Consider the following 71,885-nt stretch of genomic DNA (forward strand, 5'->3'; position numbering starts at 1 on the left):
GTAAGAAGTGTTGGTTTATTCCAGCCAACCACTCTTCAGCCTTGCACTTATTTTAGCTGAAGAGTAACAAGTGTTGGTTTATTCCAGCCAACCATTCTTCAGCCATGTACTTACTTCGGCTGAAGAATAACAAGTGTTTGTTTTTTCCAGCCAACCACTCTTCAACCATGCACTTACTTCGGCTGAAGAGTAACAGGTGTTGGTTTACTCCAGCCAACCACTCTTTAGCCTTGCACTTACTTTGGCTGAAGAGTAACAAGAGTTGGTTTATTCCAGCCAACCACTCTTCAGCCATGCTCTTACTTCGGCTGAAGAGTAACAAGTGTTGGTTTATTCCAGCCAACCACTCTTCAGCCTTGCACTTACTTCGGCTGAAGAGTAAGAGTTGGTTTATTCCAGCCAACCACTCTTCAGCCTTGCACTTACTTCGGCTGAAGAGTAACAAGAGTTGGTTTATTCCAGCCAACCACTCTTCAGCCATGCACTTACTTCGGCTGAAGAGTAACAAGAGTTGGTTTATTCCAGCCAACCACTCTTCAGCCTTGCACTTACTTCGGCTGAAGAGTAACAAGAGTTGGTTTATTCCAGCCAACCACTCTTCAGCCATGCACTTACTTTGGCTGAAGAGTAACAAGTGTTGGTTTATTCCAGCCAACCACTCTTCAGCCTTGCACTTACTTCGGCTGAAGAGTAACAAGTGTTGGTTTATTCCAGCCAACCTCTAAGTTAGTTTTTTCCAGCCAACTTAGAACAATGCTTGCAATATACCTAATCTTTACTAAGGCTAACTTTTATAAAGAACATCTTGTGCTGAAAAGAATTGCTTGTTTTATTGAAGGAAGAAAAAATTACACATGTTTGAAAAAAGAAAAGCTAAAAGTAAAATAACTTGAGATTGGCCGTGTTCCATGGCCTAGGGATTGCTTTGCCATCCTTGTCTTCTAGGTGGTATGCCCCTTTGCCTGCTAACCCAACCACCTTATAAGGACCTTCCCAGTTTGGGCCTAACTTGCCATCTCCTGGGTTTGAGGTGTTTCCCATTACTTTGCGCAGTACCCAATCTCCAATCTTGAATTGTCTCGGGTGGACCTTTTTGCTGTATTTTCTGATTAACTCTCGTTGGTATGAGGCGATGTGAACCAGTGCTCTTTCCCTTCTTTCCTCTGCAAGGTCCAGTTCCAATGTTATGGCTTCTCCATTCAAGTCAGGATCAAAATTCTCGCTTCGAATTGTGGGGAGGCCAACTTCTAGTGGGATTACTGTTTCCATTCCGTAGGCTAAGGAGAATGGTGTTTCTCCTGTTGATCGCCGAGGTGTGGTGCGGTAAGCCCATAAAACATGAGGAAGTTCCTCCGCCCACTTGCCTTTTGCTTTCTCTAGCCTTTTCTTTAGTCCATCCAAGACAACTTTATTTGATGCTTCTGCTTGCCCATTTGCTTGAGGATATGCCAGTGTAGAATTGTAGAACTCTATCTTGTACTCTTCATAAAAGCTTCTGAAGATTCTGCCGTCGAACTGAGTACCATTGTCTGAGATCAGTGCTTTTGGTATGCCAAACCGAGTGATGATATTTTGCCAAACAAACTTCTTCACGTCTTTTTCTTTGATTGATGCCAACGCTTCTGCTTCCACCCACTTTGTGAAGTAGTCTGTTGCTGCGAGAAAGAACTTCCTGCCACCGAGCGCTGTTGGAAGTGGTCCTACTATGTCCAAGCCCCACATTGCGAAAGGCCATGGGCTTGTCAGTGGTAGGAGTTCTCTTGTTGGTTGATGTATTTGGTGCGCGAATTTTTGGCATTTCTCACACTTTTTCACATATTTCTCTGAGTCTGCTTGCATATAGGGCCACCAATATCCTTGCGAAATAGCCTTGTAAGCGAGCGACCTTCCCCCTTGATGACTTCCACACACCCCTTCGTGTATTTCAAACAAGAATGCTTCTACTTTGCTGGGATGAACGCACTTGAGGTAAGGCCCAGAGAATGACTTCTTGTATAATGCCAGAGATGGAGATAGCCAAAATCGCTGTGACTTTGCCCTTATTCTGTTGGCTTCTTTTTTCTCTTCCGGTAGGATGCCGTCTTTTAGGAACAGGATGATGGGATCCATCCAAGAAGGGCCTAATTCTGTGCAACATACTTCTTCTGCTTCGGGGTCTTCTATGCTTGGTCTTGGTAAGAAGTTGATGAGTAATGGATGAGGGATTGATGTATCTGCCATTGAGGCAAGGCCTGCTAGTTCGTCCGCTCGGCTGTTTTCCTCCCTGCCAATTTGTTCTATCCTTACTACATCAAATTTCTTGATCTCTGTTCTGACTAACTCTTGGTACTTGGCCATTCTGTCGTCCTTTGCTTCGTATTCGCCAGAAATTTGGTTTACCACCAGCAAAGAGTCACTGTATACCATTAGTTCGGTGGCCTTCATGTAGTATGCCGACTTGAGTCCTGTGAGAAGCGCCTCATACTCCGCTTCATTGTTGGATGCTGGGAAGCCAAGGTTGATTGCTTGCTCTACAACCAGGCCGTCTGGAGAGATGAGGACTATGCCAAGCCCTGCACCATGTCGGTTGGATGCTCCATCGACAAAGAGCTTCCACATCTCTCCAACGAATAACTTCCAGCAAGTGGAAGGATCAGATGATGTCATGGGGTCTAGAATGGTGTTTTCTTCAAGGTCCATGTTGGCTATCTGCCCTTCATCCTCTGTTTGAACTGCTGGTGAGCCTTTGTTTGTCTCTTCCTTGTTGTCCTTAGTATGGTCTGCCCTGGTGCTTGATTGACTACCTTCTACTAAGGGTTGCGCTATTCCGGCGTCAACTTCTGTCCCTAGTTCGGTTGTGTCAGTTAAGTCGACTGGGCAGATATGATGACTTCCAGGAGTAAACTCTGCGACGAAGTCTGCCAAAGATTGGGCTTTTATTGCGGTCTTGGGTTGGAACTTGATGTCGAATTGTCCCAACTCTACTGCCCACTTCAAAATTCGCCCACTAAAGTTCGCCCTTTCAAACAGAGCTTTTAGTGGAAAGGCTGTGAGGACGACTATGGTGTGGGCGTGAAAGTAGTGCGCCAATTTTCTGGATGCCATCATTAATGCTAGTGCTAGTTTCTCCAAGGGCAAGTACCTTGTTTCGGCTCCCAACAATGTCTTGCTGACATAAAAGATGGGTAAGTGTTGTATTCCTTCTGCATGAACCAACACTGCGCTGACTGCGTGCTGAGAGACTGCCAGGTACAAAAAGAGTTCTTCACCAGGTACTGGAGTAACAAGTAGTGGTGGGGAAGACATGTACTCCTTCAAGCTTTCCAGAGCTCGGTCGCATTCTTCATCCCACTCAAATTTGGCCTTTAAAGCTTGGAAGAATGGTCGTAGTCTGTCTGATGACCTGCTTATGAACCGGTAGAGCGCAGCTGCCATACCGGTGAGATGCTGTACTTCTTTGACTGAGTTTAGTCTCTCCAACTCCTGGATTGCTTTAATCTAAGAGGGGTCTGCTTCTACACCTCGGTTGGTCACCAGGAAGCCCAAGAATTTGCCAGATCCAACTCCGAATGCGCATTTGGACGCATTGAGGCGCAACTTGTGTTTCTTCAGGATCTGGAACATCTCGCCTAGATCTTTAAGATGGTCATTCTCATCCTTGCTTTTGACCACCATGTCGTCGATGTAGGCCTCCATTGTTCTGCCTAACAATGGTTCAAACATCTTGGTGACCATCCGTTGGAATGTCGCCCCTGCGTTCTTTAGGCCAAAGGGCATGACCTTGTAGCAATATAATCCCCTTGGTGTCGTGAAGGATGTGACCTCCTGGTCTGGTTCATGCATGGCGATCTGGTGGTAGCCTCTGTATGCATCCAGGAAGCTAAGTCGGTTATGCCCTGCCGTTAGGTCCACCAGTTGATCTATCCTTGGTAGAGGAAAGCTATCTTTTGGGCACGCCTTGTTGACTATTTTGTAGTCGACGCAGACACGCCATTTACCATTCTTTTTTGGCACTACGACTGTGTTGGAGATCCATCTTGGGTAGTGCACTTCTCTTATTGCTCCTGCCTCCAGCAGGTTGCCTACCTCTTCTGCCACTATTTCGGCGTGGTGGAGTGCCGATCTACGTGTGCGTTGGATGACTGGTCTGGCGGATGGGTGGACATTGAGTTGGTGACTGATGAAGTTTGGATCAATGCCTGGCATGTCGTAGGGCGTCCAGGCAAACACTTCGATGTTAGAGGTCAAGAATTCCAAGACCTCTAATCTCTCAGCGCTGGATAACGATGAGCCAAGCAAGAAGAACTTATTCGGGTTCTTCTCATCTATTTTTACCTCCACCAATTCCTCCACCGCTTTCTGATCAGCCTCTTTACCGACGTCCGTGAATAGTTCATTACTTTCTGGTTCTTCCACCGAATGAACATATCCTTTGGCAGCGCGGCTGCCATTCACCGTGGCGAAACATTGTTTTGACATGATCTGATCTCCATAGACTTTTTCAATTATACCGGTGTCGTTGGGGAACCTTATTACCTGATGGTAGGATGACGCTACCGAACGCATGGCATGCAGCCATGTTCTGCCCAAGATGATGTTGTAAGTAGAGGGGACCTTCAATACCCAGAACTCCACTTGTTTTGTTACGCTTCCCGCTCTGACCGGAAGAATTATTTTGCCGACGGGCCATTCTGGTATGGAGTTGAATCCAATTAGGGGAGAAACTGCAGGCGCTAAGTCTTTGTCTTGTAGCTTCAACTGTTTGAATGTTTCGTAGTACATGATCTCACATGAACTACCCTGGTCAATCAGAATCCGCTTGACGTCAAAATCTTTGACTCGGAGAGTGACAACCAGAGCATCATTGTGAGGACAGTATATTCGATCCAGGTCTTTATCCAAAAAAGACATGACGTTTGTTGCCTCTGTCTTCCCTTTCTTGGTGGCTGGTTGGGCACCTAGCACTTCTCTAAAGTGCTCAGCCTTTTTAATTGATCCTCTGAGCTCGCATACGCGCTCAGGTTCAAAAACTCCATGTATGACATTGATAATACCTTGAGGCGGTGCGTCGATTGGCATTCGTTGGGATGGTTGTTATGGTCTTGGGGGGCCGGTTGCGTCCCTCCTTCAATGTATTTGTCCAAGTGGCCTGCTGTTACCAATTCTTCCAAGTGCTGTCTCAGTGGCGTGCAATTCTCAGTTCGGTGCCCCTTTTCTTTGTGGAAGGTGCACCGTGATCTGTCGTCGTAATTTTTCTGAGCTTCCCCTAGCTTGGCTGGCCACTTGACAAAAGGCTCGTCTTTTATTTCGCTCAGAATCCGATATATTGGTTTTTTGAACACCGTTGTTATGGCAGTGCGGATTCTCAACCATCTTTTGTCTGGGTCTTCTCCGTTATCTCGTCTGCCACGCCCGTTTTTATTCTGCCGATCTACTGCATTGACCTTTGCTGAGGTCCTCTTTTCTGGTACCGCGGTTGCGCTAGATTTTACTTTGGCACGTGCGCCATCCTCTTCTACCCTGATGTGCTGATGCACTCTCTCCATCAGGGCTTCCATGGTAAGGGGTGGCGTCATAGTGATCGAGTCCCTTAGTCTGTTTCCGACTGGAAGGCCTCTTTTATACTGCGCAATGGCTAGATTGGTGGGGCAGTCTCCAATCTGGTTGAATGTCTCCCAGTAGCGACTGTTGTAAGATCTGAGGGTCTCTTTTTCACCCATGTCGATGGAGAGTAACTGGTCTATCTCCACCGGTGTTTTAGTGTTTGTTCGAAACCTTGTTACGAACGCTTCTGCCAATTGGGCCCAGGAGGCTATGCTGCCCTCTGGGAGCTTTTCGAACCAAGTCAAGCCTAGGTCGCCAAGGCTTGACGGGAAGAGTATACACATTAAGGCCTCGTTTCGCCTGTACACAGCCATGACTTGGCGAAAATGGCTCAAGTGTGAATACGGGTCCGTCTTCCCTTCATATGTAGTGAATTTCGGCTGAAGGAAGCCTGATGGTAGGGTTGCGTTTTCAATTGCGGGAACAAACGGCGAAGTCTGTAGTCTTGCTAAGGCTTTGTCCGTTGGTTCATATGCTGGGTGCGGTATTGGCATTCCAACCTCGACGCTTCCATGCGTCCAAGGAGCCAACCGTTGTAAGGCAGAGACTCTGTGTGGATCACGTGCCCTGGCATCCTCCTTGCATCGTGCTTTTTCTTCGAGCACGGTTCGTAAGTCGGATGACCTGGGCAGCTCTGTCTGTCTAGATCTGGTTTGGTGTGAGTGCGAAGGCCAATACGTGCTTCCTTCAGTGTATGATCTTTCGGATCTCGTCCTCTCAGACCTGGAGTGACGAGTTCTGGAGGATAAGGAATGAGTGTCGCCTGTCCTGAGGCTTCTGCTTTCTCCGTGGGAGGGTGTAGTATTCCTACTACGATTCTCTGAGTGGCGAGGGGGCGTCTTGTGCTTGCGCCCCTCTCCTGTCGCCACATCTTTAGTCTTCATCTGGCGTTTCAAAGCCTCCATGTCCGCCGCCATCTTCCGAATTAGTTCATCTTGCTCCTTCACGCGATCGTCCAGGGCTTCAGGATCAATCCTCCTCCTTTGCCTGGTAGGACTTTGAGAGTGACGAGGGCTGTTATTCCGCCTTCCCCTGCCACTCCTCCTGGAATTATGTTGTTGGGGCTCCAGATCTGCCATAGGAGGGACAGAGGGTAATCCTTCTCGCCTTGCGCCCCCGTCTGGAGTTAGCCCGTCGACGGCGGACTGCGGTAGTTCTTCAATGTGTGCCATTGATTGAGAAAAGGAGAAGCTTAGTCAAGAGGTTTTTGTTCTTGTCTGTTTGTTCCCACAGACGGCGCCAATTGTACGGGGAGGAAATAATTCTCCTCGTAAAATCCTGTTGACCAAGTCCACGCTCCTCCGTACAACGTCGCTTTGTCACCTGAAAACACAAACTTGAGCTAGCCGGCGGGTGTGTGCCGGAAACCTCTCCGATGCCTAAGTCAGAAAACTTGACAAATAGACAAAGCTCTATGTTCTCAGAAAAAATTGTGTTCAATTACCTCCTCCAAGGTGATGTTTGTGAGCTTTTATAAGTTTCCTGTGGCACAATCCTAATAGGACTTGTATTTCTCCATGCAGAGTCCTCCTAGGATTCATACTCCTAAGGATAATGCTTATCCTTTTACACCCTCCCCCACTGCTTAAACCAAGTGGGATGGTTTTCACCATGGCCGAACTACTATATGACCGAAATAAGCTTGGCTATGCAGAGCCACAGAGAAGGCCGAACTGTCCTTAGCTCGGTCTTCTCCTCCAACTCCTTATCTCGGCTTTCCCCTGTTCAACCATGGTGTGTTTAGATCAAACTTCCAAGTAGTAAGTTCTGACCGACCTAACCAAATTATGACACGACTGGACTAAATGTAAGGCCGGACTTACTTCAAATTGCCACCGGACCGGAGTTGCTTTACACATTCTTGGACCGGAGTAACCACACCTCTCCTGGGCCGGAATAACTACACTTCTCCTGGACCGGAGTATCTATGCCTCTACTGGGCCGAAATATCACTACGGCTTCTTACCGATTCCTTCACACTTTGGGCCGCAAGGCCCAATTCACAGCTCGGCCCAATTCTTTCCCAAAAATTACCCTCTCAGTCATATATAGGTGATATGAAATGGTGACAAAAATGGGTAATATATCTACATACAAAAACACAAATAACAATCAACCAATTATGGTGAAATTTTGGCAAATATATTTTTAGTTTAGCTTTTGCTTTTTTTAGAATTTCAAAAAATTTGATGTGTTTGTTAATTGCTAAAACAAATATATTTTTTTGCTAGTGATGAGAAAGTTGACATTTTGTAACAATTTTGTTAACTCAAGAAAAACAAGTTTTGTTTTTTTGATTTATTCAAAAAATGATTTTTTTTATCCCAGGCCAAACAAGTCTTATATAAACAATTAAAAAAAAATTAATAAGTGCTCCACATTAATTGTCAATTAACACCTCCGGATGTCTCTAAAAATAACAAGATAAAAATAGTAATCCTTATTATCTAGATCAATAACTATCCAATTGTAATAGACACATGTATTTTAGACCCCAAATGGGCCAAACATGTGTAAAAATTGTAAATTAGCGAAAATAACCTAAAATAATTCACTTTGTTTGGTTTTGAATTTTCAAATACAATTTTTTAGTTTTTTTATTTATTTATTTTTTATTTTTTGTGTACTGTGTGTTTTAGTAAATTTTTTACTTTACCATTTACATACACATAACCTAGTTTCATCTAAAAACGTAAAATATTTGTTGATTATTCTAAAAAAAAGAATCATAAATACAAAAACATATAAAAAAGACTAAATTTTTTGTATATAGTGAATTTTTTTAACAATTTTTTTTTTTATAATTTTTTAGTTCACGCGCATCAAAAAAGTAATAAGTTTGATTAAATATTAAAAAAATCACTAAAATCACAAAAATAAAAAAAAATAAAAAAATAAAAAATCAACAATTATATTTAAAAATTTAAAACCAAACAGAGTTTAATTTATAGGAGAAATTATAAATCAGAAATAAGTTGAAAAAATAATTAATTGTCAATTTGTAAAAATATTTATGATTTTAATTATTAACATTCATAAAATTCACCACTGATTGATAATTATTTTCAAAAAATATCATTGATGTGATATTTTTCCTAATTTTTATGGAGGAGCAGTTGAGTTAGTATTTGATAAATATAAAACTATGACACATGGGACAAATTTTTTACCCAAATTCATACTCCAATACAATTTTAAGAGGCAATTTATTTATTTAATTAAGTAGAAAGTTGAGAAATGTGCAATTATCTCTATCTATCTTCTATCTATCTGTACAACTATATATGTGAGGCTTCTAATGGTGTTGACACAAATTTCTCTTATATTTTTTATTTTTTAAAAATATCCCTATAATAGTTTTTTCAAACAAAAAATTATATAATGAAGTGAATGAAACTTTAACTCATGGCCTTTGATAATGAAAACAACATATTTACCATTTCATCAGCCCGCAACATATATGTTTTACAAATTTAATAGTACTTTCATCAAGTGAGCACACACTCACTATTATTTTTATTACTATTAATATGTAAAAGCTTCTCATGGTGTAGACACAAATATGTCTCATATTTTGAATTTTTCCAAAATACCCCTAGGATAATTATTTAAAAAAAAAAAAACTATTTGATAAAGTAAATAGGGCTTGAACTCATAACATTAGATTTGAGAAAAACAACATCTTTTACTGCTACAACAATATGTTGGAAAATAAGCTTGATAACCATCAAAACAAATAAGTGCTCAGAGATTGCTTCAACGATTGTAGGCTTACCATTTAATGCTTTCATACCAACAGCCGTAGTTGCATTCAATGCATTCAATGCGTTCACACTGATAGCCGTTTACGCATTAAATGCTTTCATATTGATAGCTGTATGTGCATTAAATGTGTTCACACTGCTAGTTTATCTATAAATAGCTAATGTATCAGAGTAATATGTGTGTGGGAGAAAGAAAAGGAAGAGTGCTCTGTTTATTTGTTTTCTTAGAATTATTTTGAGTGAATTGAATTTCAGTTTGGTGCAGTTTTAAACCTCTCATTATGAATCACCAATAGTTGTTTGCACTCCACTCCCATCAACAGTGGTATCAGAGCCGATTTTGTGTGTTTTCGGGAAAACATAGTGTGTTTTCAAAAATTGCCCAAAAATCAAAGTAGTCGAAATCCATTTTTGATCACATCAGCTTGAAGTACCTGATGATATGAGCACAACCGTGAAAACTGCGTTGAAAACGGATCTCGGAAGACTCCGCACGTGCCAAGCGAACCACTGACGCCGTTCCCACGAGCGACCATCTGCTCACGCGCTGCACATGCGAACTAGAAGAAGAAGACGACGGAGATAGAGTGCAAAAGGATCAAGTTAAATAATATAACTTGAGACTTAAGACCAAACCAAGTTATTTGGAAAAGTGGTTAAGTCTCACTTCTAAAGTACACGACAACGGTTCGAAACTTGGCAGCAGCAACTCAAATTAGTGGTTTTTGACAAACAATTACAGCCACGAGCCGAGCTAAGCCGCACGCTGAGCCGTCGAACTGAGCCACAAGCCGAGCCGCAGCTGAGCCGCACCGCCAATCCGCAGACGAGTCGAGCCATGCCGTCAAGCCGTTGATGTCACGCTAACGTCATCCGTTCTAGAAAATTATCCGGTGCTTCTCGATGTCTCAGATTCAGCCAATCTGAACCGTTCAATCACTACAAGGAATTAGTCTTTTAGCGACTAATATTTAAGGACTAATTAAATTTAGTCCCTAAAAATAATCTTTTAGAGACAAAACTAAACTTGTGATAATTTACTTATAAAACTACCAAAATGACTCTTGATATTTCCTGTTATGCTGTGTAACTTTTTGAGACCAATAATTTTGGTCGTCAACACATATTATTGGCATTTTTTAGGGACCAAATAATGAAAAATTACAAAACCTCACCTGATGCAAATACACACTGAAAACCGTATCCAAGCTTCACGATGTGTAAAAACTTCTCTCTCTATTTGTCAAGCTCCATCGCAAGCTTCATTGTAGGTCTTCGCTCTGTCCATTTCGAGCTCCATTGCAGATCAGTTTGAGATCTACAAGCTTCAGTAGATCTACCTTGTTCTTCACATTTTCTGTAGATTTGGTGCGTCTCTCTCTCTCTCTATATATATATATATATCTCTGCCTATACATATACATATGTATATATATATATTGTAGATCTATGAAAAACACAATAAGTAGTTCACATTTTTGTTCGATTGGCCTGCACATTGTCATGGATGCAGTTTTTCTATAGGTTGATTCTTCACCTTCTTCTTCATTTTTTGCAGATTTCTGCTACTTTGAAGACATCGATTGGTTAATTCACTCTCTATCAAGGTATTTCTCGATCCTTCAAGTAGTATTGAGTTTTTAATATAGAGTGTAGCCAAAAATTAGTTTTAATGTCAAATTAATAAAATTCATTTAACTCATTCTGTTTGATTTTTCTTTATTTCATCATTTTGATGTGAATTTTAATTATAGGTATTTCTCAATCCTCTTGATGTGAAATTTTAATTTAACTCAGGTTTGTTAAAAGAACTAGGCCATATATGTTCCCGGTTTTGTGTTGGCTGGAACATCTTCGGGAAGAGGTGAAGATCCTTGACAAGGATCTGATTTCCCTAAATAAATAAATAAATAAAAGTAATGCCAAACTCTAATATAACATGAAATATCATTGAAGCTTAAAAATTACTCAAGTTGTTTTTCTAGTTAGTGTGGAGAGAGCACAATCGTCTTGAAAATTACCCGTGATTTCACATTTTCAACTTCGCTTTGAACTAGAAAAGATCTTTATTTTTGTGATTCTAAACTTGGTACATATAATTGAATAGGAGCATTGTTGGAATTTCCTCAATTTGCCTTTCATGGACTTTTCTCATCCTTGTGTGGAATTTTGATTAATCATTCCAAGGACAAAATGGGGTCTACCTCCAATAATGTGAGAAATGTTTTGAAATTAACAAAGTAATGACATTATAATCTAGTTGAAATGAAGGGACTGATAGGAGCAAAGATCACAGTGATCACAAAAGTAGCAAAAATAAGCACAACCGTAGTGACAAAGAAGAACAATAACGAAAATGTACGGAGATTAAGAGCCAATGAACATGAATTTAGAAATAAAAAAGACAGATCGAAAAGAATATAACAACATATACAATAAATTACAATGTAAAGTATACGTAAAGCTTATATGATTTCAAGCCTAGAAAGTACAGGTTTCAAACCTTGGTTCATGTGTGAACCAAAGTTCCAAAATGGAAGTGACTTGTAGGGAATGGAAAGCAGAAAAGAAAAGAGAAGTACGGTAAAAAAATATCAAGATTTGGCAAATAATTTGGAATCAAACATAAAGGCCGTATGAAAACTTACTGATAGACTTTGATAAAGTAACAGGAAACACTAAGAGAGTTGGATAGTTAGTCTTTCATTTTCTTATTTAATTTTATCCATAGGGATTGTTTGGTTTATTTTTCAGAAAAAGTTTTGGGAAAAATTCTCTACAAACAAATTTTTAAGAGTAATCAAACAAAACAAATTTTTCCAAAAAAAATCTCAAAATTTTGTTTGGTTATCTATTTTCCAAAATCACTCTCTCTCTCATACACATCAAATCAATCACTTTTTTTTTCTTTTCTATTTGTCGGGTTGTGTTGGTTTGGTCGTTATTTTTTTCTTTTATTTTATTCGTTGGGTTGTGTTTGGTTTTTTTTTTTTTTGAAGGGTGGTTGGTTATATGTAGGGATGTGTCAAAAAATTAAATATTTTTTTAGCTTTTTTTTTTATAATTTTTTTAGTTACTTTTTTTATTTATTTATTTTTTGGAAGGGTTGTTATGTTTTTTTTTTTTTTTTTTTTGGGTATTGTTTATGCAGAAAAAAATCAACCAACCAAAAATATTTAACAAAACACAGATTTTTATTAGTCAAAAATATAATACCATGGTATATATGAAAGTATTAAATAATATTTAGAGAGGAAGAAACTTTTGTAGTTATGAGGTTTTTAAACCTAATTAATCAAAACACCCAGAATTCGTCTTAATCTCCTCCTGTTGCTTCTTATCCCTTAAAACTCCAGGCAATTCAATCAAAACACGCTTAGATTCAACATCTTCAATCCCAACTAGCCGAAATGGTATTGTCCAAGATCTTAAGCACGTTTTGCCCAGCACACCCAAATCACAGCTCCCGAAAGCGCTCTTACTCTTCTCCTTCAGCTTTATGTTATGTTTTTCTTTCTCTACTTGTTTCTAGTGTATGTATGCATGTTTGCAAATTATGTTTTGTTTTTCTTTCTTTACTTGTTGGATTTTACTGCCGTAATCACCAGCCTCCTATAGAAAGCCATTTGGTATGTTATAGCCATTACACTTGGACTTAACATTGCCAAACCTTTATTCTCTTTATAAGGTTTGACCTTATTTGATTTATGACCTTATTTAACTTAACATTGCGATTATTTATTTATTTATTTTTTAAAGTGAGGATATGATTGTTATCAATGTTATTATGTGTCCTGATGTTTTGCTTTTGCTTTTGTTTTATGTAGTGTGCCTTGGCAATACATCCCTGAATTTTTGTTTGTCAAAACATAGATATGAATCACATAGTCAAAAGTAGATATACATATTAGTGAAACTTCTTCAAGAATTTAGTTGTGTTCCTCATTTAAGACCACATATAGAAAGTAACAAGATATTGGAATTGAAGGATAATGTCTTTGTGTACTTTGTAATAGGGATTTCGGGATGGATAGGAGTTGGATGCAACTTCATAATAGAAGGTTACATCAATACATTGATGGGGTAAAAGAATTTATCATGTTTGCTCGTGATCATATGAAATCAGGGACGAGTAAGATTTGGTGTCCGTGTAATAGATGCAACAACCATATCCAAAAAACCATAGATGAAGTTGAAATTCATTTGTTTGCATATGGGGTTGTCACAACTTACACTAGGTGGGTGTATCATGGGGAAGATTTTGAGTTGAATGATAGTGATCCCTCAGAAAATGAAAATGACGAATATTTCAATGATGTGACAGAGAAATCAAATTCTCCCAATACTGAGGTGCGAGAAATTGTCCATGACATACATAGTGGGCCATCCACATATGCTTATACTGGGGAAGCATCTAGTAGTCGTAATCTTGACTTGTCTGGTGCTCATGGTAGTAAAGGAAATACATTTGCAAGATTAATGAGGGATGCAGAACAAGAATTGTATCCGAATTGCCAGCGATATTCCAAATTATCATTCATTGTTAAGCTGCTACATATAAAGGTGCTCAATAAATGGAGCAACAAATCACTCACGATGATGCTAGAACTGTTGAAGGATGCACTTCCCATCGGTGAAACACTTCCATGCTCATACAATGAAGTTAAACAAATACTTCGAGATTTGGACCTTGATTATCAAAAAATACATGTATGCAAGAACGATTGTGTACTTTTTTGGAAGGAGTATGAAAATGAAGATAAATGCCCTACTTGCAAGGAGCCTAGATACAAATTTCATAAAGGTGAAGGTAAAGGTAAAAAGATCCCTCACAAGGTTTTGCGGTACTTTCCTTTAAAACCAAGGCTACAAAGGTTATTTATATCAAGGAAGACAGCTACTGATATGAGGTGGCACAAAGATAAACGCGTAGAGGAGAAAAATGTAATGCGCCATCCGGCGGACTCTGAAGCATGGAAAGACTTTGACAAAAAGCATGAGTCATTCGCCAAAGATCCTCGAAATGTTAGGCTCGGATTAGCAAGTGACGGCTTCAATCCATTTGGGAATATGAGTACCTCATATAGCATATGGCCAGTTTTTATTATCCCGTACAATTTGCCACCCTGGAAATGCATGAAAGATCCATTTTTTATGATGCCTTTGCTTATTCCTGGGCGTAGAGCTCCTGGATTTGACATTGATGTGTTTTTACGACCGCTAATAGATGAGCTAAATGAGTTATGGGAGGTAGGGGTAGAGACCTACGATGCATCAAGTGGCTCTAATTTTCAATTGCGTGCGGCATTATTATGGACTATCAATGACTTTCCTGCGTATGGTAATTTATCCGGTTGGAGCACCAAAGGCAAATTGGCTTGTCCGTCATGCAATGAGAATGCATCTCACCAATACTTGCATCATTGTAGAAAAACTTGTTACATGGGACATCATGGTTTTTTGCCTCATGATCATTTTTTGCGAACAAGCAAGTCATTCAATGGTGAGCCAGAGCTTAGGTTAGAACCTAAGTTGTTGTCAGGAGAGGAGGTCTTGGGTCAATTGGGGCATATAGACCCATCATTATTTGGGAAAATAGATCACCGTGGGAAGAAGTGAAAACGTTCTCCTCAATATTTAAATTGGACAAGGAGGAGCATTTTCTTTGATTTACCTTATTGGAAAACCCTCAAAGTTCGTCACAACCTTGATGTTATGCACATTGAAAAAAATGTATGTGATAGTGTTCTAGGAACATTGATGAACATTGATGGAAAAACCAAGGACACATACAAGGCTCGTCTTGATCTAATGGATATGGGTATAAGGCTTGAATTACATCCAAGGGAAGTACATGGCCAAACATTCCTACCTCCTGCTTGCTTCATGTTGTCTCCAACTGAAAAGAGGAACTTTTGTAAATTCTTGAGTTCAATTAAATTGCCAAATAGCTATGCATCAAACATATCACATTGTGTGAACATTAGTGACTGTCGAATTACGGGGTTGAAAAGCCATGATTGCCATGTTATCTTGCAAAGATTGCTTCCTATTGCTCTACGTGGATGTTTGAAAAAGGATGTGAGCAAGGCATTAATTGAGTTTAGCTTGTTCTTTAAAGAGTTATCGTCAAAGACATTGAGAGTTGATGTCTTAGAACAACTTGAGAAAGATATTGTTTTAATTTTGTGCAAGCTCGAGAAGATATTTCCACCATCTTTTTTTGATATTATGATTCATTTATCCATTCACTTATCGCGTGAAGCAATCCTTGCAGGACCGGTGCAATACCGGTGGATGTATGGATTTGAAAGGTACATGCATATTCTTAAGGGTTATGTGCGCAACAAAGCTCGTCCAGAAGGATCTATTGCTGAAGGTTACATTGACAATGAGGCTCTCACTTTTTGCTCTATGTACTTCCATGAAGGTGAGACAAGATTTAATAGACCTGAACGAAACTATGATGGGCCTATTGAGGCAGCACAAGATGGAAACTTGTTTGTATTTAGGCAAAACGTTCGTGGATTAGGAGCTGCAATTAATGATGTGTTGAATTGAGTGGATTTGAAAAAAGTTTGATTGTACGTGTTGAATAATTGTGATGAAGTTCGACCATATATGCTGTAAGTAAACTACCATATGATTATATTGACTAGAATATTTTACTTTTTGAATTATATTATTTTCACAACCATTTGTGTCGAATAATGTTGTTATAATTTATAGGCAATACATGGATGAACTTGAAGGACAAGGTTTGACAAATATGCAAGAGAGGCTAGAATCAGAGTTCCATACATGGTTTCTAAAATACGTAAGAGTTATAATTTTTGAACATTATTTGTGTATTGAAATAATGAATTTAAGTGTATGCTAATGCATTTCATATTAACAATGGAATTAGGTCACAAAGCCGCAAGTTGAAGGGACAATGGATGCTTCCAATCAACTTATGAACTTAGCTCGAGGTCTCGATTACCGAGTGACACGCTACAATGGTTGTATCATCAACGGGATTCGGTTTCGCACTCAAGATTATGACATGTACCGAAAAACTCAAAATAGTGGCGTGGTTGTGAAGGGAGATCATAAAGGGAAACCTATTGATTTTTATGGTGTTATTAGAGAGATAATTGAGTTGAAATATCTAGGTGGGAATAGTGTGTTTCTTTTTACGTGTAATTGGTGGGATGTTGGTAACGAAAAAATTGGAATAAAAGTTGATGAGTTTAACTACATTAGTGTAAATGTTACGAAGACTTGGTACAAAGATGAACCATTTGTGTTAGCATGCCAAGCGGAACAAGTGTTTTATTTGAAAGATACGAAGTGGGGCAATAATTATCGAGTTGTACAAAGAGTATTACCACGGGCTATTTATGACATCTTAGTGAAAGAGGATGAAGAGGAAGCGGAAGAGGAAGATAAAGACAAAGATGAACCATACCAACAATTTGAGTCGTATGGACTTGGGGATGTGGTGCACATTGATGATCAACCCATAGAATTATGCAAAGAAGACATGGAAATGATATGTGTTGACATTACTGGCGAATTTCACGAGGAGGAACTTGAAGTTGATGATGAAGTGCTCATTAATGATAATAATGCGGATGATGATGACACTAACATGGATGATCAAGTTGATGATGATATGATTGATGATGATAGTGATCCGGAAGATGAAATTGATGAAGATTATATCTATCGATGAATATTTTGTCTTGTTTCCAAATGATTTCCATTTTAACATCATGTAAGATTTATAATTGCTATTGCTTATTTCCATTTCAAGTTTTCTTGTCAAAAAAAGTGTCCTTTGTTTTGTTGCTTATTTCATTTTAATACTTTGTCTTGTTTCCAACGTTATCATATTTGTCCTTTAAGATGAAAAAGCTTGAGAAAAGATACTATTTTGTTAAATTTTTTTTCTCTTATTTGTTTATTTATTTTTTAAAATCTTAGATGGTGGTCTACATAGTTCTGTTTGTGAATTGGATTCTCTATGCTTGTTCATGAGTACCAAATCCATTTGCTCTTTGCGGCTGATAGTGTACTCCAAAAGTTTTTAGTTGTATTGGAAGAGTCTTTAACCAAGTTCTATGTTTATGAATCATTTGAAGCTTTTATGGTTCAATAATTGTTATGATGTATGATCATTTGACTATCAGCAATGAAATGGGCTTTACATTTTTTTTATCATCTATTTAGCCTTTAATGTAATGTTATCCTTTTTCAAAACAATTTGACTAATTTTCTTGTGGATTTTAGGGATCTTGCGGATTTTAGGATGGGCATCAATCCTGGACCCCCCATCATGAGTAGAGAGGAATTTGAAACTCGGAAAGCTGATCTATGGAGGAAGCGTGCAACGGAATCTGTTAAGGTACTATCAATAAAGGCCAATTGAAAGACGTACTTGTAGCCAACAACAGTTGATGACCTAAGAAAATAAATGGATCTGTTGTTGTTTTCTGCATTTCAGAATTCATATGAATTGTAATGGCATTGTATGTATTATTTGTTGCTGTTTTGTTATTTATTATCCTCACTTGGCTTTTGTTGTTTTTCATGTGATATGTTTAGGCACCGGCACCTGCAGCTACTGCAGAAAAGGTCCTCAAGAAGACAAATGCAAAAGCGAGTGTACAGAAGGAAAAAATTCTTGAAGTAGTGAAGGAAGTGCCACTGGATCCTATGGCAGAAAAACTTCGCCAAGAAAGGTATGGCAGAAAAAAAAAAAAAAAAAAAGACAGCTGAAGTGGCTTTGCAACACTAATTTCCTGCACAGACCTGGCCTTTGTATTTCATTTGGAATTTGATATAGTAAAGTAATGTTATGTGTTTAGAATTTTCATTTAAAAAGTATTCATAATTTAAAAATGTATAAATTAAATTTATTCTAAATGCAACTCACATTACATTCAAAATAAATTTGAAGAGCCTTGTTACAGCCACATTTTTTTTTATAATATTTTTTATCACTTACTTACAATGAAAGTGGACCCACATGTGATAGCTGTAATCTTAATCAATTATAGTTACAGCTGATCACAAGGATGAAGCACCAGTTCAAGTGTTATGATAAAGATATAGGAGATTCAGTCCAAAGTTTTGGAAGTTAGCAATAGAATTGGAAAATAGAGCAGGAAAATGTAGAGTTTATCTTTTTCATCTAAGTAGAAGGCTGCAAAATTTGTTCAGAAACTTCATTTCTATGTAAGACAGTTGAAACCATTTTATATTACTAAACCTACTAAGATCATCCTATAGATACACTAGACATTTCTATGTAAGACAGCTGAAACCATTTTATTGTTCTTGTTATTGATTTTTAGAGGTAGAGGACAGGTGTAGACACCCCATTTTTGACCGTCCTCAAGACTTGGACGTCACCGTTTGAACACTCGGTGATTATCCATGTTTGTGTTCGTTTGGAGTTCCCGGAGGTCTCGGCTCGCGCGCCCCGCCTCAGGATCCCCGAACTCGACCGTTTAGTGTCTGGTTTTGCACCAAACACTTGCATCTTGCCTTTGAGAGGCAGAGTGGGGCTTGTAGACCATCCCCACCCTTCACCGGCAGTGGCTAGATGCCACCGGCTGGTTTTTGCTGCCACCGGCAAAATAGTTTGCCGGTCGGCACTATTTGTTGCCGGTCAGCACTTTTTTGTGCCGGTCGGCACTTTGTTTGGCCAAGATGGCATTTTTTGCCGGCCGATTGCTGTTCATCTGCTTTTGCAGATATTTTTGGACAGCTGTATAACTTTTGCTCCCCTCCATACACGTGTATGGAGGGATCTCCCTCTTGCAAAGCTTGTTTGGTAAGCTTTACAAGAGGCTTATAGAGAGGACTCTCTCTAAGGAAAAGGGAAGAGAGGCTTAGACATTTTAGAGAGAAAAGACAGAGGAGAGCTCTGGTTTTCTAGGGTTAGGGTTAGACATACACAATCTATCTCTCTTTCCCTCCCATTTTTGCACACTAGGTGTTTTGTGCCTTACTATTGCACACAAACACCTAGTGTTTCACCTTCCTCTTGAGATTAGAGTTCTAAGGGGTTGTTCTTGAGTTTCTTGACTGATTTGGAGCCAAAGGAGGCCATTGGAGCATCCTTGTTGAAGAGGACTACAAGGGTAAGAAACTTACACCTTTATTCCCCATTCTTGCATCAATTTTATACCTATCTTAGAGCTATTTTTGTGATTATTGTATAACATAAAAAAGTTCTATTTTTAAGCCCTCTTTATTGTTTATTAAGAGTGTTTTGTTGTTTGAGGGGTGTTGACCACCCTTAGGCCTCAAAAGGCCTCATTTTAAGCCATTTTGTGTTAACTCCGGGATTTTGGTGTTGAGGTCTCTTCACCACTGAAATCTTGAGGGATTTCAGTGGTGAAGATGATGCTTTGAAGTCCCAAGAAGGAGAGGGCCACCCCCTCTCCTTGTTGTCCTTGAAAAGGGCATATTTTGGCCTCTTAAGGAAGCCTATGCTTGAGTGTGTGTTGAGCATATTTGGTTTGTTTTTCATGCTTATATATCCATGATATAACATGATTTAAAGTTGGTTTTGGAACTCCATGCATGTTTAGCATAGTTGCCTTGTAATGCCATATTTGTGCCTTAACATGTCTAGGTTGTTAGCCTTTGTTGGAGCATGTTTTAGGCTTAGTCTTGTGAAGATTATGTGCTTATTTTGCCATGTTCTAGGTCTGTCCATAAGTATTTGGGTTGATTTTAGCATGCATTATATAGCTCCTTTGTATTTGGGCTTGTTGGCCTTGAGTATGTGCATGTGTAGCATGCCATCTTTGCATTGTTTTGGTGATTTGGGATCATTCTATATGTCATTTCAGTCCCATTTCCATGCTTGTTTGATTGCCTTGCATGCCTCTTTAATGCTTTGGAAGCATGTGTTGCAATGCTCCATGTTTTGGTCATGATGTATGCCTTTGAATTTGGGCCACTTAGATGCCATCTAAGGAGTCCTTTGGCCTTGTTTTAACATGCTAAAAATCTGTTTTTAGTTGTTTAATGCATGCCATGTTTGGTCATGATAAGTGTAGTTCAATGCATTATTGATTTGCCTTGAACACTTGGACTACTCTTTGCATGTTTTGGCTTGATTTATAACTTGATTTGGCATCATTTTATAACATGATTTTAGGGCTCATGTTGCATGCTAATTAGTCCATGATCCCTCCTTTCAAGTGTGCTTGAATGTTGCTTGTTTTGTGCTTAAGTGTTGGCCCTTATGTGCATGTGTGTGTGCATGCCATTTAGCTCTCACTCTTTAGCACTTTTGGCTACTGTTTTAGGCCTATTTTAGAGTCGTCTAATTCATGTTTAAGTCCATCTTTGCACTCATTTGTATTGCCATATGCATGCTTGTATGCTTGCATAAGTGTTTTGCCATGCCATGTTGCATCCTTAGCTTGTATGCCTAGGTTGCATTGCATCTTGCATGCATGCCCTTGTTCCTTGAATTGGTGATAGGAATTGGGCCTAATTTGTTTGATTGGTTTGCATGCATTTGAAACCAAAGTTGCATGCTTGGCTCCTTGGGCCATCATGCATGGAAATGCGTGATTGGTGGTCCGAGAACCGAGGCACATGTCCCTTTGAGTCATCACAATGATAAGAGACATGATTGGTGCATACATGCTTTGAATTGTGCTGTCATGCCTTGTTTTGCCCTCTGTTGCTGTGAGTTGCAGGTTCTGCAGGAATACTCTGCCGACCGGCAGTGTAATGTGCCGACCGGCACAATTTTCTCTACCGACAGACCCTATTTTGTGCCGATGGCCATATTACACTGCCGGTGGAGGTTTCATTCAGCCGGTGATGATCCCCTCTGTCCAAGGATGTAGTCCTGAGGCTTTGACAGCCTCCAGAGGAGGAAAGGAAGGAAAACAGAGGCAGCTTGCGCATGGTGGCGCGTCTCCCGAGACGCTTTCCTGCTTTAATTAATTTAATTTAATTTGTTAATTAAATTAGTTAATTTGTAATATTAATTAGCTTGCGTAGTTAGTTAATTTGTAATATTTATTCGGTCCCTCCGAGCGAGGGCAAATCTGTAATAAGTGTGTGTGGGTGTGTGAATGTCTTCCAATCCCCGCTTCTTTCTTTCCTTTTACTTACCTGCTTTGATGGTTAGTATTAGGGCATGTTTAAATTAGCATACCTTATGCTATGCATGTGTGCATCCATGCATTTGTATTGCATGCATTAGGCTCGGTACATCACGCTAATTGCATCAATACTTCAATTTTCAAACTGAATACGTGATAATCGTGCATTTTCACATGACATGTCTAGGATTAGCCGAGCCTATCTTAGCGACATTTTGTATGCGATGCATTAGGCACTTCACATGGACTTGGATCATGCATGATTGCTAACAAGTTCTTTGTTTTGGCACGGAGTACTATGTAAGTATTTCCGCTTTAGCATATCGCACGAGTGTGAATGTTGCCATAACAGCATGCTTAACATGTGGCTAGATGCTTATGTGTTAAACTGTTTCGAATGCCTGTGGGTGAAGGTTGGATTGTTTGAGTTGGAAAAACTCGTTGAAATCCGTATTTTAGCCTACTTGCGAGTAGCAAATTCCGAAGCATTTTTAAACCGAACGGATATGCAATGTTTATTTCCAAATTAGGCAATCTAGTCTATACTTGTTTGCTGCGCGCATAACATAGTAATTCTAGGCTAATAATTGGAATAAGAACACATAAAGTTTTCAAAAATGGATATCACGGTTAGTAGAGGCCGGTCTTCGGACCGGGCGAAAGGGGGTGCTCATAGCTGACCTTCCCCGATCGTACCCAAGCTCCCGAGCCGAGACAACTCCGGTGATGACGGACATGTGGCCTTCGGCACCGAGTCAGGATTTCCTAAATTTCCCCATTTTAAAATATTTAGGTGGCGACTCTGTATCTGGCAAAGCAGTCCATGTTTGGCACTACTTTTTCAAAAATCTGTTTTCTCAAAACGATTTGCCAGATTTGGACTCTTTGGTTCAGATTAAGAACCGTGACACAAATCGAGTCCGAACTGTAGCACGAGGCCCACGCGGGCGCTGTTACAGTTTCTGGCGACTCTGCTGGGGATTTTTAGAGAGTTTGACTCGAACTCGTGATATCCTATTTTGATTTCATTTATGTATCTCTTTGCATTGCATGTGCATTGGTGCGCCTAGGAACACAGTGTTTGCCATCTGCCATTCCTGAACGGTTTGCTGGAGGCTTGTCTTGTCAAGGCATGACCATAAGGCTGACCGGTTATGGGCTCTGACAGCATGGGAACACAAACCCCGGTTTACCGGGGCACCCTTTTTGACCATTCGACCTAGTGCATATTGAAATCCATAGTGACCATTCCAAACTAGGACAGGTTGCTCACCCGATGTTAGGTTGTTTGAAACCGCTGTGTGCGTAGTGAAACCCTAGCTCCTGACAAAATAGGACAGGGAAACCCTACCCCAACATAGGGGTGTTTTGGCTCTCCTTACTTGCTATGTGCTTTTAGAGTGTATCTCCACAGGAATGCATATACCAGTTTACAAGTCTGGGCATCAGGCCTGTGGGCATCAACATCAGTATTTGGGGAATCAGTTTTACCTGAGGGTATCAGTTTACAGGCAGATATTTGGGAAACAGTGATCAGTATTGGGTACATTCATCCTAGTATGCTCAAATCTGTTCCAGTGAAATTAGGCTGAGATGCTCTCTGTTTTCCCTTTTGCAAGGTAGTCCTGGAACCATAGCTTCAGAAGGCTCCGATATCTCCCGAGGTTCATCGGACTTGTGCTGATAGACTTTGTCAGGTCAGAGACTCAGTTCAAGGGTAATCAGGGCCAGAGCAGGCTAGTCAGGCACAGACCACCAGTACAACAGCTACCAGATCAGTGATCTTTGAGCAGTCGGGCTGAGATTTCCGAGCCTATTGCCGACACAGATATACCGGTTACTCAGTTAGATTAGAACAGTATGTCGAGTCTGGAAGAGATGGTGCGCCAACTCCAGGATAGTATGAAATCCATGCAGCAAGACACTGTCCGTCAAGCAGAATTCGCCAAGCAACAGGCAGAGACAATTGCCAGATTGGAGCAGCAAACTGGAGTATCTACTTCGCACCAGGCTCCTCCCCCACCAAGAGTTCCCATACTCGGGGAGGCAACCCATGTTCAGGATGATACGGACATTCCAGTCGGGCCAGCTCCACCCCCGATTCTGCCTCAACTCTCCAAGGCACCCACTCCTATCAACCAATCAGATTCTCCCTTCGAGCCCGAGGTGGAGCCCGTGGCATTAAAAATGCACAAGCTTGAAAAGCTGTTCAAGAAATCTCAAGGTGTGAAGTCCATTCCGGACATTGGAGACGGATACACTGACGCAGCCGTGACGCTGCCAGATCGGTTTAAGATGCCACAAATTGATCGTTTTGACGGGTCTGGGGATCCCATGGTGCACCTACGACTATTTTCAGACGTCCTAAGGCCAATGGGCCTCACTAGACTGCAGAAGCTATCTTTATTTGGCCGGACCCTGTCAGGTGTAGCGGCCGCATGGTATGCCAAATTGGAGGATGACGTCAAGAGAAGTTGGGACGAGATGGCTGAGGCCTTCGTCGCACAATATTCATACAATACACAAATCGAGATTACGACCCGTGATCTTGAGACGACGAGGCAGGAGCCTAAGGAGAGCTTCTCAGAATTCGTGGCCCGCTGGAGAGCCAAGGCCTCAATGATGACCATTAGGCCAACAGATAAGGATCAAATACGGATGATTGTGCGCAATCTCCAGCCTAAGCTAATGCAGAGAATGATTGTAATCCACTTTCCCACTTTCTCAGATTTACACGATATGGGGGTACAAATCGAAGATGCAATGAGGCAAGGTCTGTTTGACCAGGATAAGGAGCAGCCCAGGAGGGCATTTTCCCGCAGTTCGAATGTGACCACCAGCGGTGACGCAGCTGCAAGATCATCTGAAGTGGGCATGGTCACCACCACCACACCAAGAGCAGCCACCCCCTTTGTTGGTGCATCCACTTCAAACCCCCGAACTTCAGACTATCTGCCCCGAGGCAAGAGGGTTTTCACCCCACTCTATATGTCTTTGTCTAAAGCCCTGGGGATCCTACTCAGGAAAGGACATCTGAAACCGTTAGAGCAACGGCCTTTACCCGATCCTCTCCCTCCAAAACATGACCCGACTAAGTACTGTGCTTTCCATCAACAAACCGGTCATGACACCGACAGTTGCGTCCGTCTCCACCACGAGATACAAAATTTGATTGACAACGGGGTCATCCCCGCACCAGGTCCTGCGAAGTCTATCGACACTTGATCAGTGAACTTGTGGGGGGATAATGTGATGTGATCAAAGGTTGGACCACCTGCGGGCGGCACTCAGTTTACTCCAGATATGGTGTATGGCACGCACTGTTTTGAGCATTTGTGAATGTTAGTTTTGTACTTTCTGACTTGGGTATTGGGTCAGTCTTGTCGTTTTGTATTGGGTCAGTCTTTTCATGCTAAGTCAGTCGGGTCTGTCTTGTTGTATCGAGTCAGTCCTGTTTTGTTGAAGTCGGGTGATTCCGGGGGTGTTACTTCGGATATCACTATTTTGCTTTGTGTTTGTCCTTTTGAGTCTGTTTCTGCCTTGGAGCCAGTTATGCCAACAGATTTGAATGAACAGCAGTGATTTTCACACTCTTGTGTTTGCTTCTGCCGTGTGCCAGTTGTGCCAGAAGTATTGAATGGAATGACAGTGCTCTTCGCCTGCCTTTTCTGTGCCTTGAAATCATTATATCGACCTAAGTTTTTTTTTCAAAACTTTTTTTGAACACTGCGGCGAAAACGAAGAGGAAGGAATTCCTCGGGATTTGCAAAATTTTGATCATTTGAGAGAAAGAGAGGCATGCTAAGCCCTTAATGAATGAAATCATGCTTGTTAGCGTGAGTACTGAGAAGGACCCTGGCTTGATCCAGATTGGTCCCACACTGTCTTTAGCACGAGCGATCTGTCGCTTTCTTAAAAACTTTCAAAAACAAAATGTTTTGCGCGGTCCTGCGAAGACCTGTGTGCAATCGCTCTTGAGATTGTGCAGCCTAGGATCGCCCTCAGCCTCGAAACTCAACCCCTTCGCTCCCAAACCTTGAACTTGAATTCAGAAGGTTCAACGGTCAACTACGATGTGAGGCCTGTGTGGCCAGATTTGAAGCAGCCCTCGAACAAGAGGCCAGGAAAGTCAGATCAAAAAGATCAGAAGATCAGAATGAGCTTGCAAAGCTAGAACGGAAGTACCTCTCGAACTAGGGGCAAAAATGTCAGATATGCTCGAAGAGCTGAAGATGAGTCCTCTTGCAAATCAACAGCCACTCTCCTGGATATGGATGGCTTCGAAACCCTATAACCATTTGGCATGGACCAAGCTACACTTTTACCCTTGAGAGGCTCGCTGGGCCGAAAACCCGGAAGGGCGACCCAGGCAAAAGTTAGAGCAAGAAAAAGAAGAAAAAGAACAAAAAAAGAAAAAAGAAGAAAAAAGAAAAAAAAAAGAGAAAGAAAAGAACAAAAAAGGAAAATCAATGAAAAGAAAAGAAATGAAAAGAATTGAAAAGAAAAGAAAAACAAAGCTCGCAAGGTCGAAAACCCGCATCGGGCGCCTTGGCAAAAGTTAGAGCCTAAAAAGGAGAGGTTAAATACCCGAGTGTACCTTAACCCGGAACTACGTAAGGCTTGATTCCCATGTTTGGGATACATAGGCAACTTCATTCTGAAGTCCAGCCATAAACACCTCTAAAATCAATTGTGTCCATGTAATGGTTTTGATCATCTTTGCCTTCTCTGTATCTGAGAGTTTGGTTGTGACCTTCACTGTGAAGACTGACTACAATGTGCTGCGGTGCCATTCAAACAAGGGGCAACTTTCCGTTGCCATTCAATGCGCTACGGTGCCATTCAGACAAGGGGCAACTTTCCGTTGCCATTCAACGCGCTGCGGTGCCGTGCAAACAAGGGGCAACGTTCCGTTGCCATGCAGCTCTCTTCGAGCAAGGGGGCAATTTTCCATTACCTCCGATCCGAGGTTGCGCATCTCGAAGAGTAAGTTCCATGCTTGTTGAGCATCAGCCGTTTGCAAAAATAGTTTTTGAAAATTTTTACTGAGGTTGACTATTTTCTCGAAAACTATTCCATTTTCCAAAACTGGACCACTGTCTTGGATCCAAAAAGGAAAACTTTCAGTGCTTGCAGCTTGACTTGCATGCCTTTCAAATCAAAAATCGAACGAGTACGTTAATCCGACTCTCATTTTGATCAAAACTGTTTTAGTAGAAAGCAAAAACAAAGAATGGTTAAAATGATGAACTAGGGGCACAGTTGAGCCAGGCGTTCTGTCTTTCCCCCGTCACCGACGTACTTGCCAGAAGAGCGCTCTGCCCGCCAGAAGAAATGGCGGTGAGCTAACGGCATCGGGCGTGAACCCGCAACTTCCTATTCATCCATCAATCACCCCGGGGAGGGATGAAAAATGAGAGATTGAAGAATAGAGAGGTGTAAGTTGAGAGAAAAGTGAGGAAAAGGGTTTTGAGAGAAAATCCGAGCTTGAGAGCCGAGTGATGTGAGAATCACAAATCAGAAAGGGTGGGAAACAATACCCAGATTGAACTGGCTCCTCGTGATCTGAGGTCCCCCGTCTTCGTTTACGCGTCTTTATGTCGTGTCTTTGGTTTTGTTTACCTCAACCTTTGTTTTAGGTCTTTTCCGAGCGTGTCTCGTTGTGTTAGGTCGTGTGCCTATATTTGAGTCTTCCCCGCTGTGTTCAGTTGTAGGCTCGATATCCCGATTTGAAAAACCCTCATTCAATCTCGAAAATCATTTATGCTCAAGAATGCTGTGCCATTCTCTACATTTGAGCGTGTTCTGACTCCAACAGGTTCCACTTTTGAGGTCCGTCCTGTTAGATTGGGCCGTTTGTTCAGAATTTGCCGTGTGCAGAATGAACCGAACGCTGTGTTATGGACTGTGTGCAGATTAATCCCCAGTAGAGAAAGGGCTGTGTGTCCAGAATCAGGCAGTGGGTTGCTTGGGTTATTTTGCTGTTGGCTGTTTAGTTATCTGATTATTACAGTGCAAGCGTTTAATTTTCAGACAACCAATCAATTCCATTTACATTGAGGTGTAACATGATGAGATGCGATGCAATGCATGAAATGTGTAAATGTAAGCACTTTTTCAGATAAAAAGTCCGTTTCATTTCATTATCTTTTCAAATGTACAAGCTTTGAAAACAAAATCTGCCTGTGGCAGTACAAGGTAATCTATCTACCAACCAAAAAGAAAAGTACAAAGAGGAAAAGATAGCAAAAATCTGCATCTGTGTCAAGCACTCCGAAGGGCCGTCAGTCTGTCCTGGTCCTCTTCCTGGACGAGGGTCCAGGAGCATCAACAGCGTCGTCATCAGAGCCCGAGCTAGAACCGTCTCCGGTCTCCTCCTCCGATGACCCTGCCTCCGCCTCTGACTCCTCGTCGTTGTCGTCATCGTCGTCCAGAACTGGAGCTCGCGAGCTACTCCCGACGTGAGTCCGCCCTCCCCTAGTGCGGGGAAATATCCTGCCCTCCTCGTCTCTCCCCCGAGCAGGGACAGCAGGTCTAGCTGGAGCACCTCCTGCCATGGGAATCTGGAAAGGAGGCTGAAAAAGTACACAAAAGTGAAATGTATCAGTATACTGTAGACAGTTTATCAGTGCAGAATGCAACGTCGAGTACAGTGTATGAATGCCGTGAGCAGTTTAGCAATGCAGAATGCAGTGTGTGAATACAGTGTATGAATGCCGTGAGCAGTTTGTCAGTATAGAGTACAGTGCAGAATGCAGTGTATGTAGTGTATCAGATGCTGTGAGATCAGTGTATCAGGTGTTGTGCCGTGCATCAGATTATGCGAAGCAGTGTATGAATGGTTTGAGGCCAGTGTCAGAAGGACATACCGGTATGCTGTAGACAGCCAGGAGGTCAAATGTCCGCTGGAGCATCCCCATCATCGAGGCATTCATCGCCAACGACTGACGGGTGTACTCAGAGGAAGCCTGCAAAGGTATCAGATGCATTAGTATTCTGTGGAATATCAAGTAGACTGAAATGAAATAACTGTACGAAGTGCAATGATACATACCGGCGGAAGGTCGGGGATGTCAGTGAACTCATGACCAGCTGGTGGAGGGGCGAAGGGGATCTGATAGGTCGCCCCACCCTGCCCCTGAAAAGTCAGTACAGCAGGAAGGGCAGGCCACCCAGCTCCTCGTCCACCCCGTACTCCGCCCCTGCCACGGACCCGGGCCCTCCTCGAAGATCCGGCCCCTGCTCCTGCTCCGGCCCCAGCCGCCGATGCTACAGGCCTGGCCCCCTCTGCTCGACGGCCGCTCAAAGGTCGCATCAGGTACGTCCGCACGTACTCCTGATAGTCGCCGGTGCCTCGGAAGCCGGCCTCCTCCCAGCCGATGGAGTAATCATCCAACTGCTCAGTGGTCAGCCCCTCGGTCTCCCTCATCTCTGCAGGAGGGTGGGCCGGGACTATCTGCTCAGGTAACCCAAGGGTCTGGCGTAGAAAACGCTCCCCCAGGTACCAAGCCCGACAGACCGGGCCCTCCAGCAAAATCCGGAAACGCGAGGTCTCCTCAGCACCAGGGAACCGACCCCGCATCGCCGATGGCAAGGAAGCCCATGGCCGCCATGTGATCTGAAAGTGGCAGACAATTTGTTATCTACTGTTATTGAAACATGCAGTGGGAAAGCGAAGCTAAATGAACTGTAAGTAAAGCATACCTCAGCCGGGGTGATGGTGTCGAAATATCGGCGGAAGAAGCCGAACGTCTCCCGTGGTCGCCGGGTGCATCCCCCGTCAAAGCGACTCGAGAAGGGAACAGCCGGAGGAGGCTCCGCAACTGGCACAGGTGCAAGCCTAGGGAAGTAGGCATAAACCCACAACTGCAAAACAGATGTCAGTATGACCATCAAATAAAGCAGGCTATACAGAATAAAGCAGAAATGGCAGAGCCGTGTGTTGAGCCGTGTATTGTGTGCAGTGTACAGTGTGAGCAGTGTACAGTCAGTGCAAAGCAGAATGTATGTGTGTGCCGTGTGTACAGTATACAGTGAGTGTAAAGCAGACCGCAGTGTGTGCAGTGTACAGAGTACAGAGAATATCGGACAGGAATGAAAAAGCGGAGAAGGAATGTACCTCCCAAGCTCGCCAGTAACCTCCGAGCAGCTGGCCGCTGCCGCGAGAAGCCGAGCTCATATATCCGTACAAGGTGGCCAGAGCAGCGCCGCCCCAATCGAAGTGCAGAATGTCTCGGACGTCCACCAGTGCGCTGAGAAGGCAGAGAGGCACGGTGTTCGCCCGGTCGGCGAAGATAGTAGTCCCGAACAGGAACATGAGGAAGCCCCGAGCATACCTCTCCACGTCCTCCTCGGTCATCTGAGTCTCCTCCCCCAATGCGGGCAGGACCCTGAACTGTGCCTCGAACCAGGAATAGCGGACGAAGCCTGGGCGAGCTAGCGGAGGGGCCTCCCCCAGTAAATGAACCTGAGCGGCGGTCCACTCATCCATCGCTATGTCAAAGGGGATCGGATCACCCCCTACCCCGATGCCTGTGAGCATCGAGAAGTCATGAGGGGTCATCGTCATATCCCCTGTAGCAGAGAAATGGAAAGAATCGGTGGTGTCCCACCACCTCTCCGCCAAAGCAGCAAGGAGAGGTCTGCATGTGGAGAGCCTAGAGAGCCCTCGGCAGAAGGTGCCGAAGCCCGCTCGGTCCACGATGCGCTGGACCGCATCAGGGAGCTCGTCATACCACTCCCGCGCACCAGTATTCCCATACCCGCGAATGGTATGGGAACCCTCCTGTAAACAGAAAATGACAATGGCAAGACAACATTCAAAATGCAGTTTTGAAAAGACAGATATAGCATGTGTGCAAGTTTGTCAGTTTCAGGCAAATATCGGGTGCCGGTGTGCTTACAGTAAAATACGTGTGCTGTGTCAGCGTGTTTAGGTGTTTCAGAATAGATGTGGCATGTATGCAAGTTTGACAGATTCAGACAAATACTGGGTACCAGTGTGTGTGCAGTAGAATACAGTGAGTGCCGTGTGTTTGAGTGATTCAGGGCTAGTGCAGTGTGTGTGCATGTGTCAGTCTCAAGCAGATATCAGTTGTATGTATGTTTACAGTCAACTACGGTCTACGGCAATATCAGATTTCAGCAATTAAAGAATACAGCTAACTATGGCAGTTTTGTATCCTACATTGCAGAAAGTAAAGCAGAAGATGAAGAGTTACCTCGGGAGTGCCGAATGAAAGGTGGGAGGTAGGCTCGCGTAGCAGTAACTCAGGGGGCGCGTACCTCTCGAAGCTCCGGAACTGACGCAGGCCGTCTGGGGGCAGAACGTGGATCGCCGGCCGGTAGGTCGCCGGGTCGAACGGGCGCTCGCTCAGTGGTAAGAGCTCGACCCCGGGGTCCATCTCGTGGTCCGGGGGAGTCCCGCCACGTGGAATGTCGTCCGCCATGTAGAGAGTGGTGTGAAAATGGCCGGAAAAGGAAAACCGAGCCGGAATATGAAGAGTCAACTGAAAAGTCAACTCCCGAGAGGGTCGAAAATGGCCGGGAAGGCCGGAATGTGAAGAGGCACGGAAATGAAGAGGAAAGTGAGGGGAACAAACCCCGAGAAGGCGAGAACGCCGAACGAGGCACCGAAACGAGAATGTGATCGGTGGAAAATGTCCGAAACGCGAAGAGGATCGCGAATCCGACGACGAAACGGGCGTAGAACGCGAAGAAACGGGCGAAAAATGAGAGAGAAGCACTCTAGAGAGAGAGGGCAAGAATTTTCGGCGGTGGAAAAGTGAAGAATAGGGTTTTGAAACCCTATTTTATAACACTCGAGGTGAAAAGACAGAACTGCCCCGATTCAGCAACTGTTTGCCGGCCGGCAATGTTTTGTGCCGGCCGGCACTTTTTTGTGCCGATAGAATTGTTTTTGTGCCGATGGCCAGCCGGTGGCCTCCCCTTACTGCCGGTGGGGTTCCCACAGCCTTGTTTAGGCCATTTGAGAAGTTTGTGGTCTTCATAGCTCAAGAAAGTGCAAGAAAGTGCATCTCCGACGCTCAACCGGCCTCCGTTCTGACCGCGGGCCGTGTCTCCAGTGCGTGGCACTCGAATTCGTACAAGGTGTATCCTTTTTGTATCCTTTTTGAATTCAAAAGTTGCCCCATGTGTGTTGCACGAACTCATCACACTACTTCGGTGCATTACATCGCGCTATCACGCGCCACACATTTGCATTGTTATGCACGTGTTACATGCGTTGCAACACGCACCCCTTTGCATTGTCGTGCACATTTCTCATGCATCATCATTGCATTTCCATTCCATGCATTGTCATGCATTCCGGAATACGTGCGTTGTTGCGCATTCAAGCCCATTTACACTCCGTGTGGCATGCACGTCACACTTGGCATTGCACTTGTTAGTGCATTGCATTTGTTCGCGCTATCTTGCGCACCTCAATTGCACTTGTTAGTGCATTGCATTTGTTCGCGCTATCTTGCGCACCTTACTTGCACTTGTTAGTGCATTGTATTTTCCTCGCGCTGTTCTGCGCATCGCACTGTTTTGTGCATTGTATTGTTCGCGCTGTTCTGCGCATTGCACTGTTTTGTGCATTTCAAACCTCGCGCTGTTCTGCGCATCGCACTGTTTTGTGCATTTCAAAATTGTTCGCGCTGTTTTGCGCATCTCATTGCATTTTGCATGCATTCCATCGCACTGTCTTGTGCACTCGCGTTGCCTAACGCATTGCGCTACTTTGCGCATCATACCATCGTGCAATCGCGCGGTCTGGCGAGACCTTAAACACGCGCGGTCTGGCGAGACCTTAAACACGTACGGTCTAGGAGACCTTAAATCCTTGGAAGGTGTAAGACCTTTAGTGTTCGCATTGTCGTACACTTCGAGAGCCGCGTGTTGTCGCGCATTCCATGCAACATGCATTTCATGCATCATTTGCATTTCAAAAAAAAAAAACCAAAAACATGCATTGTCATGCATACATTTTGCATTCCGGTCTAGGAGACCTTAAATCCTCTGAAGGTGTAATTCCTTCGGTGTTTGTCGTGCCCGAACGACTTTTCGGTGGTCTGGTAAAGCCACCTGTCTGTGCTTGCGATGAGTTCCTAGAAGACCAACTGGGACGGTGGAAACTAGAGTTCGAACGGCTTATGCCTAGAACGCAAAGGTTCGGGAGTTCCGAGACTAAAGTCTGGTTTAAATACCCAGAGGTTTACCCTCGGCTTGAAATCTGTATGGAAGCCCCATAGGTTGAGGCGGCATGTCTACGCCTCAGTTCTGGATACTGAACCAACCTAGTATATCACCCTGTTGGTAAGATAGGGAAAGTTGCAATCATAGTCATTGCATATTTGCATTGTCTTGCATTTGCATTGTAGTTTGCATGCATTCATTGCATCACCTTCCGCCTATGGCTTGCGCCTTTCCAGTTTGAGCTTGGTCTGGTATGTGTCCTTACATTTCATGTTAAAACACAGTTCTGTATGTGTATCGCGCCGATTCCACGTTGATATGTTGGTTGAGGGTTGCGGCACCTTTTCTGTGTTACACATGGCTCGTATGTGTGCATGCCTTTCCTAGGCAAGATTTGGTTTGGCTTGCGTGCCATATCCATTGTATCCATATCCATTCCATTGCATATTTGTAGATATTGCATTGTAGATTGCATGCATTCATTGCATCACCTTCCGCCTTTGGCTTGCGCCTTTCCATGTTGAGCTTGGTCTGGTATGTGCCCTTACTTTTCATGTTAGAACACAGTTCTGTATGTGTATCGCGCCGATTCCACGTTGATATGTTGGTTGAGGGTTGCGGCACCTTTTCTGTGTTACACATGGCTTGTATGTATGCATGCCTTTCCTAGGCAAGATTTGGTTTGGCCTGCGTGCCATATCTATCCATTACATTGTAGTGTAATTTTTGCATCCGGCATTAGGATCGTAGTCCTTCCTCCAGCGGGTTGTTTCCCCACTTATGTCAATTCCACCCAATGCTTGTTCTTGCGTCTGTCTACAATACTCATAGTTCAGTTGACCGTTCTATGGTAGACAGACTTGTTACCTCCATCAATCTATTTGACATAGGTGTGGTTTCGAACCGCTCGTGATTGGATCACGATTCAATTGCTTTGCATGTAGCTTGCATTGTTTCAATTACATTGCATCTGCATTTGCATTGTTTATACATTGTTTTGTATATATTGCATTTCGTTTTGCATCCACATTTGCATTGTCATGCATGTTGCTAACCATATTGTACCTGTTAAGTTTGTTTGCTTTGCAGGCACGATATTGTATGTACGGTTCATTTGGAGCTGGTGCAACCAGACGAGCCGCACAGGTATTGTATCTCCCGAGTGAGACGTATTGAGAATTCCATAATTCTCTTACATCCTTTCTGCATTGTAGTGTAGTTTGGTATGATAGCTTAAAACTGTTGCATGTTTGCTTCGTTACAGCTTTCTTTGCATGATCATAAGTTATGCTCGGCTCCGTGCATTGTCTTGCATTTTGCCCCTGCCTCCGGGCGCATATCTTATTTGTATTGCATGTTTGTCTAAGTCTTCGGCCTTGTCAAAAATGGGTCGTCTCTGGGCTTTGACATTCACTCCCGTCATTGTTATGACTTTCGAGTTCTGTCAAAGAGGGGCAACTGTAGACACCCCATTTTTGACCGTCCTCAAGACTTGGACGTCACCGTTTGAACACTCGGTGATTATCCATGTTTGTGTTCGTTTGGAGTTCCCGGAGGTCTCGGCTCGCGCGCCCCGCCTCAGGATCCCCGAACTCGACCGTTTAGTGTCTGGTTTTGCACCAAACACTTGCATCTTGCCTTTGAGAGGCAGAGTGGGGCTTGTAGACCATCCCCACCCTTCACCGGCAGTGGCTAGATGCCACCGGCTGGTTTTTGCTGCCACCGGCAAAATAGTTTGCCGGTCGGCACTATTTGTTGCCGGTCAGCACTTTTTTGTGCCAGTCGGCACTTTGTTTGGCCAAGATGGCATTTTTTGCCGGCCGATTGCTGTTCATCTGCTTTTGCAGATATTTTTGGACAGCTGTATAACTTTTGCTCCCCTCCATACACGTGTATGGAGGGATCTCCCTCTTGCAAAGCTTGTTTGGTAAGCTTTACAAGAGGCTTATAGAGAGGACTCTCTCTAAGGAAAAGGGAAGAGAGGCTTAGACATTTTAGAGAGAAAAGACAGAGGAGAGCTCTGGTTTTCTAGGGTTAGGGTTAGACATACACAATCTATCTCTCTTTCCCTCCCATTTTTGCACACTAGGTGTTTTGTGCCTTACTATTGCACACAAACACCTAGTGTTTCACCTTCCTCTTGAGATTAGAGTTCTAAGGGGTTGTTCTTGAGTTTCTTGACTGATTTGGAGCCAAAGGAGGCCATTGGAGCATCCTTGTTGAAGAGGACTACAAGGGTAAGAAACTTACACCTTTATTCCCCATTCTTGCATCAATTTTATACCTATCTTAGAGCTGTTTTTGTGATTATTGTATAACATAAACAAGTTCTATTTTTAAGCCCTCTTTATTGTTTATTAAGAGTGTTTTGTTGTTTGAGGGGTGTTGACCACCCTTAGGCCTCAAAAGGCCTCATTTTAAGCCATTTTGTGTTAACTCCGGGATTTTGGTGTTGAGGTCTCTTCACCACTGAAATCTTGAGGGATTTCAGTGGTGAAGATGATGCTTTGAAGTCCCAAGAAGGAGAGGGCCACCCCCTCTCCTTGTTGTCCTTGAAAAGGGCATATTTTGGCCTCTTAAGGAAGCCTATGCTTGAGTGTGTGTTGAGCATATTTGGTTTGTTTTTCATGCTTATATATCCATGATATAACATGATTTAAAGTTGGTTTTGGAACTCCATGCATGTTTAGCATAGTTGCCTTGTAATGCCATATTTGTGCCTTAACATGTCTAGGTTGTTAGCCTTTGTTGGAGCATGTTTTAGGCTTAGTCTTGTGAAGATTATGTGCTTATTTTGCCATGTTCTAGGTCTGTCCATAAGTATTTGGGTTGATTTTAGCATGCATTATATAGCTCCTTTGTATTTGGGCTTGTTGGCCTTGAGTATGTGCATGTGTAGCATGCCATCTTTGCATTGTTTTGGTGATTTGGGATCATTCTATATGTCATTTCAGTCCCATTTCCATGCTTGTTTGATTGCCTTGCATGCCTCTTTAATGCTTTGGAAGCATGTGTTGCAATGCTCCATGTTTTGGTCATGATGTATGCCTTTGAATTTGGGCCACTTAGATGCCATCTAAGGAGTCCTTTGGCCTTGTTTTAACATGCTAAAAATCTGTTTTTAGTTGTTTAATGCATGCCATGTTTGGTCATGATAAGTGTAGTTCAATGCATTATTGATTTGCCTTGAACACTTGGACTACTCTTTGCATGTTTTGGCTTGATTTATAACTTGATTTGGCATCATTTTATAACATGATTTTAGGGCTCATGTTGCATGCTAATTAGTCCATGATCCCTCCTTTCAAGTGTGCTTGAATGTTGCTTGTTTTGTGCTTAAGTGTTGGCCCTTATGTGCATGTGTGTGTGCATGCCATTTAGCTCTCACTCTTTAGCACTTTTGGCTACTGTTTTAGGCCTATTTTAGAGTCGTCTAATTCATGTTTAAGTCCATCTTTGCACTCATTTGTATTGCCATATGCATGCTTGTATGCTTGCATAAGTGTTTTGCCATGCCATGTTGCATCCTTAGCTTGTATGCCTAGGTTGCATTGCATCTTGCATGCATGCCCTTGTTCCTTGAATTGGTGATAGGAATTGGGCCTAATTTGTTTGATTGGTTTGCATGCATTTGAAACCAAAGTTGCATGCTTGGCTCCTTGGGCCATCATGCATGGAAATGCGTGATTGGTGGTCCGAGAACCGAGGCACATGTCCCTTTGAGTCATCACAATGATAAGAGACATGATTGGTGCATACATGCTTTGAATTGTGCTGTCATGCCTTGTTTTGCCCTCTGTTGCTGTGAGTTGCAGGTTCTGCAGGAATACTCTGCCGACCGGCAGTGTAATGTGCCGACCGGCACAATTTTCTCTACCGACAGACCCTATTTTGTGCCGATGGCCATATTACACTGCCGGTGGAGGTTTCATTCAGCCGGTGATGATCCCCTCTGTCCAAGGATGTAGTCCTGAGGCTTTGACAGCCTCCAGAGGAGGAAAGGAAGGAAAACAGAGGCAGCTTGCGCATGGTGGCGCGTCTCCCGAGACGCTTTCCTGCTTTAATTAATTTAATTTAATTTGTTAATTAAATTAGTTAATTTGTAATATTAATTAGCTTGCGTAGTTAGTTAATTTGTAATATTTATTCGGTCCCTCCGAGCGAGGGCAAATCTGTAATAAGTGTGTGTGGGTGTGTGAATGTCTTCCAATCCCCGCTTCTTTCTTCCCTTTTACTTACCTGCTTTGATGGTTAGTATTAGGGCATGTTTAAATTAGCATACCTTATGCTATGCATGTGTGCATCCATGCATTTGTATTGCATGCATTAGGCTCGGTACATCACGCTAATTGCATCAATACTTCAATTTTCAAACTGAATACGTGATAATCGTGCATTTTCACATGACATGTCTAGGATTAGCCGAGCCTATCTTAGCGACATTTTGTATGCGATGCATTAGGCACTTCACATGGACTTGGATCATGCATGATTGCTAACAAGTTCTTTGTTTTGGCACGGAGTACTATGTAAGTATTTCCGCTTTAGCATATCGCACGAGTGTGAATGTTGCCATAACAGCATGCTTAACATGTGGCTAGATGCTTATGTGTTAAACTGTTTCGAATGCCTGTGGGTGAAGGTTGGATTGTTTGAGTTGGAAAAACTCGTTGAAATCCGTATTTTAGCCTACTTGCGAGTAGCAAATTCCGAAGCATTTTTAAACCGAACGGATATGCAATGTTTATTTCCAAATTAGGCAATCTAGTCTATACTTGTTTGCTGCGCGCATAACATAGTAATTCTAGGCTAATAATTGGAATAAGAACACATAAAGTTTTCAAAAATGGATATCACGGTTAGTAGAGGCCGGTCTTCGGACCGGACGAAAGGGGGTGCTCATAGCTGACCTTCCCCGATCGTACCCAAGCTCCCGAGCCGAGACAACTCCGGTGATGACGGACATGTGGCCTTCGGCACCGAGTCAGGGTTTCCTAAATTTCCCCATTTTAAAATATTTAGGTGGCGACTCTGTATCTGGCAAAGCAGTCCATGTTTGGCACTACTTTTTCAAAAATCTGTTTTCTCAAAACGATTTGCCAGATTTGGACTCTTTGGTTCAGATTAAGAACCGTGACACAAATCGAGTCCGAACTGTAGCACGAGGCCCACGCGGGCGCTGTTACAACAGGGAGGTTATGTGCCTAACAAATTAGCAGCTACATCTTTTGCATCCACATCTATTCAGTCAATTCCTTCATTTACGTCAAAGTTTGTGCCCCCAATAACATCTGCATCAACATCTGCAACTGCATCAGCATCAGCATCTATGCATGAAGTTACATCACAAGCCTCATACTTGGATACTTCTAGCACGGATTGTTGTATTGCTGGTAGGTTTGTAAATATTTTAGTTTTATATTCTTTTTTGGTTGGTTGTTTATTCTTTTCATCCAATGCATATGTTAGACATTGATGTGTTTTTTCTATATGTTGTTTTTAATAGATACAACAGAGTGTAAGAAAGGACGTGGGAAGTCACGAAGCCTTGCATTACTCAAGATAAAAAGTCAAGGGAAGCGATTGGATGTTGAAATTTGTAGGATTACTGGGAATCCATTGGGACCATGGTCTGATAAATTCACCACCGAGTTGGGGATCGTCACTAGGCAATTTGCCCCACAAAATGTGCCTAAGTGGAGTTTTATTAGCCCTGAGGATAAATAAACGCTAATTGCATACCTTCGAGTAAGATAGTTTTTTTTTAGTCTAGTTTAATATTCCCTTTTAGTTTATGAATTATGTTGCTTAATGTTTTGAAGTGTTTAATTTTATTGGTATGGTAGGAAGGTTTCATTTTTAGTAATGAACCTTACGCTATTGCTTCTATCCTTGGAATGATGAAACTCCGGTACAAGACCTACCGCTTTAATCTACGCCAACATTTTAGAAGTTTCCCTACGATGGAATCAGCCCTTGCAAACCCACATGAAGATATCAAAAAAGAGGTGTGGTGATACCTGTGTCAATTATGGGATGATAAGACGTACCAGGTAACTGTTGAACACACTTGTAATGCACTTGCACACACTTGTGGTGAGGCTGCAGCTCTTGTGTAGGCTGCTTGTACTGGGCTGCTGATGATGCTATACCTGCTGCTGTGGCGGAGGCTGCTGCTATGCATGTAGCTGCTGCTATTACTAAGCATTTGGGCATATGGACTCGATTTATTTTGAATATATTTTTACACTTCATGCAGGAGAAATGTCAGAAAAACAAGGAAAATCGGTTTGAGCTTAAAGTCGTCCATACAGCTGGCTCAAAGGCATTTAGAAAGGTGCAATACGATGAGGTAAACAACTGACCTTTAAATCATAGGGTCTACGCGGCACTTTTTTTATTTCTTTTATTTGGTGATGTATGTACTCCATAGGATACTAACTATAAAGGTTTTGACAGCGAGACAAGGATGGAAAGGAGCTTGGACTTGTTGATTTGTATCACAAGACACACTTTAGTCAGAAAAGGCAAGCATGGGTCCATAATGAAGCTGAAATTAGACATGTAAGAATTTTCTAATGTTAAATATAAGTATTTTCCTGTTAATGATTACTTGTCTAAGGCTCATGTGTTGTGAATCTTTAGCACTAAAAATGAACAATGTAAATGATTATGAATGTAAATGATTAGGACTAGATCACCTGTTTTAAGTTTGGAAATATTGGAGTGAAAGTTTATGAGACAAAATGGTATGATTTGAATATTTGCAGCATTGTTGTTGCAAGGCTAAGGTTTGGTAGGAGCTTTAACTGTATAGGCACTGACCTAATAATCCATCTTGGTCCAACTTGGTCTTGAGACCATAAACTATGTCATGCTTGATCCAGTGAATATTTGCAGTCATAATCTGTTCCTTGTTCTTGTCCAAAACAATTGCATTGAAGAATAACATAATCCCTTCCCATATGTTAGTTTAACCATACTTTGTTTTTGTTTTTGTTTTTTTTCTTTTTCTTTCATTTTTTTTTTGTACAAACTATATATTTTCTTATCTTTTGGGATGAGAAAGGGAGTTGACAAGATTTGAAACCTCACTAGTGACTGTTTCAATTACTCGCACTTGTGTTCAGATTTTATTTTATATTGCTTTATTTGAGATTTTTCTCACTTTTGAAGTTCTTTTGTATTACTTAAATTTTGTATTTGATCTTTAGTGTGAAGGTAGTTCATTTTCATAGTAATATGATATACGTTATTGTAAAATACATAGTATTAGTCATTTATCTTTTAACACTGAAAAAAATTGATAACAAAAAGTAATTAAATATAATATTTTTGTCCATTTGGTACATATCGATCTATTCATTTATTTATTTTTTATTTTTTTAAACCAAACAACCTGAACATTATGAAAAATAGAGTGGAAACAAAAATTTAGGTCAGACTTTGATGAACAGCTCAGATTTTCTTACCGACGTAGTTGCAATGACCTAACTTAAACAACTTCTTGGAAGAAAGCCATTTCCATTCAAAACAAAAGCTAAGCTCTAGGGCAATTCTGCAATGGGCTGAAATAAACTTTGAGCTCTTCTATTACAGAACTGGCTTCAGCAGAAAGAAGATTGCAACAGAGTTCTTAAATGTTTGTTAAGATCCTTGAGATCAAACACAACAAAAAATGATTTCTCAACCTCATTGGCCAGCATTTCTTATGGTTAAATCAGACACTATTAATTCCTAAGCATTTCTTATGGTTAAATTAGACACTATTAATGTTTGCTAAGCTTGAATAATAAAACTTATGATTGATATGCTTCTGTAGGTTCTCTGGTACCTAAAAACAAGGATGGCATGGCATCTAAAAACGCATGTTTGAAGAGAATATTAGACCTATTAATACTTTAAAGTTAGAAAATTCAGCTTTTGGGAAATGCTACTTTAAAGTTAGAAAATTCAGTTAGAATATTAGACCTGCCACTAGATTATGGTCCTTTCTCTACCATTATTATGTTCTCTCTAGGATAAGTACATAGGAAAATCAATGTCTTCAGTTGCTCTGTTACAATGTAGATATAAAATGACTATATTTAATTTCATGAGCAATTGTAGAAAAAACTTAAAGAGCGGGAGAATGAAGCTATAGAAGATGGATCTAGCCCACTATCTGATGAGCAGCTTTCCATTGAGGTGTTTGGGCGTAAGTCTGGCTACATAAGTGGTTTAGGACATGGTCCTAAACCTAGTACAACAGCATCTGGTCGACGTACTCGTGTTGCTCTTGAGATAGAAAATGAGGAAACTAGAAGGGAGCTTGAAGAGCAACGGAGAATCAATGAGGAACTGAATGCAAGAGTGCACAACTTGGAGTCTAATAGCGTAGAGGTCAATGCCAAGCTTGATTTGGTGCTGCAACAGATTAGTCGGGGAGGTTTTACTTCTGATTTACCATCATAGTGAGTACCTTTTGCTCTAGATAGATCTGTCATAGTTATAAATTTAGTGTGTTTGTTATTTAGAACATTTGATTATGATAACGTGCTTGGATTATGATAACCTTATTGTGTTGATTCTTATTATAGCTCACTAATACTTCAAGTACACTGAGATAACGTGTTTTTTCATTATTTGTAACTTATTTGATTATGAATGACTATTGATTATTTAATGAGGTTATGTTGTGTTGATTCTTATTATTTGATTCTTCTTTTTGAATTTTGGGTTGCAGGGATGTCCAAAGGGTGTCACACCTAAGTACAGCTTGAAGCCTCTTGTGTCAAGCCTGTCTGATATAAAGCCTGATATTGATGTTAAGAAAATTCTTTTTTAGATATTTTCTTTGTAGAAACTATTGTATTGTTGCTATTCTTCATTTGAACTATTACTACTTTGATCTGAATTTGGAAACTTTTAGTTTTAATTTTTGTCAAATTTACTTTCTATATACTCATTATGGTTTGGGAATAGAGTGGGTTTGATATGTGGATGTCAAATTTTTTTTAATATGATTGGATGACATTTAATTTTGTGCATTTTAGCTATGAGATTAAATGATTACAAAATTTAACTTTGATTTTTAGCGACGAAAATGTGTTGTAGAGAAAGTTATATGTCTTTTAGCGACCAAATATCATAGTCATTAAAAGTGTCATTATTTTGTTTTTTGCGACCAAATTGGGACATTTTATGACGAAGTATTAGTGACCAAATGTTTAGTCTTGTAAAATCAAACATTTTGTAACAATATAAAATTGGTCACTAATTGTCATTTTTGGGGACATTTTCAAAAATTGGTCGCTAAAGACTTTTCTAGACGCACTTTTAGTGACTTTTTTAGTGACAAAATTAATTTTGTCACAAAAACCATTTAGAGACTAAAATAATAGTTTTAGGGACTAAAATAATTGGTCGCCAAAAGTCTTATATGTTGTAGTGAATTATTTTTGTTAGATCTGAGCCGTTTGAAGTCCGTTTTTGGTGATCCAATAGTGCTTTCCAGCTATTTGAAATATTCTGAACACATCTGTATGGTTAGAATTTTCAAATTCCATCCTAAAAAATTGTAGTTTTTTAAAGACAACCAATGGCCAACACAAACAACTTCTTTCAGCTCCAGTTTCCAAAACTCAACAAGGAGAACCATGAAAATTAGAGTATTCAAATGCAAGTCCTACTAGGCTCACAAGATTTGTGGGAGTTAGTGGATCGAGGATATAACGAACCAGCTACTCTCGAAGATGAAGGAAATTTAAATGAAGCTCAGAACACGGCATTAAAAGATTCAAGGAAGAGAGATAAAAAGGCCTTGTATCTACTCTATCAAGGCATTGATGAGTCAAGTTTTGAGAAGATTTCAGCAGTAGCAACCAGAGGAGGAAGAAGTCAACCATACTTTGCTCTAAGAGGAAGAGCAAGAGGTAGAGGAGGTGGTTACAACAACCGACCAGGATTTGACAAAAGCAATGTTCAGTGCTACTAGTGCCACAAGTTTGGGCATTACAGCAATGAATGCCGAAGTAGAGCAACAACAAAACCGGAGAGCAAGCAAATTTTACTGAGCAGGAAACAAACAAAGTTGGACCTACAGTCCTGTTTGTCCACCATGGAGACACTGAAAACCAAAACAATGTTTGGTATCTAGATTCGGGAGCTAGTAATCACATGTGTGGTAAAAGAGAGTTGTTCGTTGAAGCTTGACGAGACTGTATAAGCACAAGTCTCATTTGGTGATTCTTCAAAGACTCCAGTGAAAGGAAGAGGTAATATTTTGATCAAGCTCAAGAATGGAGATCATGATTACATCTCCAATATTTATTATGTTCCTGCCATGAAGAACAACATTTTGAGTATGGGACAACTCTTAGAGAAAGGATACGACATCAGCATGAAAGATTGTCATCTTACCATCAAAGACAATCATGGTAATTTGATCGCTTGGGTGAGAATGTCCAAGAATCAGATGTTTGCATTGAACATCCAACATGATGCTGCGAAGTGTTTAAATGCTACCATCAAAGACAAAGACTAGCTATGGCATTTGAGGTTTGGACATCTCAACTTTGGAAGCTTGAAGTTGTTGTCAAGCAAGAATATGGTGAAATGGCTCCCTCATATTGCTCATACTAATGAGGTTTGTGAAAGCTGCATTCTTGGCAAGCATCACAGAACTAGCTTTGCCAAAGAAGTGAAGTAGAGAGCAACAAAGCTGTTGGAGCTAGTGCACACTGATGTGTATGGTACATTGAAGCCAATGTCAAATGGACAGAATAGATATTTTCTCACCTTCATTGATGATTATAGCCGGAAGACATGGGTGTATTTTCTTAAAAAAAAATTGGAGGTGTTCAGTATCTTCAAAGAATTCAAAGTTTTTGTAGAGAAGCAAAGCGGCTACTACATCAAGACATTGCGATCATATCAAGGTGGAGAATATACACCAGATGCTTTTGAGAATTATTGCAAAGAGCATGGAATCAAGCATCAAACAACACCATCCTATACGCCACAACTGAATGGTGTTGCTGAAAGGAAGAATTGCACAATCTTGGATATGGCAAGGAGCATGTTGAAAGGAAATGGACTACCTAAACAATTTTGGGCTGAAGTTGTATCATGTGCTGTGTATCTATTGAACAGATATCCAACCAGGAGCCTTCATTCTAGGACTCTAGAAGAAGCTTGGAGTTCACATAAGCCAAGTGTCAATCATCTCAGAATATTTTAGTGTGTTGCATACACCAAGATTCCAGAAGCAAGAAGAACCAAGCTCAATGATAAGGGAGAAAAATATATCCTTGTCAGATATAGAGACAGAACAATGGGATACAAGTTGTATAATCCCATTACCAGACAGGTGATCATGAGTAAAGATGTGATATTTGAAGAAGAAGAAGCTTGAAGCTGGAATCAAGATGAAGTTGTTAAAGATGCAAAACTCATTCTTGAAGATGAAACATCGAAAGCTCCAGTTGAAATTACAAGAGAAGTTCAAGATGAGCCACAAACTCCTCCACATAGAATACTGGCACCTAGATCGCCAGTTTCTCACAGAAGTGCTGCATCATCATCATCATCAGCATCATCAGATGATAGTTTTTTCAAACAATCAAGACCAATGAGAAATTTGCAAGAGATATATGAAGCTACAAAGGAAGCAGATCTAAATTTGTTCTGCCTACTTGTAGATAGTGATCCACTTACTTTCTCAGAAGCCATCCAAGAAGATAAATGGAAGAAAGCAATGGATGAAGAAATTCATGCCATTGAGAAAAATGACACATGGAAGCTTACCAGTCTACCGGAGGGGCACAAAATCATTGGAGTGAAATGGATATATAAGACAAAGAGGAATGCACAAGGCGAAGTGCAACGCTATAAGGCAAGGTTAGTAGCAAAAGGTTACAAGTAGAGAGCTGGAATTGATTATGGAGAGGTGTTTGCTCCACTTGCCTGGTTGGAGACTATCAAGCTAATGATTTCTTTAGCCGCCAAGCACAAGTGGCAGATTTATCAACTTAATGTGAAATCTGCATTTCTTAATGGTTTCCTTGAAGAAGAAATCTATATTGAACAACCTTCGGGGTATGTTCAGAATGGACATGAAGACAAAGTGTACAAATTGAATAAAGCACTTTATGGATTAAAGCAAGCTCCGCGTGCACGGAATACTAGAATTGATCAGTATTTTCATGACAATGATTTTGAAAAATGTCCATATGAGCACAGACTATATTTGAAGAAGGAAGTTGATGGAAGCATGTTGCTTGCTTGTCTTTATGTTGATGATCTAATTTTCACTGGAAACAATCCAGCCATGTTCAAAGATTTTAAAAGAAACATGGTCCAAGAATTTGAAATGATAGATATTGGATTGATGGCTCATTTTCTCGGCATTGAAGTGACACAAAGAAAAGATGGAACTTTTATTTCCTAAAGTGGCTATGCCAAGGAAATTCTCAAGAGATGTGGAATGGAAAATTGCAATCCAGTGAACACTCCTGTAGACAGTGGAGTGGAGCTGAAAAAAGGTACGAAGGCAGGTGATGTGGATCCAACTTATTTCAAGAGCCTAGTTGAAAGTCTTCGCTATCTTACTTGCACCAGGCCATACATACTCTATGAAGTAGGACTGATCAACAGATATATGGAAACACCGGATCAGTCACACCTTTATGCAGCAAAGAGGATTCTTCGCTGCATCAAAGGTACAGTCGATGATGATTTATTCTATAAACCAACTGATAATTTCAGTCTTGTTGGCTATTCAGATAGCAACTGGGGACGTGACTTGGATGAACGGAAAAGTACTACGGGATTTACTTTCTTTATGGAAAAAACAACCTTCACATGATCGTCCAAGAAGCAAGCCATTGTGACATTATCAACTTGCGAAGCTGAGTATGTTGTAGCCAACTTAGCTGTGTGTCATGCAATATGGTTACGGAACATGCTGAAGCATTTGGGATTTCCACAAGAAAAACCCACTGAGATCTATGTTGATAATCGCTCAGCAATTGCATTGGCAAAGAACCCAATTTATCATGAAAGAAGTAAGCATATTGACACCCGCTATCATTTCATCTGAGAGCATGTCAAAAATAAAGAGGTGGAATTATTTCTTTGCAAATCTCAAGATCAGCTTGCAGATATTTTCACGAAGCCATTGAAAAATGATATGTTCAACAGAATGAAGATAATGCTCGGGATGAAACCACATGGAGAATCAAGCTTAAGGGGGGATGTTGGAAAATAAGCTTGATAACCATCAAAACAAATAAGTGCTCAAAGATTGCTTCAACGATTGTAGGCGTAGCATTTAATGCTTTCATACCAATAGCCGTAGTTGCATTCAATGCGTTCATACTGATAGCTGTATACGCATTAAATGCTTTAACACTGGTAGCTGCATTTGCATTAAATGTGTTCACACTGATAGCTGTATACGCATTAAATGCTTTAACACTGATAGCTGCATTTGCATTAAATGTGTTCACACTGCTAGTTTATCTGTAAATAGCTAATGTATCAGAGTAATATGTATGTAGGAGAAGAAAATGAAGAGTGCTCTGTTTGTTTGTTTTTCTCAGAATTATTTTGAGTGAATTGAAATTCAGTTTGGTTCAGTTTTAAACCTCTCATTGTGAATTACCAACAGTGGTTTGCACCCCACTCCCACCAACATAATACACAACATAAACATTTTAAAATCAAAATCAAAATTTATATTTTACAGATTTAATAGCATACCTATCGAATGGACATACCCACTAATTTATTTTAAGGGGTGCCATATATGTATCTTATAAATCGCCTAGGCAAAAAAAACTAGTTGCAGCCGTTACAGACATCACCACCACTAAACACTAGTATTGTCAAACAAAAACGCATTTGGTAAATCACACATTTCATCTCTATAATTTGTCTAAAATTTTACTTTTATCCTTGAATTTTAATTTGAATAATATTTCTAAGCTTTAAATTTAATTTTATTTTGATCATTCCGTTCAAATTATTGTTATTATTATTATTAGTTTTGTATGTGTATAAATCATGTGAATGACACATGTTAAATTTAGCTAATTTGAACGTCTCATTTGAACAGAATGATCAAATTAAAACTAAACCTAAAGTTTAGATTTAATATTATTTAAATTAAAATAATAAAATAAAATTTAAGTCAAATTATAAAGATAAAAAAATGTAATTTAACCAAAAACTATAATTTAGATTTACAAAAATATAATAGCATGACTTCAGCTGCACTTAGAATCACATCTGAAACATTTCCATGGCTTCATTTGTCCCAGCCATCTGCAATGACATTAAATCAAAACTAAAAATACACTTCTCAATCAGTGTAACATTATTATTATTATTTTATTTAATCTGCAATCGCATTCACTATAATTAATTCCCTTATAACTTTAAGCTATTAAATCAGCATACACCAAATACTAATAGGCGAATGTTAACAAAGCCCTTTATGCATTGTTGAATATTAGTAAGTGTGTATAAAGTGTTTTGAAAATATGTAAAAATATTAAAAAGTGTATTAATGTCAGTAAAAATGCATTAAATTTAGTGAAAAGTGTCTTGTACTCTTCAAATTTTTTTATCATTTACTTGTGCCCTAAAAACACTTGTTAGCAAGACCCTTAAACATAATTAATCGCATTCATTTTTTTAAATTTGTAGTCATGAACTCCAAAGTACTGTAATAGACCTATTAACTAAGGTCTCAATTATCAGTAAGTTGTTTTAATAAAAAAAAACAAAAATTGTCACACTACTGTTTTTATTTTTTTGTAAAAAATGAAGTTACTAAAATAATTAATTCTCAAACCAGTCCTTTTTTTTTTTTTTTTTTTTTTTGAGGACATGGGAAACAATAAATTGATAAAGCAACAAGAGTACAGAAATAAGACCCCAAGGGGTCATCCCAATCAAACAACAAAAGAAAGAAAACAACAACAACAACAAAAAACATATCAGTCAAAAAAAAAAAAGTTACGATTCAGGGAAAACCACCGATCTGTTCAAAGATGTGGTTTGAGAAGTAAAACTAAGCTGTGTGGCTGAAGGTCTTCATAAGTTGTTAAGCCGTGCGTCCCAGTTAGATTTAATTAAAGGTGTTAAGGTAGGCCATGACGGTGTCCTGTTAACGCATCTCCAGTTTGCAGATGATACATTACTGTTCTGTGAAGCTCAGGTGAATGAAGTGAGGAAGTTGAAAAGGGTGCTTAGGTGTTTTGAAATTATGTCGAGACTCAAAATAAACTTCCACAAGAGCGTAGTATGCGATGTGGGTGTTTCCAAGGAGCTGTTAGATAGCTGTGCTGCAGTGTTGAACTGTAAAACTAAGGCATTACCCCTAAAGTACCTTGGGATGCCATTAGGTGCTAATCCAAGGAAGAAAGCTACATGGAAACCAGTGGTGGATAAAGTCAAAAGCAAGCTGGCTGGTTGGAAGAGAAAGATGTTGTCATTTGCAGGGCGGTTAACACTTGTCAAATCAGTCACTTCAGCATTGCCAGTGTACTACTTATCTTTGTTCAAGTTGCCTGAAGGGGTAGTTAGAGAGTTGGAGAAGACTCAAGCTACATTTTTATGGGGTGGGTCTGCCTCGGATAGAAAAATCCATATGGTGAAGTGGGAAGACTTGTCAAAAATAGTGGAGAAAGGTGGTTTGGGTATTAGGAAAGTTAGGGATGTGAATAACTGTTTATTAATTAAATGGTGGTGGAGGTTTGGCTGTGAAAAGGACACTTTGTGGAAAAGAGTAATTTGTAGTAGGTATAGGTTGGAGCTTGATGGTTGGATCCCAACTTTTTTCCCATCTAACAGGCACTCGGGTGTTTGGAAAGGGATTATTGCAGTGGCTGAGCAGTGTAGTAGCCTCAAGGAATTTTACTTGAATAATTTTAAATTGAAGGTGGGGGATGGGAGGAGAATTAGATTTTGGACTGATATATGGGGGCAGCCTGTGTGCTTGAAGGATGAATTTCCTATCTTGTTTAGGTTGGCTGTGGATAAAAATGAATCCTTAGGAAGTGTGGTTGATAAGAGAAGTGTAGTGGGTGGCTGGTTCTTTGAGTTTAGAAGGGGGCTATATGAGTGGGAAGAGCAAGAGTTGACAAGGCTTTTTGAATATCTGAGGGGGGCTCCTGTTCAGTGCTCAGAGGGTGTTGATAGGCCTACATGGTTAGCTTCATCTGTTGGGATATTCACAGTCGCAGATCTGTACAGGAGGGCTGTGGATAATATGGGTGCCAGGATGAGCATTACCAAATTGATTTGGCTTAATTATATCCCTCCTAAGGTGCAAGTTTTTGGTTGGTTTGCATGGAAGAAAAGACTTAAGTCTAAGGAATTTTTGCAAAAACTGGGGGTGATCAACTCTAGTGATTCTATTGCTTGTGTATTTTGTGGCAGTGACACTGAATCAGTGACTCATGTCTTAATCTGGTGTCCTTTTGTGTGGAGGGTTTGGTCTAAAATGTTGGTTTGGTGGGGTATCCAAGCTGCTATTCCAGGATCGGTGGAGTGTTTATTGCTGTGGTGGGCAGGGGAGAAGTTAAAAATGAAGGAAAGGAAGATCTGGAGGGTGATTCCATTGGCAGTGATGTGGTCTGTGTGGAAGTGTAGGAATGCGTGTGTATTCAGAAAAACTATCCCAAATCTGGAGGACCTTTGTGACTTAATTAAATATAGGGTTGCATTTTGGTTGAAGCATGTCCTCATTGAGTTTAATTTTTCAGTCTAGGATTTTGTGTTTAATCTGAGGCAAGTGAGGGAGTGCTTGGGTGGGTGTGGTGGTATGGTGTATTGAGCTGTGGTGTGCTGATCTGTGGTATGGTGTACTGATCTATGTTGGTAGGGTGTCCTGATCTGTTAGGCTTTGTTGCTGGGTGTAAGTAGTACTACTGCTATGTTATTTTGGTGGGTCTTGACAGATACACTGGGCTGGATTGGTGTATTACCCATGAAGTACTAGGGTACTACTGCTTTGCATGATGTACTAGTGTATTACCCAGATTGTATGCTATTTTGCTGCCCAGTGTAATACTTTTTTGCTGTGTTGCTGCTTTGTCCATGTTGTTTTGTTGGGTTGGTAGGGTGTATTACTCAGATTTTGTGCCGTTAAGTTATACTGAACTGGTGTGTATGGGTAGTATGGGAGGTCTTTGGTCAGATGTGGAAGTCTGTTTGTTTATGGGAAGATGCTTTGGTGTACAGATGCAGTTGTTCTTGGTTTGCATTCAATTGGGCTGGATTGTGTGGAGTAAATTGTTTCAGTTGGCAGCCGGGAGTTGTAGTTCTAATTGAGTATTTAGGTGTATGCTGATAGCTCTGTTATGCTGCGTATTTTTGAAGACGGGTAGTTCTGTTCTGTTGTGTAGTTCTCACTGTTTTCTTTCGTCTTTGTTTCTTCTCTTGTTATTGTTCTTGTTCTCTGTTGGTTGGTTCCTTACTAGCTGTCGCTTGGAGCTTCGTTTTAGCTCTAAGCTCCTCTTTATTGATGTACTGTTCCATACTTTGTATGTTGTCATCAATAAAGATTTTATTTTGCCGATCAAAAAAAATGTGGTTTGAGAAGTAAGATCTGCTTCAAAGTCTGCCATCCCTGTCGACAATGTCCCCGTTGCCGCTGCCCAACGCCGCCACCACTGTCGCCGAAGAAGGAAGAACACCCACAATGGTATGGGAGATGGGTATAGAGATGAGGGAACCATTCTGGGTGTTGAAATACAAAAATTTATGCCAAAATCGGAGGAAAAAAAATCTCAAAACTCCTATTTCAAACATAAAAGGTCTAGATCTACACTCGAAAACATTTTGAAAGTAAAAAAAAAAGATCGTCAGAAAGTCGCTGGAGTTTGACCGAAGCTTTGCCGAATAAACCAGCCCTAATTAAAGTTTGTTGAAATGCGCTGATAATGTTGCAATGGACTTATTTACTAAAATTTTATTTGAGTAAATTATACTAATCTCTCCTAAGATTTAAAAAAAATACAAGTAGTCTCATAGTTTAAAGGGTAAATTACACAAATAGTCCATATAGTTTATCTCATGTGTCATTTTGGTCCTTATCATTTCAATTTGCACAATTTAGCCCCTGAATTTAACGATGTGTGTCAATTTTATCCAATAATTGACACTCGTTTGAAATTATGGACCGAAAGCCTTCACCTGCCTCTTACGTGTTCCTTTCAACAATTACTGAGGGGCAAACTCGTCTTTTCACCGTAAACACTAGGTTACCTCCATCGTCCCTATTTGGTTCTGTTTGGTTCTGGGATGCATTTATGTCCCAGTTGCTTTTGGCCTCCATGGCTCATGTTGATTGGAGGTCGACTATGGTTGGTGGAAATGGGAGTTCATCTCAGACAGGATGTTCGTCCAAGTGCTATCTCGTTGGTGAGAGGTTCACCTGTCAGTACCAAGGGTCCTAATGCCGTGGGTTAGTGTCTTGGCCTGTGTCTGTTTTGGTCTCTGTCGGTTTACTGGTGTGATGATTGAGATATTGCTTGTGTGTCCTGTAGCTGAAGGAAGAGGAAGAAAGTAGAGTTCTCTCTCTAGAATCTAGAGAGAGAAAGCTTTCCCCTTGGAGTCCTGTTTGAGCTAGTACGGATCGTGGGGGTTGATTGCTCAGATTATGAGATGTCTAACTGCTGGAATAGATTGATTTTGTGTTGTTTCATTTATCCTTGAAGCTGGATTGTATGGTTCCAGAATCTACAATTGTCTATTGATCACCTGTTGATTATTTAGCTTAGATTTGGGAGTTGTAAATTTGTAATAGTGTGAACCAGAAGTATATCTGAAATTTCACTGGTGTAGCCTTTGTTTTTTTTATAGTGAAATCACCGTCTATAGCTTGGTATAAATGGTGGGTAAATATGTGTTCATGGTGTCAATGCCTCAGTACCGTTGCTATTTGTGGTTGGTGTGCTCTTTTAAAGGTCAATGCCTCAGTACCAAACAACCCAGTTGTTGAAATGAGCCGCCATAGTAGCCAATACAAATACCACCACAACATCTCTCAGAACATAGCTCATTGATGTCCATGGATTTTAACCCAGCAATGTTTCGGAATCGTAGCGCAAATATCGGCTAGCCGGAGCGGAGGCGGTATGCCTGGGTTGAATTTGGCTTCTTCTTCGACCCCATTGACGCCATTAATTTTCTTTGTTTCTCTCTCTTCTGCTTCTTCAATAGGTTGGACTTTTAGGGGGTACTGACCTTGATTTTCCAGTTTCTCTCTCTAGAGCCAGTTGATGATACCCAGAAAGAAGAAGAACAAACTAGGTCGGATTGAATTAGTTTGATCTTTGAAGGGTTGGCATTAAGAGAGGTTAGAGCTGTTCTGGGTTTAGGGTAGATTTGTGGAAGGGGTCTTAGGCCATATTATGATAAAACCCAACTCGCCATTAGAGACCTAGATGAGGAGAGAGAGACAGAGAGATGATTCAAGAATTTTGGATTCTGGTTCTCGGTTGATTGAGAGGTAGTCCGACCTAGTTGTTAGGTAGACCATAGCTATGACCGTCGGCGTGGGTTGGTTTGTATGTAGAAGTTTTTGCTCTGGTGTGTCGCCGGGTTATGTTGTCAACTCAACATTTCTGGTGCGTCGTTGACCTGACCAGCTGTTCTGAAATGATGAAGATGGCGAGGTTAGTGTTTGAGGTGAAAAGACGAGCTTGTCCTAATTATTAGAGGGAGCACGTCAGAGGTAAGTGGTGGCTTTTCGACCATAATTTCAAATGAGCGTCAATTATTGGACCTGACCAGCTGTTCTGAAATGATGAAGATGACAAGGTTAGTATTTGAGGTGAAAAGACGAGCTTATCCCTTAGTAATTATTAGAGGGAGCACGTCAGAGGTAAGTGGTGGCTTTTCGACCATAATTTCAAATGAGCGTCAATTATTGTACGAAATTGACACACGTCGTTAAATTTAGGGGGTAAATCGCACAAATTGAAATGACAAGGACCAAAATAACACACGAGGTAAATTACATGGACTATTTCTGTAATTTGTCCTAGTTTTAATATAATTATACCAATTTTCTTTTCAGTAAGACTAAATAGACCAAAACTAATGTAGATGCTATGAAGATACAAGATCAATATGAAAAAAAAAAAAATACACATTTTAGTATAAAAGAGATTGCAACATCATTTTTTTATCTATTTGACTAATGAATTATTGATGAAAATATATCTAAATATTTTATATAAATTAAGACTTTAATGTTGTGTTTGGTTGGAAGATTTGAGAAGGAATTTAGAAATGGAAAGAGAAAAGATGTGTGAAACTAGATGAAATATAAATATATTTTATTCACATTTCACCTTCCTTTTCCATTTTACTACAAGAATTTACACCTTTAGCGACCAAAACAATTTTAGTCGCCAAAAATAATCCTTTTGGTGAGTAATTTTTTTTTAGTCGCCAAAGGTTCAAATTGTGGCTATCATTTTAATTTAGTCGACATATATTGTTTTTTGGCGACTAAAAAAAAATTTAGTTGCAAAATATATAGTTATAGGCAACTAAAAAACAATTAGTTGCCAAAAGTTAATAGTTTACGCTTGTAACGCCCTCAAAAATAACATTAAACCCATTAAATAAGATTCATTAACATATGAAATACCCACATTCTTCCATTCTCAGAATTTCATTACATAAGTATTACATGTTAACAACAAAAGCAAAATACCCTACGGGCTTATAGCTTTCCAAGTTAACACTTGGTTACATCAAAAGAGTACTAACTCAAACACATTAAGCCCTTGGCTTGAATTTACATGTAATACATCAAAAGGTAAAACAACAAAAGTATGTCCTCCTCTAGCCTCCCAAGCTATGTCCTTGGAGGTGGCATGCTACCTGTACCTGAAAATGATATTCCCATATAGGGTGAGCCACAGCCCAGTAGAAATACACTAAACCAACCATGAACAATGACTAAAAGATTAGCAATTGATAGATGGCCAATACTGATACAGTCACATAAATCACATATTTATGTCATACGACTTACGAGTCCAAGTTACTTTCCATTTTCCCTTTTTCAACGGATAGGCATATAAGCACTACCCACATTCTCAACAGATATGTATAACATCAATATCCACATTCTCAGATAAGCATATAAGCTCTATCCACATTCTACAACAGATATGTATAACAACAATATCCCACATTTACAGATAAGCGTATAAGCTATATCCACACTTCACAAAGATAAGCATATGAGCTCTATCTTCACTTCTCTAGACAAGCATATGAGCTGTATCTACGGAGTTCATCCCCTATCTTCTCCCAACACTATCCGGTTTAGAGGTACATCCCCTATCTTCCCCTAAACCGCGGAGTACATCCCCCATCTCCTTCTCTACACATAACGTATACAAACACATTGGTTCTATATACAATCACTCAATACATATAATTAATGTATTCTATCAACCGTCAATTTTCATGACACATTCCATTGATTAGTTTCCGTTTGCCTAATCATCATGCATTGTCTACAACAATCACGACTATCCTCCACCGATAGCCCAAAGCAGTTATTTCTAAACAGGAAATAAATGCACAATGGATATTCAATCAACATTTCATTTCGGTGAGTGATAAATAATTCAACTACACCCTTTAACCCCATACATTCCCAATCTCAACAATTCCATTTCATTTCCTCATTTCTCACAATTAATTATCCCAATTAATCAAACAATGTAATTAGGTCATTTTCCATAATTAACATTTCAACCCTTAGGTCCCATTTTCATCAATGATTCAACATCTATTCCATTACTCTATGCCAAACATGCATTTAGGTTTATTATGAATAAAACCCCAACTTTTGTAAAATAACACAAAAGTCCCAAACTTTCACAAAATTACCAAACCAACCCCAACATCTCAAAATACTAAAATTTAAAGACAAAATCCATAGAGAGGAGTAGGATATCCCTACCTCAAATCCGGAGACCCAAAGAAGAAGATGACAAAACCCAACGTGCTCCAAAACCCGAAATTTTCAGATTAAAATGTAGCCCTCGATGATCAACAACTTTTTTGTAAAGGCCAAAGATGAGCAAATCACTCCTACTAGATCAAAACCTAGAGAGAAGGTAGAGTTCTAGAGTGAGAGGCTCAACAATGGTGTTTTTGGAAAAGTAGGAGAGATAAGAGAAAGTGAAAAAGTGATTTGAAAAGTCACAATTCGGGACTTAAACCCAGTCGCCCCGCTCGAGCGTAAAACACTCCGCTCGAGCGTCACTCACAGACCCCCGCTCGAGCGGCCAAACTCCCGCTCGAGCGCCGGATACACTCTCCCAGCACTTTGACAGAGCCAGGTCTCCGCTCGAGCTTACAACTTCCCGCTCGAGCGGAACTCACACAACCCCGCTCGAGCGGCTAATCCCATGGGTGTATTCCCCGCTCGAGCGCCCAAACCCCCGCTCGAGCGGACAGGCCAAAATCTGGGCAACTAGTTTTGGTTTCTAAACTCAACCAACCTGTAACAAATCTGCCCAACACATCCTATAACTCAAAATACAAAGTAAAAAGGATGCAAACAAGATGATAAACAACTACCAACATCCATGGACACATGTCCAGATCACTGTACAACAAGGGTAAACCCGGGATCGCTATAACGCTACTAATTCTAAGTTTAGTCGTAGAAACAAGCTGATTTGCCGGCAAAAATATAGTTTAGTTGCCAAATATAATGGACATTGTTTACACTTTTTGGTGACTAAACAATTTAGTCGGTGTATATTTACTTTTTGCCAACAAAAAATAAAATTAGTAGCCAAAAGACACTTTTGGCTACCAATATATTAGTCGCTAATACGTAATCTTTTGGCTGCAAAACAGGTTGTCGTTATTCAGTACTATTTGGCGACTAAAATGTGAAATAGTTGCTAAAAGTTGGTTTTTTTTTTTTAGAGGGAAAACAATATAATTTGGTGCCTGATATGTCTGTCTCTCTCTCACACACACATACACACGATATACACTGTCTCAAACAAATTTTTCTCTCTTTCGACATTACCAAGTCTCACCTTGCTCACCACCGTCGTGGCCCACCAGCGAGAGAGACCATCTCATATCGCCACCGCCACTTGCAAAGCATCAATGCCACTTAATCACATGTATGTTTCTCTCGCTTTGTCACTCTCGGTCTCTCTCCCTCTCTGTCGCTCTCAGTCTCTATCTCTATCTGTCGATGGAGCTCTCTCTCCATCTCTGTGCATCTCGGTCTCTCTCTTTCTCTCTCTCTCTCTCTCTCTCTCTCCCTTCCTTCCTCTATTTCCCCATTTCTCACACTTGCCCTAGGGTTTTATATGATTTTTGTTATTAAATTTTGTGTTGAATTTGAGTTAATGTTGTGTTCATTTCCCACACTTGGCATAGGGTTTGTGTTGATTTTTACACAGAAATCCCAAATTCAAGCTCGATTGAGCAAGAATTTGGGACATGACTGGGGTATTCTAATTTTAAACTATTTAGTAACAGTAATGAACTTGTACAGAATGTATTGTCCACTTTCAGTCAAGATGGTGAGAAAATTGAAGCGAATGTGGAAAACCCAGATGAATTACGAACTTTAAACCAAAATGTAGAACTTTGGCATTCATTTTGCTTTTCTATGATTTGATCCGTAGCTTCAAGCTTTGTATTGCGGTTCTGTACTTATGAATTGTTTCATTTGCTTTCCATTAATTCCTGTTTCAAATCCATGAATTTGTGGCATTATGTTGTGAAATATAGGACCTGCTCTCTCTTTATGCTGTGTTGTGTTAATTAGTATCAAATAGATGTCTAGGAGTGAAATTAGGTTTGAATTTCTTTGACTTGTTCGCTTTATTCATATCAATCTCTCTCATTGTTCTCTTGAGCTATATCGAACCTATATTTTGTTCAGCTAAGTGGATCTACTTGAAGAAACATTTAATTAAGTTATATGCTTTGTAATTAAGTTTTTTTGGGCTAGATGTCATATATATATATATATAAATATGTGTTTTTGTTTCTCTTCATTTTCCAATTTTGTTGACAAAAATAAGGAAAATGGAACTGTTATGATGCTTTTAGAAACTTTGAAGGCCCCTGTTTGCAATTTTATTAGAGATTCTCAACTCAAGATGTCTTTCAGGAAAAGTAGTAATAAATTGGCCCTACATCTTGCTTTTCTCAAAACTCGCTTTAGAAAAAAGATTCTTGTACTAGGTTGTCATACTTTGGTGTCCAATAATTGATTGATCTTATATCTTCTTCTTTTTTTTTTTCTTTTTTTTTCTTGGAGAAAATTGAACCAATTATCATGTTACGTTAATTAACAATTAACTTATGATATACCCTTCATGATCCTTCTTTAAACTGCAGAGATTTCTTCTTTACAACTAGAGTGAAAATGGCTGGTCATCAGGTTACCTTGAAAGGTCCAGAGGTGATCAAGGAGATTTGTTTGGGGATTATAATTGGTCTGTGTATTGCCAGCGTGTGAAAGAAGAAACAGTGGGACATGAAGAAAGAAACCATGGGATTCTATGACTCGCTCAATAAAGGTGAGATTAGCTTAGTTCCCCAAGAGTAGTTGTTCTCGTGCCCTTCCACATTTTATATACTTTTGTTAATAGTTTTTCAGTAAGTTTAGGAGATAGAGGATGTACTCCATTGTTTGGGAGGAGATAGCAGCTGGACTCCATGGATAATTAAGTTGGCCAGAGTCTCCAGGGTGAAAGTCTCGAAATTTTATTCATATTTGGGTGCCCGTTCCCTCGGACGTAGTTCCGTAAAATGGCAAGATTATGGAAGTGTATGATTGATCTTTATATGTGAAATGTTGATAATATGAGTTGTAATCTCATTTTGAATTGTTTGGAATATATTGAGCTATGTCAATGAATTGATTTGGATACTTAAAGGGAAGTGGATTTATTATGATGTAGATGTTGATTGGTTATAGAAATGGTGTAAGTTGGTTTACAAGTGTTAAACATTTATCAGATGCTAATGTTTTAGTTAATTCTCATATAATGTTTAGCATATCTCTACTGGGTATTGGCTTATCCTACTTGGGACACTATTTTTCAGGTATAGGTGATATGCCACCTCCGAGGTCATATCTTGGGGATTTCGGAGTTGAAGACTCCCTTTTGTCATTTGCTTTGATGTTAACTGTATATTCAAGCCTAGGGCTTTCAATGTATAGAGCTAGAACTCTTTTTGTTGTAACCAAGTGATGACTTGGAAAACTATAAGCCCGTAGGGCATTTATTTGTTTAATGTTTTTGTAAAGAATACTCTAATAAATGTAATATATGACATTTTCATTATGTTTTATGGATTTTATGAAAGGATGATTATATCTTATTTTGAGGGCATTACAACTTGGTATCAGAGCATACCGGGTTTGAATACTTTGGGTACGTGGGAAGTGGTTAGTACCACAATGGGTTTGTCTCGCTTGTTAGAGACTTAAGTGTACTGTGATGTGCTTATATGATAACATGTTTATGTGACTATATGGGTATGAGATTTAGTTTCTGGGATGTTGATCGGATCCATGGGTTTTTGGGAGTCCTGTTGGAAAGGCACTTGATCACTGCCGTTTCTAACTGGAACTCTAGCAACGCCATGGGACGATCATTATCCGGAAATGAAATTTGTATGTGTTAATGTGATTATGTGCTTATGTGGAGTGAATTGCAGTTGTCCATCGTATTAGGACGTGAGTGAGATACCTTCGGCACGTTTGTAAATGTGCTAACTTCTTCTGTCACCTTTATTAAGATGTCAGGACGAGGTCGTAGTAGTAGGCGTGGTAGGCTTATGAGGCAGGAGATGCCTATACCGGATGAGATTTCGGTGCAAGAGGAGAGAGTTGGTCAGGCCAACGTGGCCAAGCCACTAGGTCAGTAGGCCATGGGTGCCTTAGCCTGTGAAATGGCCGGAGCATTGAGGAAATCTATGGACATTCTCCGGGCTGAGAATCAAGTCCAGGCCCATGTAGCTAAAGCAGGGCCGTCTTTTCTGAAGAGGGAGTTCTTCCGGTCAAATCCGGATGAGTTTTTGGGTGACCCTAAGGAGCCACTAAAGGCTGATGAGTGGCTTGAGCAAATGACGAAGATGTTTGAGATGCTTGGCATCTAAGACGGAGGCTTGCGAGTGACCTTGGCGTCTTTCCAGCTGAAGGGAGATGCGGGTCAGTGGTGGAAGTATGTGCGGGGGCGCATTGGTGGAACTTGGGAAGCCCTTGTTGAAGCCTTCCAGGACAAGTATTTGCCAGCTATGGTGAGGGAAAAGTTGAGGGATCAGTTTTCTCAACTCAAGCAGTTGAATACACCTGTGGCGGAATTTGAGGCCACTTTTACTAGCTTGTCTAAGTTTACACCGAATTTAGTGGCGATTGAGGAACGCCGTTGTCTAGAGTTCGAGAAGAAGTTGAGGTCCTAACTCACGTTTCGAGTTGCCGGGTCCATGATTAGAGACTATGGGCGCCTTGTGGAGGTTGCTGCCCATCTTGAGACCATTATGCATGCAGAGAAGGAGAGGATGAGGGTCTCTAGGAGGAGTCAAGATGGCCAAGAGAATGGTAAGAGGCAGAGGGGTTCTAACCCTCAACAGTCCCAGGGAGTGCATTTGAGGTCTACCTTTCTAGTACCGAGTTCGGGTTCTGGGAGAGGCAGTCAGGGAGACATCACCTGTTACAAATGTGGTCAGATGGGCCACAAGTCTCTAGTTTTCCCTTAGAGGGGAGGAGGGCAGCGTGAAGCATTTTCTTTGGTCCGTTCTCTAGGCCAGAGTCAGGGCAGAGGCCAGTCGCTCACTTGTTATTAGTGTGGGCAGACGGGGCACCTGAAGAGGTTTTGTCCATAGTTGGATGGCACACCTAGTGCGTCTGGTTCGAAGCAGACATAGAGTTATCAGCCAACGAAATCAGTTCAGGCCTCAAGGGCCAATTAGGGAGCCTCTTCAGCTCAGTCTGTGCAGCAGTCTTATGCTTCGAGAGGTGAGTAGGTAGATCAGAGACCTTCAGGGCGTGTGTATGATGTTATAACACCGAACCTTGTACCAGCTCCTTCTGTAGTGAGATGTACCTTTTTGTTTTGCAACTCGGTTACTAATGTGTTAATTAATACGAGTGCATCCTACTATTTTATATCTTCTGCATTTACATCTGTTTTGGGATTGGAGTTGGCACAGTTAGCATCTCCTATTTGTGTGGTATCACCTTTTGGGGGTGAGATGGTTTTGAAACAGGGGTGTCGGGGTTGTGATATAGAGGTCGCCGATCGTCGGTTTTTTTTTTTTTTTTTTTGTTGATGGATATGTCTGAGTTTGATATAATTTTGGGTATGGACTGGTTATTGTCATACCGGGCTGTTATAGATTGCTACAGTCAGAGGGTTACTGTATGTACCTTGAGTAGTGACTGTTTTCATTTCTTGGGAGATCGGGTTGGTAGAGTTTTACCACCGGTGTATGATCCGTGCGGGTGAAGTGAGCTTAGTTGTCTTCTCGCTAGCTTTATGAGTAGTGAGTGTGATGAGACTCGGGCTGAGTTGCCAAGAGTGGTTTATGAGTACTCAGACGTCTTTCTCGAGGATCTTATTAGTTTACCACCCCATCGAGAGATCGAGTTCTCTATTGATTTAGTGCCTGTCACGGCATTGATTTCCATGGCACCATATCGTTTTGCACCTGCTGAGTTGAGTGAGTTGAAGGTTCAGCTCCAGGAATTGCTAGATAAGGGTTTGATTCGCCCTAGTACTTCACCTTGGGGAGCACCAACCCTCTTTGCTAAAAAAAAAAAGATAAGGCTTTAAGACTTTGCATTGATTATCGAAAGTTGAACCGGGTTACGGTTAAGAATACGTACCCTATGCCTCGTATAGACAATCTATTTGATCAATTGAAAGGATCCCGTTATTTCTCTAAGATAGACTTGAGATTGGGTTACCATCAGTTGAGGGTCAGGGAGGAGGATATCCCGAAGATGGCATTTTGTACGCGGTATGGCCATTATGAGTTTCTGGTGATGCCTTTCGGGCTTACCAATGCACCGGATATGTTTATGGACTTGATGAACCAGATTTTTCGGGAGTTCTTAGATCACTTCGTAGTCATTTTTGTGGACGACATTCTGATTTATTTACCTTCTGAGGAGGAGCACGAGGAACACTTGCGAGTGGTGCTCGAGTTGCTTAGAGCCCATAAGCTATATGCTAAGTTTGGAAAGTGTGAGTTCTGGCTAAGAGAGGTTAAATTCTTAGGCCATGTAGTATTCGGGGAAGGGGTGACTGTAGATTCATCCAAGATAGAGGCAGTGCAAGATTGGGCACAACTTAGGAATGCCTTTGAGATCCGTAGTTTCTTGGAGTTGGCTAGGTATTACCGTTGGTTTGTGAAGGATTTCTCCAGACTAACTTCACCTTTGACAAGATTGACGCGGAAAGGGGTCAAATTTGTATGGAGTGAGACTTATGAGAAGTCATTCCAAGAGTTTAAGGTTAGACTTACCACCGCTCCAGTCTTGATTATTCCGGAGAGGGGTTTGGGTTATGCAGTGTATTGTGATGCCTCACGAGAGGGTTTGGGTTGTGTATTGATTCAAGAGGGAAAAGTAGTAGCCTATGACTCACGTCAGTTGAAAACACATGTGAGAAATTATCCTACTTATGACCTAGAGTTAGCAGCTGTGATATTTTCCTCGAAGATTTGGAGGCACTATCTTTATGGTGAGAGATTCGAGGTGTTCTAGATCATAAGAGTCTGAAATATCTATTTACACAAAATGATTTGAATTTGACGCAGAGAAGGTGGATGGAGTTCATAGAAGATTATGACTTTGAGTTGCATTATCATCCAGGAAAGGCCAATGTCATGGCCGATGCCCTAAGTAGAAAGTCCATCAGTAGTGTAGCTTTTATAGCTATCCGGGAATGGGAGATATTGGGTGTCCTTGGTGAGTTTGGCTTGCATCTGGGCGAGTCTGCTGAGTCTGCCGCCTTGTTTTCTGTAGTTGCACAACCTACACTCATGAACCGAGTGTTAGAAGCACAGAAGGATGACTTTGAAGTGGAATCCCTCTGGGAGACAATCTCCAATGGGAAGGTAGGAAAGGGTTTGATGGTGTATGCTGACCTGAGTGTGAGGTATCGAGACCGCCTGTTTGTACCGGAGTCTTGCTGAGAGGAAGTACTTCGAGAGTTTCACCATTCACGCCTTGCGGTGCATCCGGGAGGCACAAAGATGTATCATGATTTGAGTCGCTAGTTTTGGTGGAGGGGTATGAAGAAGGATGTGGTGGTGTTTGTCAAGGTGCCTTACTTGTCAGCAAGTGAAAACCGAACATCAGAGGCCAGTGGGCTTGTTGCAACCCTTGCCTATAGCCGAGTGAAAGTGGGAGCACGTCACGATGGATTTTGTCATGGGTCTTCCGAGGACTCAATGGGGTAGTGATGCCATTTTGGTGGTAGTTGACCGGTTGACTAAGTTGGCGCACTTTATTCCTATGCGTGTAAGAGATTCGGTAGATTACCTTGCTAACTTGTACATTCGAGACATAGTGAGGTTGCATGAGGTCCTAGTGTTGATTGTCTCAGATAGAGATCTGTGTTTCACTGCCCGGTTGTGACAGAGTTTGCAGGGTGCCTTGGGCACTAGGTTGACTTTTAGCACTACTTACCATTCTCAGACTGACGGGCAGTCCGAGCGTACTATTCAGATCCTTGAGGATATGCTTTGAGGTTGTGTCCTTGACTTTAAAGGGTCGTGTGAGAGACACCTACCCTTAGTAGAGTTTGCCTACAATAACAGCTTCCAATCGAGTATTGGTATGGCACCGTTTGAGGCCTTGTATGGCCGACCGTGTAGATCTCTAGTGTGTTGGGCCGAGGTGGGTGATACGCCTTTGTTGGGCCCGAAGTTGGTGCGAGAAATGACAGAGAAAGTAGCACTTATCCGTAACAGGTTGGTTACAGCCCAAAGTCGCCAAAAGAGTTACGCCGACTGTAGGACGAGACCTTTGTCATTCGAGGTGGGTGAACATGTCTTTCTGAAAATATCACCTAGACGAGGTATAATACGGTTTGGGAAGAGTGAGAAGTTATCCCCTCGGTTTATTGGCCCTTTTGAGATCCTTGAGAGGATTGGGGAGGTTGCCTACCGTTTAGCGTTGCCACCGCAACTCTCCGGAGTGCATGACGTGTTTCATGTTAGTATGCTTCGGAAGTATGAGCCGGATCCATCATATGTATTGGATTGGATCAACTTAGAGGTAGATGAGGATGTTTCGTATGAGGAGAGGCCGGTGAGAGTCTTGGATAGACGGGACAAAGTCTTGCGAGGCAAGACGATTCCTTTGGTCAAAGTATTGTGAAAACATCACGGAGTCGAGGAAGCCACTTGGGAACGTGAATTAGAGGTTCGAGAGAAATATCCGGACTTGTTTGTTAATGTTTGAGAATATGTTGAAAATTTTGTTTTGTTGATGAACTCTAAGAACATTGAATATGTTTTGGGTTGTAAAACATTGTATATGTTTTGGATTATGGGAGTATTGTACATGTTGAATATGTCTCGAAAATGCGAGTTTAATTTAAGTACTGTATATGTTGAATGTATTTTAGAAATGCAAATATGTTATTAACATTGAATATGCTATGGAGTTATGGAATGTGTGTATTGGGATTAGATGAATCCCGAAAGGATGCAGGTTGATAATGTATTTGAGCTATATCTGTAAAGTTGTTCTCTTGAGAAGAGATGGAATAACCGGTAGTGGATCATGTTGGTGAGTGTTGTATTGTAACCATATTGAAAATTGAAATAATCATGATTTTGGAATTTGTAAAAAATTTCGAGGATGAAATTCTTTAAGGGGAGAGGTTATAGCGATCCAGGTTTTTCCCCGTCATTTATTGTATTCGGAACTCGGGTTCCGTGGTTATATGTCATTGTCTATACCTTATTTGCATCCTTTACTCTTTAAATTTGAATTTTGGAATGTCTTGGGCATGTTTAGAACAGGTTAGTTGCTAATTGGTCTAGAACCTTGTTGCCCAGAATTTTGGTCTTCCGCTCGAGTGGGTATTTTTGCGCTCGAGCGGGGTTTGCAATCTTTTAGCACTTTGTGCGTCTGCAAAAATATTGCGGAAGTGTTTTCCACGCTCGAGCAGTCTTTATTACGCTTGAGCGGATCTGAGCTCGAGCGGCCCCTCTAGCGCTCGAGCGACTGTCTGAGGTCTATAAAATACTGGACGAGTGTATTCTATACTCGAGCGGGTCTGATTGCGCTCGAGCGGGTTGAACTTTTGTGTCTGACGCTCGACCGTCAAACTCTCCGCTCGAGCGGACTGTACGTATATCAGATCGCGAAAGTGACTTTTCAAATCACTTTTTCTGTCTTTTCTCTCTCTAAAACTTTCCAAAAACCTAAATCCACACACTCTCTCTCTCTCTCTCTAAAATACTCAATCTCTCTACTTTTTGGCCTAGATCAAGTGATCTATATACCCTTGTGTCTTCATTAAAAAGTTGGAGCATCTCAAGATCTACCTTTTGAACCGAATAGAGTGGGGTTTCGGCATCTTTGGAGTTCATCTCTTGCTTGGCTCATCTTCTCTTCTTGAGATAGGGATAATCTACTCATTTCTATGAGCTTTAACATAAATGTTGGTCATTTTGTATAAATTGTTGGTTTGGGTGAAGTTCGGGTTTGGGTGTTGATTTGAGAAAGAGGGGTTGTCAAATTTAAACTCCTTATATATGAGGGATCTTTAAAATGGGGTTAATGGTGTATAATTGTTGAAATGGTGAGATTTGGACATTGGGTCAATGTTTTTGGAATTTGGGGGAAAATGCCCTAGTTTAGAATTAAATAACTATTTTGTATAAATAGTGAATTTGTTGTGTAATTAATGAAATTGGCTTGGAAATTATGGAATTGAAGGAACATGTGATTAAATGGTGTAGTAGGATTAATGAGTCACTCACCTATGGCAAAGTTGATAAATTATCTGTTGATGGATTTATTTATTTGTTTAGAAATAACTGTTTTGGGCTATCGGTGGAGGATAGGCAGGATTGTTGTAGAAATTGCATGATGATTAGGTAAATTAAAATAAATCAATTGGGATATGTTATTGAATATGATTGAATATGACGGTTGGATGTAAACATTGTATATGTGATTGAATTCGTCATTGCATATGACAACATGTTCAAATACATTGTATATGTGTCTTTGCTTGAGAGGACATAAGGGATGTACTCCATTGTTTGGGAGGAGATAGGGGATGGACTCCATGGATAATTAAATTGGCCGGAGTGTCCAGGGTGAAAGTCCCGAAATCTTATTCATATTTGGGTGCCGGTTCCCTCGAACGCAGTTCCATAAAATGGCAAGATTATGGAAGTGTATGATTGATGTTTATATGTGAAGTGTTGATAATATGAGTTGTAATCTCATTTTGAATTGTTTGGAATATATTGAGCTATGTCAATGAATTGATTTGGATACTTAAAGGGAAGTGGATTTATTATGATGTAGATGTCGATTGGTTATACAAATGGTGTAAGTTGGTTTACAAGTGTTAAACATTTATCGGATGCTAATGTTTTAGTTAATTCTCATATAATGTTTAGCATATCTCTACTGAGTATTGGCTCACCCTACTTGGGACACCATTTTTCAGGTACAGGTGATATGCCATCTCCGAGATCATATCTTGGTGGTTTCGGAGTTGAAAACTCCCTTTTGTCATCCGTTTTGATGTTAAATGTATATTCAAGCCTAGGGCTTTCGATGTATAGAGCTAGAACTCTTTTTGTTGTAACCAAGTGATGACTTGGAAAACTGTAAGCCTGTAGGGCATTTATTTGTTTAATATTTTTGTAAAGAATACTCTGATAGATGTAATATATGACATTTTCATTATGTTTTATAGATTTTATGAATGGATGATTCTATCTTATTTTGAGGGCGTTACAAACACAAAGTCGGACCTAGAAACACATGAATGAACGTGATTTCGACGACATTAGTTGACGGTCTCACTTCAAAAAAATCATGTTTCGTCAATGTATTTTTTGCCAAATTCTGTGTTTAATGTTTATGTTCCTCGACTTATTGTTATTTTTTTGGTCAAGTTGTGTTTGTTGTCATGGTTTGGATGTTGTTTGGTAGCAAAGAGAAATAAATTTTCTGTCAATGAAACTTGAGGGTAGATACTTACTGTTATTGAGAAATTGTTTTAATCTCTCTTTGGTGACGTTATCCCATTTTCCATGGTTTTGTGAAATGCTATAATTTACTTGAGTATTATTTCTTACCCAATTTTCGATTTATTACTTCTAAACTCAAAGACGATGGATTTCGTATGTATTTATTAATATGGATCTCATTATCTTTATGTTACATACTTTCCTAAGGGTAAATTTCACTGACCTCCCCTAAGATTTGAAGAAAAAAAAAATACAGTGAACTCCACAAGTTTGGCATAATTACATTGAGATCCTTAAAATTTTTAATTTACATAACATTTAAACCCGTTTTCATCAATAATTTATTCATATTTATGAAAAAAATGATATTATCAACTCTTTTACATTGAAATATTTATTTTACCTTATTTCTCTTTGTATCTTTGCACTATTTGTATTAATTTCAATACATTTAGTCTTACTAAATGTACCGAAATTAATGCTTGTATTTTCTCTAAACTTTAGAAGAGATCAGTGTAAGTTATCATTTTCTAAATGTATAGAGTATCCTTGTTAGACATTATACTTGGATAAGGATATGAGTATGAGATATGTAGCCAATAAATGTAATTAGACATTCACCTACAAACATGCTTACCAATTCGAGTTAATCGTGAAACTATACAGAAAATATGAATAAAATTGTCACAACCCCATTCCGCCCCTAGTAGAATAGTGCCGTGATGGCCAGTAATCCGAGATTACCAAAGGCCAACTTGCAAAGATTCACACACAATCAGAGTATACATATGGGGCTTACATGTGCGGAAGCAGTAAATTTAAAACTAAATAGTCCACAAGAGCTGTGCATAGATCAAATGAAATGACATACATCTTAATATAGCTTACAACTTGCAATAAAGTAAAGTACAAAATACGTCTTGATCAAAAGACTTCTCAAGCCGACATATACAAAGAGATAACTACAAGCCGAGAAGCATAATCTTCAAGATGCTACAAAACATGAAATCCCAAAAACATCTTGCAAACAATCATCTAGGCGTCACCGCCTTCCTGCTCATCACATACATATATATATAGAGATGGTGAGCTTGGATACTCAGTGAATGATACCAGTAATAAAGGTTTTGCATGAATGATATTCAAGATCTCTTTTCTAAACAATAAATAGCATAACTAGTACAAAAATCAAAGGATGAATCAAGTCCATCAATCAAGCCTTTCAAAGCTTCAAGGGATGCTTACTAGCATCAATATAGTACAAGGGATGACATTAAACAAAGGTGCTACAAAAGCTTAGAGTCCTCTAACACGTAAGGACTTGTGCTACAAAGGCTTAGAGTCCCCTAGCACGTAAAGACTTGTGCTACAAAGGCTTAGAGTCCCCTAGCACGTACGGACTTGTGCTACAAAGGTTTGGAGTCCCATAGCACGTACGGACTTTCCAAGAATGTCATCTAAAACAAGGCTAATACTTGATACACAAGATAGGGGTATTCATTCATGCTTAACAAATACTTTTACCAAAACAAGCAAAGCAAAACTTTATCAAAACTTTATAACATAACTTTATTAAAAATACCACTCACATGGTTCTTCGGGTGTACGAATTACAAGCAAGGATCCAAGGCCTACAAGCACATAATAAATCCTATTGGATGCATTTCAATAAGACAAGGTGAGATGCTCAAAGATGGATATGAAATGCATCCTTAAAACAAGCTTTACATGACAGGAAATGATCTCGGCATCTCTTTCAAAATCAAGTCAAAACAAAGTAAAACATGCTGGGAGTTACAACACTGCCTTTTCATCTGGGAAAAACATGCTGGGTACCAACCAGGTCTAGGCCGAGGTCCCACACTTCTTGGTCAAGGTGTGTTCTCGACGACCACATTAAAGGAAATGAAATCTGGGAAAATCTGGGCTTCCCTCTTGAAGAACATGAAGAGCATGAATGCTAAATTCATAACTTTTATTCCAAAATCTGAGATTTCATGAGATGAGTTCGAAAACATGGACCTGGGTACCCATACTTGAAGATCTTATGAAAACAAACACAAAAACATGGAACTTGTTACAAACTTTCGGATCAAAACATGGTTTTATCTCAAGAACATAAGAACACCATTTTTTCTTTCTAAGGAAAACTTTAAATCAATGCATGGTTCATGAATCATGCTAGATCATGCAATGCAATCGGATCAACATAAAGAATAACAAGATTGAATCAAGAATCTAACCTCAAACCACGGATCTAACGGTTCAAGGTGTGAAGATCAAGCTTGGGACCTAGCTCTCTCACTGCAACTTCCTCTCCTCTTCCTAGAGTTTCTCTCTCTACCATGCAAGAGATAAGACACAAAATTATATATTCTAACTCTGCCGGCTAACTAAACCCTCTGCTGGGACACGTGGCAACGACTGGTTGGATCCCCTCAAAAAGGTGATAGAAAGACAAGACAAGGCTATGACAAAGTGTGTATGACAAGCAAGGTAACAAGGGCACTTCGGCGGTAATGATCTCGGCTAGGACAAAACTTCGGCAAGTAAGGTCTCAATGATCTCGGCTATGAAGGACAACACTTGGCCTAGCTGTGCCACACCTTGGCCTAGATGTGCCACACCTCGGTCTAGGTCGTACCAATCCAAGGACAAGATCACTTTGGTACAACATCTCGGCCTAGATAATACACATCTCGGCCTTGGTGATGAACACCTCGATCCAGATAGTGACATCTCAGCCAACATGTCAGGGTAAGGGTGGAGGTCAACCAAAGTGGTTCCAAGACGGTCCTAGGTGTAGGAAGTTCAAAGGTGTAACCTAGGCTTAAGATGACCTCGGCTAAACTCACATCAAGCAAGGAACAAATCATGCAAGCAACACTTATGCGAAACAAATCAAGGTTTGTAAATGCAACTTAACAAGACAAGATCATGTAAATACATGCAAGCATGGCTGGAGTAAAGTGAGGGTTGCTACAAAAATGCTTTTATGGCATATTGTGCACACCATTCTATTCTAGAAAATAAATGAAATTTGTTAATAAATAGGAATATTTTGTAATGTACTTGGATATTAGGTTAAATTAAAGGAATCGGATACTTAGAGACAAACCTATGCAGCTCTCTTTATTAAAATTTATTCAAACAAGGGCGTTAAGGAGGCGAAAATGCAAAACAGCCCCCAAACCACCATACAGATATAACAACCAGCTTCCCCATGACAAATAGGACCTATGACAACAGACGAAATGTAATTAGCACGTGTAAGTTGGGAGTTAGAGTCGAAAACGCCTTTAATTTAAGGGAAAAAGGACGTGAAAGAGGCGAAAATGAAAAATAGCCCCCGAACCACTACAAATATCACAAATAGCTTCCCTATGACAAATAGGACCTATGACAATAGACGAAATGTAATTAGCATGTGTAGGTTGGGAGTAAGAGCCGAAAGCGCCTTAAATTTAACCGAAAAAGGTCATTAAGGGGGTGAAAATGCAAAACAGCCCCCGAACCACCGTACGGATGTCACAACCAGCTTCCTCACAACAAATAAGACTTGTAACAATAGACGGAATGTAATTAGCACGTGTAGGTTCAGAGTTAGAGCCGAAAACGCCTTAAATTTAACCGAAAAAAGGGTGTTAAGGGGGAGAAAATGGAAAACAGCCCCCGTACCATCGAACGGATTTCACAACCAGCTTCCTCAAGACATATAAGACCTGTGACAATAGATGAAATGTAATTAGCACGTGTAAGTTGGGAGTTAGAGCCGAAAACGCCTTTAACTTAACCGAAAAAGGGCATTAAAGAGGCGAAAATGCAAAACAACCCCCAAATCACCGTACGGATATCACAACTAGCTTTCTCATAACAAATAGGACCTGTGACAATAGACAAATGTAATTAGCATGTGTAGGTTACGAGGTAGAGCCGAAAATTCCATAAACTTAACCGAAAAAGGGCATTAAGGGGGCGAAAATGCAAAACAGCCCTCGAACCACCATACAGATGTCACAACCAGCTTCCTCAGGACAAATAGGACCTGTAACAATAGACGAAATGTAATTAGCATGTGTAGGTTGGGAGTTAGAAAGGCGTTAAGGGGGAGAAAATATGAATCGGCCCTCGAACCACCGTACGGATGTCATAACCAGTTTTCCCATGGCAATTAGGACCTGTGACAATAGACGTGATGCAATTGGCACGTGTAGGTTGGGAGTTAGAGCCGAAAACGCCTTAAACTTAACTGAAAAAGGGTACAAAGGGGGCGAAAATGCGAATCGGCCCTCGAACAATCGTATGGATGTCACAACCAACTTCTACATGAAAAATAGGACTAGTGACAATAGACGGACTGTCATTAGCATGTGTAGGTTGGAAGTTAGATTCGAAAACGCTTTAAACTTAACCGGAAAAGGACGTTAATGAGCGAAAATGCAAAACAGCCCCCAAACCACCGTACGGATCTGACAACCAGCTTCCTCACAACAAATAGGACTTGTGACAATAGACGGAATGTAATTAGCACATGTAGGTTGGGACTTAGAGTCGAAAACGTCTTAAACTTAACCGAAAAAGGGTGTTAAGGGGGCGAAAATGTGAATCGGCCCCTGAACCACCGTACGGATGTGACAACCAACTTTTGTCAGATAACTTTTGTAATCCAACTGATAGTTACTGGCGTGGCATATAGATCACCTTTTGTCGTGGTACAAATTACGATGGTTATTTGTACCACGCCAAATGGACATTTCACATGGTACTAAATAATTTTTTTTGTATATGGACGGTTGAATTTTTGTATGTTTCTCTATTTTGTGTGGAAGTATAATTTTAGTTTGGACAATAGTTGGTTTATATGGAATATGTACATTTACAGTTATTCATTTTTGGATGGATGGAAGTAATTTGGATTGTGGAATGATTGATAAAATATGTATTGTTTTATTTATATACATACTACAGGTTGCACGGAATATAGACAAGTTGTGGAAAAATTATAATTTTGTGATAAAACATAAGACCATTTTTTTGGCAACTCAACAATTCATACTCAGAAAGAAAGTACATATTTCAGTGACTAAAATGTTGTCAATCCTGCCAAACAGTGAAGTCAAATGATGTTTTGGCGATGGAAGAAAACAAAAGCTACTCTAGCCTTGCTGGAGGAAAAGTAATGAAGCAGAAAATTGTAAAACCAATACCAAATTACGAATGTTAGGACAAAGTTCTATTATAGTTTTAAGGGGTGTGACATTATGCTCAAATGCTATATATGGAACTAATTGGTGTTTTTTTTTGTTTTTTTTGTAGATGGCTTTTGGCATGGAGTTGTGGAAATTCCATTTTTGTAGACATATGACAATTTATACTTTTGTAAACTCCTACATTTTTGTCATCCTCTGCTTTTTGTGTACGTTTGTATTAATTGTACAAAATACTTTTGGCATGGTACATAATATTTTTGCCTTCGAACAGATAATTAATGTCGTGATCTATTGATTACCTTTTGTCGGGGTACATATTACCATGGTATTTTGTAGCATGCCAAATTATTATTTGGCATAGTAGTAAATATATTTTGGTATACGGAGGATGAAATTTCCCTATGATCATTCGTGTTATGTATGGAATTATTATTTTAAATTAGAATTAATGTATTTGATTTGTATGGAATAATTGACATTTGAAGGTATTAATTTTTAGATGGTTGGAAGTAAAATGAATGTAGATTGTTGAATGGGTGATAATATATGTATAAACCAGTTTGTATATATCGTATAACTTGCATGGAATATATATAGGTTGTGGGTGTGGACAAATTAAAAAAATAAAAAATAAAATGGTGTTTTGGCAACTAAAAAATTGGTAGGAAAAAATAAAGTCAATATTTTTGCCAACAAAATAGTTAGTATCTAAAAAAAATTAAATGAAAACAAATCTTTTGGTGACTAAA

General features: G+C 40.5%; 4 protein-coding genes across 4 annotated transcripts; 3 read left to right on the plus strand and 1 right to left on the minus strand.

The window, feature by feature from the left end:
- The first annotated feature begins 10,728 nt into the window (after positions 1-10,728).
- On the plus strand, positions 10,729-14,966 carry LOC145805229 (uncharacterized). Its single transcript, XM_082900306.1, has 2 exons — positions 10,729-10,954; positions 13,364-14,966. The coding sequence occupies exon 2, from the start codon at positions 13,374-13,376 to the stop codon at positions 14,964-14,966; it is 1,593 nt and encodes a 530-aa protein (XP_082756432.1). The 5' UTR covers positions 10,729-10,954; positions 13,364-13,373.
- Positions 14,967-16,260: 1,294 nt separating this feature from the next.
- Positions 16,261-17,723, plus strand: LOC145806015 (uncharacterized). Its single transcript, XM_082901626.1, has 2 exons — positions 16,261-17,106; positions 17,622-17,723. The coding sequence occupies exon 1, from the start codon at positions 16,282-16,284 to the stop codon at positions 17,062-17,064; it is 783 nt and encodes a 260-aa protein (XP_082757752.1). The 5' UTR covers positions 16,261-16,281; the 3' UTR covers positions 17,065-17,106; positions 17,622-17,723.
- A 9,862-nt stretch (positions 17,724-27,585) lies between these two features.
- On the minus strand, positions 27,586-31,253 carry LOC145806537 (protein MAINTENANCE OF MERISTEMS-like). The gene is made up of 6 exons (XM_082903836.1): positions 30,694-31,253; positions 29,592-30,257; positions 29,177-29,338; positions 28,527-29,090; positions 28,342-28,440; positions 27,586-28,047 (listed from the first exon to the last, which is right to left on the minus strand). Exons 1-6 carry the CDS (start codon positions 30,919-30,921, stop codon positions 27,757-27,759), a joined length of 2,010 nt encoding a protein of 669 aa, XP_082759962.1. The 5' UTR covers positions 30,922-31,253; the 3' UTR covers positions 27,586-27,756.
- Positions 31,254-38,776: 7,523 nt separating this feature from the next.
- LOC114286599 (uncharacterized) lies at positions 38,777-41,664 on the plus strand. Its single transcript, XM_082901627.1, has 4 exons — positions 38,777-39,026; positions 39,134-39,238; positions 40,784-41,127; positions 41,400-41,664. Coding segments are annotated over exons 1-4 (624 nt in total). The 5' UTR covers positions 38,777-38,852; the 3' UTR covers positions 41,401-41,664.
- Positions 41,665-71,885: the final 30,221 nt, after the last annotated feature.

The sequence above is a fragment of the Camellia sinensis genome, chromosome 13 (assembly GCF_055761805.1).
Source record: "Camellia sinensis isolate YWXY chromosome 13, ASM5576180v1, whole genome shotgun sequence".
NCBI classification, from domain to species: domain Eukaryota; kingdom Viridiplantae; phylum Streptophyta; class Magnoliopsida; order Ericales; family Theaceae; genus Camellia; species Camellia sinensis.

What these genes read in the sequence shown, in the direction of transcription:
- LOC145805229 (XM_082900306.1), top strand. Translation starts at nt 13,374, where the DNA reads ATGGATAGGAGTTGGATGCAACTTCATAATAGAAGGTTACATCAATAC.
- LOC145806015 (XM_082901626.1), top strand. Translation starts at nt 16,282, where the DNA reads ATGGATGCTTCCAATCAACTTATGAACTTAGCTCGAGGTCTCGATTAC.
- LOC145806537 (XM_082903836.1), bottom strand. Translation starts at nt 30,921, where the DNA reads ATGGCGGACGACATTCCACGTGGCGGGACTCCCCCGGACCACGAGATG. An exon ending in TTTCATTCGGCACTCCCGAG is followed by an intron (nt 30,258 to 30,693) that starts GTAACTCTTCAT and finishes TTCTGTTTACAG; the next exon opens with GAGGGTTCCCATACCATTCG. An exon ending in ACACCATCACCCCGGCTGAG is followed by an intron (nt 29,091 to 29,176) that starts GTATGCTTTACT and finishes TGCCACTTTCAG; the next exon opens with ATCACATGGCGGCCATGGGC.
- LOC114286599 (XM_082901627.1), top strand. Translation starts at nt 38,853, where the DNA reads ATGCATGTAGCTGCTGCTATTACTAAGCATTTGGGCATATGGACTCGA. An exon ending in GAAAGGTGCAATACGATGAG is followed by an intron (nt 39,027 to 39,133) that starts GTAAACAACTGA and finishes AGGTTTTGACAG; the next exon opens with CGAGACAAGGATGGAAAGGA. An exon ending in ATGAAGCTGAAATTAGACAT is followed by an intron (nt 39,239 to 40,783) that starts GTAAGAATTTTC and finishes GAGCAATTGTAG; the next exon opens with AAAAAACTTAAAGAGCGGGA.